Source organism: Galendromus occidentalis, unplaced genomic scaffold (assembly GCF_000255335.2).
Source record: "Galendromus occidentalis unplaced genomic scaffold, Mocc_1.1 scf7180000077522, whole genome shotgun sequence".
Taxonomy (NCBI): Eukaryota; Metazoa; Arthropoda; class Arachnida; order Mesostigmata; family Phytoseiidae; genus Galendromus; species Galendromus occidentalis.
Genome location: NW_003805510.1, coordinates 97,679 through 166,298, shown reverse-complemented (window position 1 = coordinate 166,298; position 68,620 = coordinate 97,679). Strand labels below are relative to the sequence as shown.

Here is a 68,620-nt window from a genome sequence, read left to right as displayed (position 1 = left end):
TACATCGATCCTCAGTGATGGAGCGTGTGGATTACATCTTTCACTTAGGCAGAATGGGATTTCTTATCCTGATAGAGGTCCCCTTTCCCCCGAGTCGAAAATCCCTAGGAGATCAGGGATGACGAGCAAACCGCCGCAACGATCTAATATGAGTCCGTTTGCAGGGCGTGATGAATGAGGAGTTCCATCAAAAGTCGGATTCTAATGGCCATAATGCTCAGCAGGATGTGAGTAAGACTGGACATTCTCAGGTCGGCAAGGAGAATTCGAAATTATTCAGAAAAGTTCCGATTGTGTTCAGAACGAAGTGTTCCTCCGTGGCAATCATCGGCGGATCTTTTTAGGTGTGGAGTGATTGGGGCAATCAGGGATGGGAAAACTGGGAAAACAACAATAGTCAGCCATCACTGCCTACCCAGAACTATTATGGTCAAGCGCAACACCAACAGGCTCCGAATCAACAGAGCCCTCAGTACCCCGCATACGATCATGATCAAGTGTATCATAACCAACAGCATGACTCAGGTCTCGCTCGTGAGAGTCACGAATCGTATGCTCCGCAAGTGGATGTGAACAATTTCTCGTACCCAGCGACGTGCTCGACTCCCCTGTATCAGTACAACGATGGGAATTCGGTCCCAGGTTTTGCAACGACTTCCGAGCTTGAGGGATATTCATCCGGAGGCCAGACCCAAGTCCAGCAGATGTACCCGTCCCAATCGACTTTGCCCGGAAACTCACAATCGATAGAACAAGCGGATAGAAGAGACAGCCTCCACCGGGAGCCTCACGGCAACCGAGACTGTGTTCCCGAACTACAGCAGAGGCAACAAGAGCATCCGCAGCAACAACAGCAAGAACATCAACAGCATCAGCAGTATCAACAGCATCAACAGCATCAACAGCATCAACAGCGTCAACAACAACAACAACATTTCGATAACCAGTATCACCACCAGGACCCTCAACATCAGTCGCTACAGAACTTCAATAACCACGACTTTGGCCATGTCCCGCAGCAGGCACCAGGACCGGATCGGTTCCCTGAATACACGGAGACTCATGGCAGCGTAGACTACGGTGCCGGTGTCAACGAGACTGATGAATTTCAATACAACAGCGTCACGGATTCACCTGCGAACACGGAGACTCATGGCAGCGTAGACTACGGTGCCGGTGTCAACGAGACTGATAAACTTCAATACAACAGCGTCACGGATTCACCTGCGAACACGGACGCTCAGCAGATGTCGCTCGGCGGATACAACGCGCAGGCAATGCCATTCGATACGAGTCTGGGACCTGGCGGAGACGACGGGCTAGCGGACAATTACGATAGGGCCACCCCAGGAGCAGCGGAACCTCGGGTTGAAGACGACCTCGAGGATGCGTCACTCGCCCTGCAGGAACACAACGACCAACCGATTTCAGACAGCTGGGATACCCTCGAAGACAACATGGAATGCTTGACTATTCAGGACTATCGCCCGCAAGAATCGAATGCAGCGAGTTGTGAAGCTCAACTTGGAGCTTCTACCCAAGTTCCGACACATCGAATGCAAGAGCAAATCGAACACGGGCAGCAGAATGCTCGAGGCGACCAGCGCGACCCTGAACCGCAGTTTCCCCAAGACGAAGATCGAAGGCCTCACGAAAAGCGGGAATCATTCCGAGAAGATATTCCTCTCGAAGAGGCTCCGCGGCAGTATCCCTCGGGAGCTGTGGACCAGCAACAGCGTCAAGATCCAGAGTCGACCGTGGCCCCGCCGTCGTTATCGGAGGTCTCTGAAACGAGGAACCTCGACACCGAGTCTACGATCGAAGTCGACGACTCCCGGGTCCACCAGGGAGCGAACGACGATGAGCGTTGCTCACCACGTGAGAACTTCATTGAATGCGGCTCCGCGGAGAGACCGATCAGTCGGGGCTCGACGTCGTCCGAACAGAGACGGAATTCGCAAGGTACCACCTTCGACGTCAGCTCTCAGGAACGAAGTTCGTATTTAGCCGACATGGTCAGACCTGCTTCAGAGGGAGCGCCAGCTGAGGGAGAGTCCCCGGCACCGATGGCGTTCCCTGTGCCTTCGCAGAGCTCGGCTCCGAGCTCGACGAACGCTGCTTTCGGCACGGACGACTCCCAAAGCGATTCCAACTCCAATACCATCGCAACCCGAGAGGTCATAGGGCAACGCGCTTCGGCCGAACGGAGCGGTGTTCCGAATGTGTATCAAAACGCATCGTCGATCAGGCAGAGTCCATTGGGAGGAGAAGGAGGGAACCCCGTTTCGGTCGCTCTCAACCCGAAGGCATCCCTGGAGCCTCCGTCTCAACCGCCGAACAGCGAATCGTACAGAAGTGTGAGCTGAAATGTGTGATTGGATACTTCTGCTGGTCATTTGAGATTCTGTTTGAGTTACCGTGACGACGCTTCCACTTTCAGTGCAGTCAGGATGAGAGGACAAGGAGCCGACGCTCCGCGATTTCATCGTCCTCTTCGGACGACAGCGAAGTTGCGGAACATAATCGAGAGACATTGCATCAGAAGGTGGGTAGAACTGGGTATCAGGCAACGTCCTGTAATGAATCGATGGGTTCCCTGCCGATCGAGTCGGACCCCTGGATAAAATGGTTCTCCCCTTGGGAATTGCAGATGAAGGAACGCGCACACGAGCTGCCGGCGGCTTCCAAACGTGAGCAAAGGTGGAGGGACTCACGGGAGAGGCTTCAAAAATATGACTATCATTCAGACAGAAGCGAAATCCGCAAGTATAGGAGGTAAGTTGTCAGGGGAAAATATTCAGTTCTATGGATTCATCATTGTAGACGCCAATGCTTGGACGGCGCGCTCTTCTTTGTGAGAGAAGTCTTCGGTAGGGCACTCCGAGTTCGAAATCTAAAGCTAGTACCCATATCGTTCTGTTTTCTGTTGCAGGAGAGGTCACCGTGACAGTGACGGCGAACGTTCTCGACGAAAAAACGCTAGTGATCGCGACTACGAAGACGAAGACTATTACGAGGAGAAACGGCACCGAAGACGTACCGACCGCAAGCGAAACTCGGACGAAACCGATTTTTCGGAGTATACGGGAGACAAACGACTCAACAAGTACAGAAGTGGAGACGACAGCGAGGCTACCTCTGGTCGACCGAGAAGACGTTCGGACGACGCTCGTCGAATGAGGAGTAGGGACTATCCCGACGAGAGTGATTACGACCTCAGACGGTGAGCCAACGTTTGACCAAGTCCCGGAGGGTTGTGGACCGGGTTCGAGTCCGCTCTTTCGAGACCTCGCACGAGAGCAAGGCTACATATGGCGGTCGATTTTCAGATCCTGCACGCGTCGAGGCGGCCATATCAATCGACGGGACAAACGACCCGACTTCTACCCCGATAGACCTCCGACTCGAGGCTCCTCAGTGAACGACAGCATGACGACTTCACAGATTTCGGATTCCGAGATTTCGCATTTCGGGAGCATGGATGACAGGCGCGGAAGATTCGACCGTCCTTACGCTGTGGGGATGCATCCGGTGCATGATCCCAGGGGTTTCCCATCGAGCTCTCACAAATTCCAGTCGTTAAGTTCGACACTGCATCCGCGGCAGCCACAAGTGCTTCGCGCGCCCCAACAGCCGCTTCATCGCCACCAACAACAGAGTCAAATAAGCGCGGGGATGATACCTCAAGAGCTCACAGGTGGATATCTCGGGAGCGATTGATTGCTCCATTGATTGATCTATTGATCCGAAATGGTCGGAGCAGAAGAGCCCGCGACCAGAACGGACAGAGCATTGAACATTCGACTCCCCTCCAGGTCAAGATCTACAGGTTGTCAGGCACGCCTACAAAACGGATCCTGATTACCGCGCAGTGCTCGATGACTATTTTGTGCAATGCGCTGCCAAAGGATTCGACATCAGACAAGTACGAAGCTACATCTGCGACGAGCCTGACCTACAGCAATCTGTGAGCATGGGGCTCGCTGATTTGAACGAAAGTTTGTCATCGTCTGTTGTGTTCGGTGAAAGTAGCTCACGCCAAGAAGGTGAGTTGATGCACGCACCATGAGCCGCGGACGAATTAGCAAGTGATCGAGCGAGAGCTCTCGGGAGATTTGACTGGATCAATTCGTTCCATCGTTTCAGAAGTCTCAACACCTGAAGAGTTGAAGAAGTACATCATGCCTCACGCTTTCGCCCATTTCACATCGCTCAATACTTTCGTCAAGCTCCATCCGTCGAACAGGACCTTGGATTCAAAACCACCGGCTATTGAGATCCACGATTTAAAGTTGCTCCTGGAAGAAGATCCGGAGAGCAAAGCTCTCGCAAAGTTCCCCGGACCTCTCGTGAGGGCTGACACACACAAGAATCAAGTAGGACGCTCCTCGGAACTCATTTTTGCTCCGGATAGAGATCTTAGCTCTGTGAATTCAGGGAGGATTCGTATCGGCAGTCCAAATTTAATTTCCTTGCTTTCGCAGGTCATCCATTTCTGCAATCAACGGGTCAATGCAATCCGGAAGAATAAGCCCGACGTAGATCATATCGTCGACCGTGAATCGTATGTTTTACTCTGGGAACTTTTGATACTGCTGTTGAGACAGAATGGACTCGTGACAGGGACCGATATCGCCGAGTTGCTCCTCAAGGACGCTCCCTTCGTCGACCCAGCCTCGGTGCAGAAACTTGCGGAGCAGGAGATGTCCCAAATCGAAGAAAGCGACAGGGTGAGAAGAACGCTCGACGGTGCAGCACTCAAGTGAGATATTCGACGGGGATCCCAGTTTGAATTTTTCTCCGTCGATTTCCAGGCGAGCTCCGAAGATAGCCAAACCACCGTCGACGGCACAAGGCTCAATCGTAAGGCATCGCGAGGTATTCGGCGCCAAGGTCTCAGTCCTGAGCAAGCCTTGTCGAAATTCCGGGAGCTCCTGCTGTTCGGTCATCGTAAGGAGGCGATCGAACACGCCATCCGTTGTGAACTATGGGGGCATGCCCTCTCTCTGTCATCGAGGATGGATACAAAAATGTATGCCTACGTAGATTCCAAGTTCCACCAGTCGTTCGCAGGAAACGATCCTCTGCAAACTGTTTATCAGCTATACTCTGGTCGACAGGTGAGCTTATTTTTCCCTCTTGTTCGGGCAATCTAATTGCTCCGAAACAATTCACTTCGTGAGCTCAACCGGAGAGAGTTTGTCATTTCACCTGAATCTCAGCTCCTCTCTGCCATCGGAATCGAAAGCTCCTCTCTCAGACCCATGAATCTAGGATCCGAACGCATCAAACTAATCAATCCCGTCGCTTCTTGTACTTAGCCGACTTCAGTGACTTGCGTGGGGGATGTAACCTGGGGAGACTGGAGACCTCATCTTGCTATGATTCTAGCAAACCCGTCCGCTAGGCCGGAAATCGACGCAGGGTATGCTCTCTTGCATTGCGTGATCAGAAGGATATCTCGGAAAATACATATATACAGAGTCGAAGAGAATTATCGTCCTTGCAGATCGATCGTAACGATGGGAGACATTCTTCTTTCGAGAGGATGTCTGTATGCCGCACACTTTTGTTACCTCATGGCTCAGGTAGATTTCGGCGAGTTCCAAGACAAGAGGTGCAAACTTGTCCTTCTTGCCACCAGTCACATGTGAGTTGTAATGAAGCTAACCGGATTCGGCACACAACCTACGATTTCATTTTGTCGGATCCCGACGAGGAGCTTTCGCCTGATAAGGGATTCCTTTCCAGGCAAAACTTCGCCGAATTCGCGACGAACGAGGCAATCATGTGCACCGAGATTTACGAGTACGCGAAGTCCCTTTCGAACCCGGGCTACACTCTCCCAAGTCTGGGCTTGTATAAATATCTCCATGCGAAGCGCTTAGTCGACCGGGGTTTCGTTCAGGAAGCACTTCACTATTGCGAACGACTGTCGATCGAGATTGTCAGGTACATTAGGGATGGTCTCGTACAGGATGACATTCATCCTAGTGTCTATCTATCTAGTGACCCATTTGAAATCGCCAAGCGTCCTATGAGGAGCGACTGACTGTTTGGTATCCGCAGGAATCACTTCGCCTACAAACCCGAACTCATTCACGAGGTCTACTGCTTAGCTTCGAGATTACGTTACCACGATGCCCACTACAGTCAAGATGCGGTTAATCAAGACTTGGGACATCCTCAATGGCTCATGGTTCTCGAGGAAGTCGATATCGCGCTGCAGGTCTGTCCTATTCGAATGAATTTCCTCAGGCATTTCGCACTTATATGATCAACGAGGGGCATCGATTCCTCTTCATCCATTGATCTGACAGTCTATCCTTGTTCCAGAGTGGTCAGCCGGTCGATCGGAATCTCGAGAGTAGAAGACCATCCGACTTCGAAGAATCCCAGGTGAAAATGGAAGCGCAGTATTGTGAAGCTCCGGTGCGGCCCCAAGAGCAGCAAGAGATCCACCAAATACATCAAGTTCCGCAAAGTGCACCATCGCAAACGTTCGACCAATCGCTGCAGCAGCAGCAACAGCAGCAACAAGAACAAGCATATGGCTACTACGCGCAGGTGAATCGCAGATTCTGAATGTTCATTTCCGTATACCAATTTTCTTCGGGAAATGAAAAAGTTTGTAAACCCTGTAAATTGGACGTTTACAGCAACAGCAGCACCATGAACACCAACACCAGCAGTCAAGTTTCTACGGACAGCTGAACGCCAGTCCCCCTTCTCAAGAAGCCCGTGATGAGCTTCCAACCAATCAAGCGAGAGACACGCCAGATTACTCGAACGAGGTTGGTTCCTCTTAGCTTCTGAGGGATCTTGCTCGATGTCATCGATTTTAGTCGGAACGGGAGGATATATCCATATGCTATACTTATTCCTCGATGCCCCTCCAAGTCCCCGGAATCCCGAGAGTATCGGCATATTCCGCGGGAGCCTCAGCCTAGGGAGAGGCAGTGCACCCTCAATCTTCAGAAATCCGACAATGCACATGAAGGGAATGACAGGGAATGACACTGTCAGTCGTACCTTTTCGCGGGTCGCTCAGTCGAGAAGATTCGAGCAGAAGTCCCCCGATGCTGCAAAGATTATAATCTGAGGAAATTCACCTAATACACTCTTTTCAGCAATACTCGCGGAGCAGCTCCGTGGACGGGATCCACCAGGTGCCGGCAGCTCACGCACCCCCGCTCGAGCATTCGAATTCTTTCGGGGCTCAGGCTCAATATGGACAGCGACGAAGCATCGCTTCCATCTCCAGTTCTATAACGTCGGCGACAACTAATGAATCAATGAAAATGGCCCCGCTACATCAGGTCCGTGAAATCACAATTAGGGAGCGAACGATCCTGCGAAAATTGAAGCATTCTGCATGAAAATTTGGTCGAGTGAAGTTCTTTTGACCAGGGATCTTCGACGCCTTTCCAGGATGAAATGATATCTTATCAGCAACAAACGCAGTCGCCGGTACAGACGAAATCGGAAAGGATGTCCCCGGGAGCCTCGTAAGAGTTTATCGCCTCCTCTCGTTGTGGCATTCGAGACAATCCGGAATTTCCATATCGTAATCAGAACTTGCTCTGAGGTAAATAATAATCTTTCCCTTCCCTTTCAGTCCCTCACCGGGGAAAAATTCCGCGCCATCGAACCGTGCTGGGTCGAGCTGGTTGCCTGGAATCCTTAAGAATTTCCTTCCCAAAGGACCGAATCAGATGATCCTCCCTGATGATAAAGAGCAATCGGTAAATGAGAGATCCGTAGCCATATTCGAAAGCTAATGATTCGCGTTCAGCTTCCTGGCCGCAATTGGCTTGGTGATGAAAGTGCGTCTAGGAGCTAGGAACTATTGTTACAAACGGGGGCTACCTTGCAGATCGTTTGGGATGCAAACAAAAAAATTTGGGTCGATCGGAACGCTGACCCTGCGACCCAGGGAGCTGCATCGGCGTTGCCGCCACCGCCATCGGATATCGGTCGAGGCGAAGCGCCCGTTCCGCCGATACCTACCATGGTGGGTTCTGCTACGATGCGACGCATTTCCTTTGTTCGACTCCGTATCGGTGCCAAGCGCAGCCTACAGCGCGGTTTTCCCGCGTCGTCCAAGTCCAGACGCTTCTCACTGATCCCCCGCGGCGACATGAATTCATAAGATGATATTGTCGATGATTTTTCTGTTGCTCGAGCATTTCCCACCAATCACAAGACTCATACAGTAAAAGCTCGTTATAACGACCCCCATTACAACGAAATTCTCGTTACAACGAACAAGGAATTTCTCCTCCTTCGGCCAGCTCGCCATAGGGATAGTGTTGAGCGGCATTCGTTACAGCGGAAACTCGGTACAACGAACCAGTTTCCTCGGTCCCTTCGTGCTCGTAGTAACGAGCTTTTACTGTATTTCAAAGTATTCACGTATATATTCTGTCCCGTCCACGGGAGATTCTCTCATAGATACAGCAGACTCCTACATAGATACAGTACTCCAGACTTTGTACTCTTGTACAAAGAAGGTTTGTACAACACCTTCTTTCTCCTCCGGAACTCATTTCAAATTGACTTTCTGCTCGCAAATTCTCTTCACTTCGTCGTCAAAGACTCGATCTGAATCGGTTTCTGTATTAACTGTAGACCCAACTGTAGAGCTCAGAGCTACGAGAGCCCGTGATGGCGTGCGTCGCGTAACCAGGCACCGCCGTTTGTCGGGAATAATACATAGTATGTGTGTAGTCCAGCCGTCGGCCTCGGAAGCACGGAAAGAGCCTAACGTGGAACGCAATATGGAATCGGGTCTCTAGATAGAGGCAGTCGTCGAGTATCGAGTCGTGACGCTTTTCTTTCGTCCTCAGTCATCCGCTCAATCTTTTCCCCAAGTCATTCCATCGGCCTCGGATGCGAGTCGTAAACAACCAGACCCAGTTCAGCAGGCAGCGCCCCCTAATGGGTCAAATCGATTCAGAAGGTCGAATAACAAACGTAAGTTCCCAACTTATTGTTATGACGTAATAGCTTGACGTCTCGACTCAACGGGTTGTTTTCAGGTCGCTTCGTTGACGTTGTTGAAAATACTATCCATACGGGATCCGCGATGCCCTCAATCCCTCCAATCGATGCCGGGGGAGCTGTTCCACAGATGATGATGCCCGCGCTGCAGCCTCAATACATGTTGCCGGCTCTACCTCGAGGGGAGGAAGGAGAGGCTTTTGATTTGCTCTCTCACGGAGCCAGATTCGACGACCAATCACAGAATCAAGAATCAGGTGATTTTGTCTCGCTCTTGACAATGATGGGTTGCTTCCAATGAACGAGAGCTGTATGCTCCGGTACTAACTCTTGCTTCGATTGTGTTTCAGAGGAGCAGTGAGGCCAGTGGCGGGCAGCAGGCACTAATATAGGCATAATTTTGACTCTTCGAGCCGCTATGAGGTTTCAACATCGTTACATTCACGAGGAGTGCGGCACGGAGTCCCCTATACACAAAGAAATATATTGTCTCTTCTGCGGATGCCGATTTCTACTCTCATTGAAATCAATGTTGAGATTTAGCTCTTGTTCAATTACACACCGAATAAAAATATTTTAAATACCTGGAAGGTGCAAGAAACTCGCGCTCGAGTAGATCCTGGCCATTGGATATCGTCGAGCCGGCCATCGGCTAGCGCTACTCGGAACGAACCGAAGGATTATCCGTGGGAAGTTCAGTTCAGGACTTCAGTCGCTGGAGCGCTCGAAACTCCGTCACGAGCGAACGAAAAAGAGACTCGTCGAATTGTTTCGTCGGCTCGATGCGGCAGCCCCTAAATTCATTCGACGTTTATTCGGGTCTTCGGGTCTCCGAGTAACTTCCGGTCCGGGAATCGAGACGAATCCCCGAGCGATCGGATCATCTGAGCAATTGTCATTCTTCCGGACACGAGCCGCCGAATAAAGATGGGCCGGGAATCACAGCCCCGGTCGCTCGATCGACGGGATCGGTTAGGTCAGCGGTTCCCCCTTTTCTTTTCAGCGCGAAACTCTCTCCGAATCTTCGTTTGTGCGGGACCCCTTGTGATTCCTTTCCGAAATCGCGTGTCGGTGCCTTGGCTAGACGACGAATATGTCCCTGTCTTTCTTTGAATTATAAATTCCTAGTACAAAGAGGAGTTCTGTCGCAGTGTGGCCAGTCGATATCCCTGCAAGCCATTCCAGACGTATTTTTCCGTAGGATCACAACTCGAGTCATTTTCACCGACTTTCGGGACCTCGGAGAAAGGGAGCTGGGACCCGCGAGGAGTCTTAGGATACCCTTCCGGAGTCCCTGCGCTGGAGGATTCTCAGGAAGAGCCGCCTGGTTTGAGCAGTTGTATCCTGCAGCGCTTGCGAGAGAGATCAGGCCATTGGAGGTTCCCGGAGATCGCGATATCGCCGTTGAATCAGGATCTGAGGGGGGGACGCCAAGTTGCTACCCCAAAACAAAAGGCGACTGTCAAAGGTACGGCGGGATCCTGAAGACATTTTCTCGCTTTACGGAGGAGGAGAGGAAGATTGTCCGCGGAATTCTGGCTTGACTGGCACGGAAAAGTTTCTCGCGACGCATGGCGTAATGAGGTTCAGCTCCAGTTAGGCTGGCTTCTGACTTGAGGATACGAAGAGGTGCTCCGAATCGCGCGAGCCTCAGGTTTCACCCTCGGAAATGGCCTATGGGAAACGCTACTGCATAGGAGATGCGGAAAATCTTCGAGTTCCGCCATCACTCCGATGTACATACTGAGGGACTCGTTGAAAAGGACAAATCGGACGCTGAGGAACATGGTTCGTGAATTCTAATTGGATTCGATTGGACTCCATTCCCGTACATATCTCGAATCTGATCAAGGCATCAACGATGAGGCAACAATGGTGGCGGCATTTTCTCGAAGGGTTCAAGATCGGGGAATATCCGTCATCGAAGGAGGTCCTCATTTTAATTCGCAGGCGGATCCCTTTCCGAAGGCACAAGCAGCATCCATGCTCATCAGTCCCTTATCGATGGACCATGAACTGATATTGCCGGATATCGGACTGAGTGAGATCCATGCGGAGTAGCGTTGCATATCCCCTAGCTATGTCTTACGATTAGTATTCTGGATCCGTCAGGGATACTTTCTTAGCGAGCAGCATCGGGAGAAATGAGCATCTGACTGACTGAGACGATCCCGCTCGAAGGCAAATGCCCCGAAGTACTCAATCAGTGCTCCGCATTCTTCTGTATAACCGGCGCGGCAGTCTCCTGTGAAAGCCCAATTTTGCAATCTGTCGGGAACGATCGATCGGCTGCCCTGTCCAGGAACTCGAACTCCTCGCGCACTGATTGTTGTGCCAGATTCAAGCTGATCAAGCAAAACCCGATGCAATCCTCACTCTCACCTTTAATGGCTCTTTCACAATTATTCGATACGCAATCACTCATTAGATACACAGGGCGGTGGAATGTCGCGGTAAATCTATTCATCGCGCTTCGATTCGATTCAGTGTATAATACATGCACCCGCGTGGGCGCCCGAACTTTGCTGGGCTGCTATTGTGATTGTGGATCGCCCATAATCTTCGTCTAAGACTTATCTATTCATCTATGTACATAAAGTAAGAAGCATCAACTTTCATATATGTAGAGAGGGAGTCAACGAGGAAAATCCACGGGAGCAGAGCTGTCATATGAGAATCCGCCACAAATCGAAGGGCAGCTACGGTCGGACGAGCTCACCGTGCGTGCGTGCGTGGGGTTGTGTTCGATTGAGAGACCGCGGAGTGCTGGTGACGCATACGATCCTGGATCATGAGTCTCTCTTCGAAGCGGGGAAGATGAATGATTGCTTAGACGTCCCGTCCTGATTATGCGCGAGCTTCCGCGACGCGTCACCCTGAAGGAATCAAAGAACAAAATCACGCAAATTCGTGCGAATCACGCTTCCCTGGGATACCGCAGGATTCAGCGAATTCGTTCATTGTTCGATACTCACCGTCGCGGTGGTGCTTCCTCGCTCAGGACGCGCGTAAGTGTTCTCTTCATTCAACGGTATCAGAATCGGCGGCGGCCGCTGCTCATTCGGCGGATGAGGTGCCGATGCGGCCAGATTTTCGTCTTGCCCAATCAAGGGAGGCTTACCGAAGAAGGAGCCGAAAGCGGAAGCGATACTGCCGAAAAGTGGATCGTCTTGCACGGTCGTGTGAAGATTCTGATCCGGGAGATCGCTGTTCACGATGGGAATTCTGGGGGGTCTCGGCTCTCCGGGAACAGGAGTTGTCATCGCTATGATATTTTCCTCGTCGTTCGCCGGCTTCGTGTTCGGCTCGACAGCGGTATCCGTTGAAAACTGAGGAAGTTTGTTCTTGATACTGTTCAATGTCTGTAGCGTTCCGATAAGACTGGGGGCTTTCTCTGCTCCCGTCGGCTTCAGATTGAAGAGAGGCTGAGTGAGATTAATCAGTGTCGCGAGGCTGAACGGTGATTGTGATGATGCAGCCACACTATTGCTGTAAGGAGAATCTTGGTGCGCATACGGCCTCGCCGTCGTTGATGGGAGCGGTGGATAGTCTGCACTAGCAATTACTTCACCGCCAGCGGTGCCGCACGTATTTTCGTAAGGATTCCATTGACACTTTCGCGGTGCTCCCAAATTGAACACACTAGCCAAGCTGAAATCGGGTGCTTTCGTCAGGAACTCGCCGACGCAATCTCCGCCGCGACGACCGACAAGATTAGCTCTTTGACGGTCGCTGAGGCTGGCGGCGGCGGATCCCCCGAGTTGTGCGTACTCCCTACAGTCGGAGAAGACTTGTGCGGTCTGAATGGCCTCGGCGGCTTGAGAACAATGGAACACGGCTTCGTAGTTGGCCTGGCAGTGGAAGAACTTCTCACAACCGGGGCATCGGACGCTCCTCCGGAAATTCGAGGCCATCTTCCTAGTTGCACATATCACGTTCGGGCTGAACTGTCGCTTGAGATGCTTCCGCAGACAGAGGGCGAACTCATCCCATCGAACTAGTATTGGACTCGCGAACACTGGTAACGCGAAAGAGAGCAGTACGAGTGGACACCACAGACGCATGCTGCCCGATAACCGCCAGTCAGCGCCAATTCAATACAGCGGACAAAAGCAAGACATGCAGTCGCCGGATTTCGTCTGTGTCCGCAGTGAATATACGCATCGAGGCTCGGGCCGCACGGATATGTCAAATGATCATCTTGTCTTACGGCAGCAGAAGGCGCAGAACGTTGTGGCGAGAGAAACTTCAGTCATCCACCGGAGGGGACAGCCCGAAGGAAATGATAAACAGGGAGCGGCCAAATACGACTAGGGAAATCCCGAAGAGCTTTCAAGGCGAGACTTTCGCTTCGCAGTGACACAACCGAAGAAAGTCTGACACAGTTACCCAAAGAAAGGAGTTGCAGTGGAAAGTTCCCTTAACACTTTGAGGGGGCTCCAGAGAAGCTCAAACGCGGGCCGGAGCGTCGAAAACTCCGAGTTTCCTGAGGATCCTCTTTTCTTTGTGCATGTTTGGACGATTCGACTATCTCCTCAAGATCGGGGGCAGTCACTCGAATTTTGTGGTGAAATCCGAGTTGGGGACGCTGCTCAGCCAGGTTCATTGCGGAGTTTTATTCTCCCCCGTCGCTTCCTGGGGCGAAGCCCCCGAGTCAATTCCTTAGGTAGGATCGGAAGTCATTCCAACGTGATCCCGCATTCGGGATCCGATCTCCCGGGAATGCTCTTGAAGCTTCCGAACATTTCCGGATTCACATTGTCTCCACGAGTCTTCAGCTCTGGGGGGGGGAACTGGGATGCATGATATAAAGGCTGCTGAAGTTCAGTATAGGCTTCGCGGCTTAGAAGTTCTCTTCATTTCACCACTCTGGCTCTAGAGGTGGAGTCCCCGACCCAATTATTCGGAATCCAAATTTATTCCACCACGATTCGACGCTTGAAGCTCGAAGCCTCAAGATAGAGATCCGCAGAATACGTCAATTCCTTCACAAGAATGGAGCATTTGCAGAATCATTGCTCAGATAAGCAACCATTCGCAGAATCTACAAGCCGCTGCTACATCCCATGTTGTCGGTTGTCGTTGAGCCAGAACCTCGCCGGAATTTCATTCGTTCCCTCGTGGGGGGTAGGGGTGCGCTTGAACTGCGCATCTTGCGGGTGGGATTCCAGGATTCGTGTCTTCGGGAAGCGCGTGATTCTCGATTCTGGTTAGATTCTATACGCTGCTGGGCTCTATTCACCGGAAGCCGGAACCATATAAGGAAGTTGCAGTCGGTCAAACCTTGAAGAGGGTCCGCGTATCGAAGACTCGTCTCTCATCGCCGTGAGAATGAGCATATCAGGGGAAGTCGTGTCTAAGCGACTTATCTCGAGTTCCCTGAAGAGTCCTCCGCAGGCGTATTCGACAGAATATGCACCGCCCTCTTCTCAGAATGGCATTTTCGACACTTTGAAATCGAGTGTAGTCGCGCTCCACGGAAAGAAGAGAGGAAGAAGTTCCAGGAGGAAACGTTCCGGGCTGCTTGCTCACTTGGAGTCCCACAGAAGACCCGTGTTCGGGATATACTTCCTCCGAACACGCCGAACATGCTGCAAATAGAACGGTGCGACGAGCTGAGCTCATCCTCCGAAGTGTCGGAGCGCCGAGATCTAGGGTCGATCATCATTTGAATCATTCCCTTTCGCAATCATGCGAAAGCGAACGGAGGATCCTTCCTGAAGAGGATGCACCACATCCGATCGTGGGAGGCCTCGGGAGAAACCGGTCTCCGTGAGCATTTCCGACAGGGTAAGGATAGGGGAGTGGATTCATCTGCTTCTGCATTGGAATCTTCCCATTTGGAAAGTCCCCTCGAGGTGTAAGAGGAAGATGAAGCTCGAGTATTCCCGTACGAGAGATTCGTGGACCAGGATTCGTAGAACGCAGTGTGAATACGAGGGGAGGCCTACTACTCCGGCCTCCGATCCGTCGCCAGATAGGTGGATTCGAGGATCCTTCGCAATCTCCAGGAATCGCGAAAAGACTCAGAGCTAAATGATAAACTCTGAGATGTCCTTCTCGATGCGTACGCTCTCTAGTCCAGTCTCGCTTCGAGTGGAGGTGTTGTGTCTCGTTAGAAGCACTTCCGAAGTTCCCGCCATGGTTCCGATGGAGCGGAGGAGCTGAAAGGTTTCGGTTGAAGACAGCGATCCGTGCTTGCTAGAGAGCGGCCGAAAGAATCGGCAATTGTGGAGGGTAAAATAAAAACGATTGTGACCGTGATCCCTGGAGACTGCTGCTCGATTCAGCAAGATAGAACAGGAAGCGAGAGCCGATTCGAGGGTCGCGGGCACTTTTGAAGGGAGCAGACAGACAACAGGATAGGCTGGTCCATGATCATGGGAACTCTTTTTAATCTCGAGCTAAACTCCCACTGGATTAACTTCCAACATGGATTGGTGTGGTCAAGGATTAACTGGCAATGATTCGGCCGGATTTCCCTATAAGCACTCAAATCAGGAGACATGCAGGAGAAAAAGCCTCGAGGTCGCGAAACTCTCGTTTATTAGAGAACCCAGATGAGAGAATCACATCCTCTTCTCCATCTGATTGTCATTCAGGCTCGGAGTCCTCAGCGACTTCATTCTAGCCTCGCGGGAATGTAGCCTACTTCGAAGATCGGATCAGGAACTTTCTCGTTCTCAGTAAGCGGGAACAATCTCCCCGACTCCTCGAGATGGCGCATCAGAGAGTCGAGCGTCTCCTGCGAAATCGTCTCGGAGGATACCGTGAGTTCCGACGACCAGACTTGCGCAATGGATGCTGATCGCTGCGTTCTGTGGAACAGCACCTGATGATGCTGAAATACGTTATGGCAGATGACTTCCAATAGATCGCATGCGAGGCAACGAGAGTAATAAACGTCAGAGGCAGTCGTAACATTTTCCTAAGCTGCCATGTGAGTGACTGCAGCGAATTCAGCGAACCTGGCTGAAGACGACAGGCTCCTCGACTTTTCCCGGAAGTGGTAAGCTATACTTCGCTGGAAACATATGAACATCGTTCTCCAGCACCCAAATCAGCAACGTGTCTCCCGATGATTCCTGAAAATCACGGAGCGCTCTTCGTTCGACTTCAAGGTGGTTCACAATGTCGGTGAGGACGAAGTACCGCGCGACACTCACCGAGTTCAGAATTAATCTGCAATGAATACCACCGTGCGCGACCTGCTCTTCGATCAGTTTCGCTGCGAGTTTCAGCGGGGTTTGCGAGTTCACGATGCGCGAAGTTTTTGCATCTTTGAGATCAACGTTCATACGATTGAAATAAACACACTGCTGCGAGACGCTTTGTCCGACGATAGTATCACAGAGGCGACAGATAACAGAGAGATTTCGGAGGTCCGCCTGAAATCGATTACGCGATTAAGTTCGGTTCATTCCCGATCGGGTGTCAGGCTCCAACCCGAAACGACCTGGAGAGTCCCAGAGATTGATGAAAACAAACCATAGAGTCACACGATATCGCATTGACGTGCAGCATCAGCTTCGTCTTCGAGTAAAACAAGTCCTCGAGTTTCGGTTGGAGTCTCTTCGGTAAAAATGCGTTCCGGCCAAGTTCGAGACCCTGAGAGAGGTGATGATAAATTTTTCAAATTGTCCTTATCCCTTCACATGCACATCGGTATAGATATTCGAGAGACAGAGATCGGCTCGCGTCGGCTTGTAGCGCTCTGAGGTGAGGATTATTATTTCAACCCACTTTGGAGGCCTCTCCATCCCCCGGCTGCTCCCGGAGAGCGTCTGTATGGGAATCATCGCTGAGGACAAGCAGAGATTCATTAGTCCGGATCCATCCGGCTCGCCTGCGTAGTGCAAATCCTCTGTGAATCAGACCGCAGAAACCTACACGGAACCGTGGTCATCTTTGTGACAAAACCACATATCTTGCGATGATTGCCAATTTTCCGACGGGAGGGGAAGAATCCTCTCGAAGTTCCATTCGTCCCTCGTCAAGAGGGAGTCGCATGCTTTACAGCGTATTTCGAATTGACCCGAATCGGGCAGGACTTCCACTGAAAGCAAAAATCTCATGTACGCTTTGGGTACTGAAATACAGCTTGGTGAGTAATACCGAGAATCTCAAACGGATGCTAAAGAACCCCCTGTATCCAATGCCCGGGCTTCGCCTCGAGTATCATGAATCAAACTGACCATTCCGTCTAGGAGGCTTTTCCGCCGGCTGTGACACCAATTTTAAGTGGATCGTCCCGTCACCCATTATTGGCGAGCTCACAGACCCCTGCGCGGGATCTTCTGATGTCCACCTTAGGGTGTTCCAATCCCCGAGGGACTCCAAATCGATCACGAATCCCTCTAGAATCGATCAGGTTGAGCCGATGCTCAAAAAATTGAGAAGATTCGACGAGATCTCTCATGGAGTCGCTACTGAGAAATTTTCTTGCCTCCGAGCTTCAGATCAATGGAGTTATTTCCATCTCTCGTGTCCGACAGCCTCATACAGGATTTGGCGATTGTTATCGTCCACGGTGTGTCTGAATGAGGAATAAAGCTCAGCGTGCACATCCGCAAGGTGGGTCGGTATTCAACTCTCAAGTTTATTCCCTCTACCATGTTGCCTGGAAGAGAAATCATTGGGAACGTCCTCCTTCAAGAGCTTCGGCATACTGATACCGGAAATCGGAGCCTTATTGGGACTCCGAATCTTTTCTCTGAATAGTGAATGAATCACATGGTAATCGAGGGCATCAGGTTGGTATCATCGTGAGGAAACAGGTTCTTGCCAGGAGATGCCGCGCCGTCTTGTCTTACAGTGATTAGTGAGATTCAGAGATGAATCAATTGCTTGCCATTCGGTGCTTGTCTGGCGGTAATGAGAAATTCGAGAGGAGGTTCGGCCTCTTCATATCAAGTCTAGCGAGTCCTAGCGAGCACGGCGGGATTCTCAAAAAGTTTCGCGAGAAGTTTCGTTCGAATTCGATGTAGCCACCTTTTCGTCTGCTCGGAATTCGAATAAACACGAGCCCCGGAACGGCGCGAAATTCGAAGGTCTTGAATATGATTAGATCGGAACCTTCAGGTTGGACGAAAAAATTCATAACAGCACGAAACCACACGAAGAGTAGTCGACTCTCGACTCATGAGCGGCATTTGACAGTCCGCGCATTAGAGTTCTTGGATATTCCGCTCCTGAGAAAACGAGATCTGATCCGTGGAAGGCATTTCTCGCATCCTGGACTTAGAGGAGGGAGCGCCGAATAATTGCCGATTGATGCGTTGCGTGAGAGGAGCCAGGACTTCTCCGATTCCATAGGAAACTAGGAACGATTCTATCCAACTCTGCGGTCTCTTCGGAGAAAAAGAGAGGAGGTTAAAAGGAGTTGACTGCGTGTCCGATGCGGAGGGTGAAAAAAAGATTTCGATCCATTCGCATACATCGACGTCATAAGTCATAAGATGTCCCTCCTCAGACTTCACGAGTATCCCCGCTGCCTCACCCTCTTTCCGACAGGCTGGCTGTCTCCTTTGCTCTCCAAAGTTGCCACGAAATTAGTGGTCTCGAAACGTCGAACTCGGCTCGTCCGTTTCTGAAATCCTACCCTGTACTTCTCTACCGCTGAAGCCTCCTGAAGTCGAGAGACACCAACGGGTCGCGAGCGACAGCTGCGGGTATCTTTCGATACGGTGGATTCCTCTCCAGTCAAGCGTTTGGACTGTTCCAGAATGCTATAGCCGTGTGATTCACCCTTGGGAATCTCCCCTGGGGAGCACGGTGTTCGTCTCATTCTGATTTTGTAAGGGGTGGATTCAATCGAGGAGGAGCCATTTTCCTGCTCGTAATGAGGGTGCACTAAAATTAGAATAATTTACAGTAAGCCCTCGACTATTCGCGGTCCAATTTCCGCGGTCTTGATAATTCGCGGCTCTCTGGTGATGGTGAGCCCACAATTATTCGCGATAGCATACCCGCGGTCTCAATAATTCGCGGCTCTCGTTCTATTACATATGTACATACACGTATCGATAACAATAATATCCTCCCGGTCCTTGCGATCAACGGCTCTTGGCGGATGATGTGAGAGTTTGATAGAAGTCTCGGGAGGAATCGGCGAGATTTCATCAAAAATTAGGCGTTCCTAGAAAAGGGACTTCGAGTTCGCGGAAATTCGATTTTCGCGGAAGGCCTCGGAACCAATTGACCGCGAAAAACGAGGGCTCACCGTACACACAGAATGTGAAATTCCTGCGGCTTGGTGCGCTAGCGCAGATTCTGCATTCGCGAATTCGGGCGACTGATTTCCACCATCAATAACATCCCCAATGCCAGAAATTAGCCTCGAGCGAAATGAGTCCTACCTCATGCGAGTCGGGACTAGGTTTCAGCGGATCGGGTCCGCAAGTTTGTCGCCGACGATCGATCATGCAGGCTACTCCCTTCAGATAGGTCTCCGTTTGTCGTCCTTTCATTGGCGGGTGCCAGGGCTATGCCAGGGCTTAGCCTGGCAAGTGGATCGATCCCCGGCGCTGTCCGGATGCCGCTAAGTTGACCTCCGGGGAATCATATATGTGTAGGAACATGTTGTTCACGGATTTCATGAGGCTCAAGAATCCCCCATCAATAAAGTCAGCTCGGCATGTTGCAGAGAGTACAGTGAGACAGTTCATGTATTCCGTTCACGGAAGACTCTGTCGTGACTGCGATATTCGAGCTTTCCCTAGGTGAGCTCCCCCTCGTCCCGATACGGAGAACATCGCACGGAACTATCCACGCAGTTTCGAGCTCCTGTTGAGGCGATCCTTGCCACAGGCTTTTCCATCATTGAGTCACTGAGCTATGTTCATCATCAAACTCTCCATTCGTTTCAGGAACAGAGGTCAATAATCTTCGGCATCAGGGAGCAAGGCAGGCTGGATCTCCGGTCAGAGCAGAGTTCATGAATTCCGATACAGCCCGGTTCAGATGCTCGACTCAACGAGTCATCTCAGGTCGTTCGGTCGATGCCGTTGAGAATACTTCCCTCACAGCATCAATGACTGTGCCCTTGATTCCCCCAATCGATGCTGGGCGAAGTGTTCCTTAGGAGTTTGTCCCCGCGAGCGGAAATTGCTAGATTGGTTCACTCAATATAGAGCTTGGATGATCCTTTCCCGGGAACGATTTGAAGCTGATGTATCCGGCCTGAACCGATTCGACCTCCGGCTCTCGCTGGAACGCGAAATCATAGGGTTTTCTAAGTAAGAATTAAAGACCTTAGGAGGTGAGCCAGCGACGAGCTCGGCTCCGTTTTGAGCGATTCTTATATGAAATGAGAGCGAGCCAGTTATGACTCATCAGCGATCTATTTCTATAAAGAGTATGTAGGACCCGATGTCGAATGCCTGAACGCACATCGAGAATAATCCTCCCTCACGACGGGCTGATTCCACACTGGGAAGTCAGAATCCATTCATCGAGCTCGACGCTTCGGAGCATCTCATAGTGGGAATCGATCGAGGACATAGGCAGTCCGAAAAGAATTAGTGTAAATCCAGCTCGGGGTGCAAGGAGAGACCAGGAAAAATGGTAGGTCCAGAAACGCCATTATCTCCTGTTTCCCTTCAGATGGCTAATCACGTGGAAGAATCTGAGACGGCTTCGAGTCACTCTAGAAGCGGGGAAGGATTCCTCGCTTGGAACAGACGCTTCCCCAGCGCCCCTCTCCCGAGCGGGAATGTCGCCGAGAGTCTTGATCTTTTAGCCTTCGACGGGGAGCCAATCATTGACCCCATGAATTGCAGTTTTCGGAAGAGCCCTCAGACGAATATGAAGGGATCGAGCCCCAAAGCAGCGACTTCATGATGGATCCATCAGCATGCCAGCCGCCGGAGGCCACGAGTCGAGAGGTTTCTTCCGAATCGCTCTACCGCGAGATCGGAGAGCTCCAGATAAAGAGAGGTTTTCTCCTAAGCAAGCTTGAGAATCTCCAATGCGAATTAGACCTCCTCCAACGCGTAAGCTCATCTCTGTGCAATCCTGTGATATTCTTCCCGTGCGGACGGCTGTCTTAAGCTTTTCGTAATTCCCTTGAAGACTGAGTGCACGGAGCCTACACTGGAAATGCTCTATGCTCAAAGGGCTGAGCTTCTCACGGAGTGCGACCGTCTGACCGATCATCTTGAGGGCTTGCAAGATAAAACCGACTGCCGATCCGAGAGAACCGTATTCGATGGAAGGACACCGGTCAGCCGAAAAGGGGTAAACTCGTCGCTTCAGCTCTCGTACCGCGGCCCGCTGGTGTCTGCCAGTCGGAGTCCGCTTTCCTTCCGATTCCTAGGTTTCCGCTCCGTATTGCTCCACACCCGCACCCTTTGTTTAAGGTTCGGAAGACCATCGGCGACCTCGACCGTCATAGACATCTTATGAGGAAGATCGATCGGGTTCGATCGATTGTGGAAATCGAGGCTAAGAGATGTCGGAGCTTTGTCAAGGGATCGACATACAATGACGAGCTCCAAAATGTGAGTTGATCTTCCCCGATGCTGTGCATCCGATGTACATATGTTTGCCGAATCGAAAAAAAATTGGGCCTCGTGCGAGGGTAGTTCACTCGAGTTACGATACGAAGGAAAAAGCGGATTTTGTCCGTTCGGTCAGCTTCTTGAACTGCCGGAAAATTTTCTCCCCTCCGGAATTTTGGAGGAGACAGCATCAACTTCGATCGAGAATGCAATTCTCGCTTTACTAGTTCGTTCGGTAGAAAAATGTCCTCTCATATCGCAACTCCGTACTTCACGATTCATTCCCGACCGGCAGGTTCTCCGCTCGACCCTGGATGAGTACAGCAAGCGTATAGAACACCTATATGATTGTGGTTTCGATCTGCAGCGCTTGGAAGGTGATAGGCTTGTTCAAAAAGATTTATTGCGTCATCATAAGCTTCACGCTCAACCCTCTTCAGAGGAATATGACACCCTGACCACTTCAGCAATGTCGGATACTGATTTGCGCTTCGTCATCCTCGACGACCTGGGGGAAGAATTCGTGTATCTCATGGAGGCAGCTCGAGCTGTGTTGGTCGAAACCGCGGAAGAAGAAGGAGACTCGCCTCCAACTGGGGACGTCGAGTGTTCTGGTAAGTGAGCGCAGGCGTCACTTCCACCTTCTCCTTCGCAGCCCGGAATGGAAACGGGAACACCAGCGGATACCAGCCATCATTAAGCAGACCGAAATTCCAGAAGGAGACCCGAGCCCCGGAAACATGGCCCAGGCGACCGAAGAAGTTCCAGAGTTCTCCGCTGGCATGGTGAGATCTTGATGGGGATGGTGTAAATGCTGCTGCAGATAATATGGTACAATTAGATGTCCGTCAGGCTGGGATTTCAAAGGAGCCCCAAATCTAGGAACATGTTATAGCTGCCCAAGTTCTAGCTGATCTCTAGCGGGCGACCCCATCCGAGACTCGGAGAAGAGTTCTTGGGACCGCCGTCCCATGGGGTTATTTCCGGGAATCGCGGGACAATTCATGAAGTCGATACCATTCTGCACGGCGAACGTACTGGAGTCATCTCTGCCCGATTCCGCTGCATCCCAAGACTCCCGCTCGCATTGGATATTTTTCTCTGCGATTCGTGCATACCCCGAGTGACGAAGTCCTCAGCGGCTCCTCTGACCACCATCCCGCTCAGTCACCGTGCCGAATCGATAGTCCTGCAGTCGACTTCTCGATCTCACTTGCTCTTCTCTAAGATCGCTGATCCCGATTTTCAATGCTAGTGAATGGGAGTTGGAGAAATCGAGGCGACTTTAAAGAGTACACGTGGCCGAAGCCCTTCTTAGGCTACTTTTCTTCCCGGAAAATACCAGGAGCGTCGCGTTGGGGCCTATTCGTCCCTCATCGGATTTATGACGGTCTGAATCTGTGGACCTCGGCACTCCAATACTCCCACAGATGAATCAAATAAAATACTTGATTTATTGGCGGGATTGAAGTGGAAGGTCGAGTCTCATCAAAATCTCTTGACCATTCCAGGAGCAACAGCATTTCCCAGACGATCAAGGTGGAAATTACCCAGCTGTCTCCGAAGAACAGGGCTCTCATGACTTCGATAGCTATGGACAGCTAGACCCAGGGACAGACGACTATCCTGAGCCTCTTGCGGAGGGAAATCCTCCATCAGAAGTCAACCCGCCGATGGACTGGCCCGAGGAAGATGATTTCGGGAGCCTTCTTCTCGACGAAACTGGCTCAAATGATTTCTTCTGAGATGCGTTCGCTTCGGCTCGGAGAAATGTTGGCGTTCTCCTCTTTGCGCAATGTGTTTACTTCCGATGCTCTCTACCAGACCTACGTCTCGGATAGAATCACGTAGGCTCACGGATTCACCTCCCTCGAATCGTTTCGACCCGTGATTCCGCCGCTAATAAACCCCTCGTCTTCGAAATAAAATATTCGACCTGCTCCATAATTTCCGGAGTCCGTTCATAGAGTTTCTCCTAGATACCCTTGGTGATTGCTTCTCATTCGGCTCCTCGATTAGATTTCGGAAAGTACCGAGCCTGGGAAGGGAGAAGCCCTGGCGGACTTGATTGGTCGATCGACTCCCCATCTGACAATAAGACGATGGTATGCTGTTCCTAAGCATTCAAGAGAAAATTCACCCACAGCGCTTTCTCCGATGAATCTCTTCTCGTTCGTTTACGCTTGTGATCCACGTACCCGATGAAGGGTGGTCCCCTGTCGGATCCCAATATGGAGTGAGGAGTGCTTCTTCTCGAGTAACGATTCTCTGTCCTTCCAGAACCCCACGACTTTCTAGTAGAAATCGGTAGGTCTATGAATGCACGGGCATACGGATGTCTAGGCTAGAGTGGCTTGTTGCTCCAGCAAGCTATCCGACCCGTACTCGTGATCCGGGTGCCGAGAATCGCTGAAGCTCCGAAAGGTGTTGCCTCTTCGGAGAGATAGATGGCAGACGGAAACGATCGCGAGGTTTCTATCCCGCGAGGGCTCACCCGAGGACCTCTCGAGCAGTCTCTCTTGAATTACGGTCGTCGAGATAATCTGTGATCGGGAAGTTCGCAAGACCCACATTACCCATCAGGCCAAAAGTTATATCCATTCCTCACCCGCTTCCGCGTCCCTACACTCTGAATGCCGAATCTTCGCCCTAACACTCACGCCCTCAGTGATCAGAAACCTTCGCACAAAGTAGGGCCGAATGCTGATCGAAGATACGAAACATCTTTGACGATACAAGACGCTTTCTCCAACCAGAGAAGGATTGGCTTCCATGTCACTTCAATCAATCGATAACCTTGCCCTTCGCGATAAGCGGCTTTTGCCGATTCATTTCCATTACGGCCGACGTCAGGCACAGAATCCCAACCCAGAAGATAGAAATAACCCTTTGAGAAGAAAAGCTGTTTTTCCTTGATGATTCCGAGGTAGGAACTCGGTTCCGCACTCATTGAGGACGGACCTCCTCCAATGGGACAGAAAGGAATGCATGTGATTCCCGTCAATCCACGGCACGATCGCGATAATCTGTTCGACACCATACATAGAATCGCTTCAGGGTCGTCCTGAAATGACCCTATAAAATCCATCTATCATTCCAGGTCGTTCCAGACCCGGAGTCCCGTAAAGCCCGGATCCTGCATTACCATCTCGTCGAAGAAATTCGTTCCGGTGAAGGAGAAAGGAACACCAGAATCTCGGAAGAGCGCTAGCGGCATACCTACCATAAGAGAGCTGTGTCATTTCGGAATCAGAAGCTCGTCCCACGACACGGGTCAGAAATAGCTCATCCCCATCAAATCTTCGACGGTATCAGAAGATGGCTTCTGAGGTTGAATCGATGTTATGAACGCTTTCTTTCGGAACACAAGCCAGAAAATTTGACCACGGACGTCAATCAAAAAAACAGCCTTCGGATTGCGCTTCGGAATATGGAGGCAGCACTTCTCTCCCGAAAGCTTTCTACTAATTCATATTTGATGTCATTAACTCAAACCTCATTTCGTAATCGTTTTCCTCACTTTGAATTACTACAATATATTCCCAGTCAGCTCTCAAGGGTCAAGAGCGCGGCTTTGGCAATCCCGAGTTCGGCCGTGGTCGGCCTACCGGATGCCCATCACGCAACCGAGATTCTTCGTCAGGGCCACCGGCGATGGGTTTCCGAGAACATTCACATTTGATACGAATCCATGACGACCATGCGCTCAGGTGCATTGGGGATTCGACTTCATCGCTATTTCTGCATGAGGGAATCTTGCAGGGATAGGATAGGATGAGCTTATGTTTGTGGAGTGATTGTGGCCACAAATCGTAGGAATTCAGTAAGAAATGACGTGTTTCCGGGTTGGTCACTACAAGGATGGATGATTTCCCCGCCTCGTGGTTCTAAGCAGGATGGGGATTCGGACGCTTGCGATGGCCCGCCACTTTCCCTTGCTCAGTCCTTCTGTCCTGAGAAAACAGGATCCACAGGACAAGCGAGGCCTTCGACCTGCCCATGCACAGAAATCATTCAGGTCTGCATCCTAAAATGGAACGCCTAGAAAAGCTCCGCTGTCTTCGATTTTCTGATACCTCCCTACATGATTCTGGGATTCCGCTGGTTGAAAGAATACGTGTTTTCGGCATTCGGTCTCTTCTAGGATCCGCGACTCTTTCTCACGGTTCTTGAGGCTGAGTGGTGCCCTGAGCGACTTGAAGAATCGCCACGGTATATGGGACTTGATCCCGGGTTTCTGAAAAAGGTCCTGCGTCAGAATTTTCTGTCAATCAAGGGGCGTAACGCGATTTGTCCGATTTCGAATCCGATTGACGGGGAAATTGCTATATGCATATTTCATTCAATGTTTTGTGTGACTGGGACAAATGAACGGAATGAAGTATGATTCAGGGCCCCTCATGTTTAACCTCCGACGGATCCTTCGATGCTATCGGTGAGGGAGATTGCAAGTGAGGAGTCGATCTCCCGCCCATGGAACATCGCTCTCTCTGAGCGCGAGGAGAAGTCTTTCAGCGATTCGGGCCGGAATTTCCCGCTCCGACGGCGACACCGCATTCTTCGGTGTTCTACCACATTCGGGAACAGTCTCTGGGATCGAGAAGATTCTTCGAGCTTGCGGCGATAGACATCAGACTTTCGCAGGATTGCGGATATCCACAGGTCACTCTCTGAGAGGGATTTCTCAGAAATAATCGTCAAGGTATTCCCCGTACCAGACGATTGTAGAAGATAGAGAGGAATCCCTGGGATTTCGATGGATTCCGGTTATGGGCCCAAGCCTGATAGAGATCCAGCGTTGAGGTATTCCGGCATAAAGCATGACTGTGGCGTCGAACGCCCAGCCGACCGATGGCCTTATTCGATGCCTAAGAACCTCGTGGGAGAAGTTTTAAGCACAGATTATTTCCGACCCTCTCACGCCACTCAGTTCCGAGGCTTCGGAATTGAGTAATTAACTTCCTTGGGACTGGAAAAATTTCAGGCCCGAGCTCGGATCACTCGCGTCACCTGCCTTGTGAGCCCATTCTCCTCTGACACGTGAAACAGCTCTAGATCGAATTCCGTAAGCTCGTTCAGTAACCCTCTAACTCTGCAGAGCTCGAGCCTTCAAACAGGATATCTCTTCTCCCGCCTCCGGGGGAATCGATCTCGCGCTTCATGCTGATCTCCTCGGAGTTTCTTGTCGGAGGAAAGGTCCTCCAGTGCTCGTTCTGGATCTACGGTCGCCGAGCTTGAAGCCCGGGGGGAAAATCCAGAATCAAACTCGTCTCTGGGAGATCGCTACTCTCCTCCGAGCTCGCACGACTTTTTGGATTTCTCCAACCATCATTAATGGGACTTACCGAAGTGTCACGAGACCCTCAGCCTTTTCAATGACGAGATCCTAGAGGGGGAGTCGTGTTTCTCGCTTTTCTTTTTCCCGCCTCCGGAATGCACCGCGGCCAGACCGAATCTGAGGGACTCGATGCTTGCATGATATCTCGTATTCTGCATATATTTTTACGTTCAAGCGCAGCTCTTCTTCATCAGTTTGACCCGAGTTATATAAATCTTCTCCCAGCCGTTCGAATGATAAGCGTGCGTTATCGCACGACCGACGGCTCTCCCTTGAACAGATTGCGTGTCAGAAGCGATCTGGTAATGATTCGCAAATCAGAAACTACCACAGAATTTTCTCGTAATCGTCTAGAATAGCTTCAGTGTTAACCGTGCTTGATATTGGACCTGTCGCTGCTATCAGTCTTCAGAATCGCAGGGTTGGAGCTGCGAAGATAGTACGATCTAGAAATAACGATGATCACCCTTCTCCTACATGTCATTGCATCCCTTTCGTTGGATTAATGCAGGACTCGAGAATACCGAGGCATACAAGGGTATCTATTCTTGAATCTCACACCAGTATAAAAACTCATCGAGATTAGAGCGGTGAAATCTTGTCTCGACTCCGGAACTTGGGCTGTTTTTCGGCCACTATCGGGCATGAGGAACTAGGTCAAGTATATGTATGTATTCCATTAATATTCTAGTAGAAGGGCAGTCTCTCGCATACGGGCTGTCTGCAATAAACGGGCAGGTTACGGAGGGTTGATGGAAGAGACGGGTGGTCTCTAGTTTTCTAATGGACGGGCGAGTTCTGGGGGGTCGGAAAATGGACAGGCATAGTTAGAATATTTATTCAACTTCAATTAGAATATTCACCGTTTCTATGCAATGACCTTAGCCCCCAATGCCGGAAACGCGCTCGCATCCATATATCCCCCAAGAGAAGGCTGAGAGCAGTCGTCCCCGCGTCCACTGCGCTAAGCTTGAAACTACGATTTCCGCAAGAAACTTGTGTTGATTGTTTTCTGGTTGACCTCGCCTTTGATTTGATTTCATTTGTTTAATTATTTCCGAGACATTTCCGGCAGTCGAGAAAATCCTGACCCAGGGCCGCACGGTATCATCACGATGCTACAGGGAAAGGGTGGGGAAATAGAGAATGACGCGACCAGGATGATTCGATCGAAATGACGTGTCCGAAATGATGAGAGAAAAAATTACGCGACTCCTCCACGGTTAAGCGACTGGTAGTCCCGTCACTGGGAGGCGAACTAGAACCTGCTGCCGGTGCCGTGGCGCCGCTCCGCGTCCCAACCAGAGTGGAGCCCATACAATACCGAACGCGAGACTCATATTCGACCGCTCATCGAGCTCGACCTTCTTCTTATAGGGCTCATCGAGTCGTGTACGCGCTGACTGTTGGAGAACCTGCGTCATTCTGGGCTCGCGTCTCTTCGGTAGCTTCATTTCGCCAGCGTATCTTAGATCACGTCATTCATCCGCGTAAACGGGGAAAGGTATGATCAAAATTCATCACAGGGAAGGTCGCGAGGACCTTCAGCGGGAAAATATGATTCCAACGCGGCTTCTGTGTCTCCCTCTTCGATCCTTATGGTCGAGTTTCGAAAGATTCCAGTTTTGCGCGGTTCGGGGCCTGGGGCGATGATTGCAGCTTATGGATTGAAATCGTCCGCTGCAAAAAGTTGCGTCGCTCGATGCAGAGAGCACCTCACGGCTCTTCGAATCGACCGAAAGTTCAGGAGCTCACACCTCATGATGATATTTAGGTAACTTACAATCAGTGCATATCGGTTTTCGTATACCGGCATACCCATGATGCAGGTGAGGTGATTTCTAGTTCCGCATTCGTCGTTGCCCTGCACCGTCTTTCAAGATCGCGGAGGATCTAACCTTCCTCCTCGGGCGCCTTCGTTCCTACACTCCGGAATTCGCCCACTTCTGTCTTCCGCTTGCGACCATGGAGTCTCATAGAGAGGATTATCGGTTCCGATAGGAGTCGACGAGAGTATCTATGCATTCGAGCCGCGAATATATAAAAAGAAGCACTAGAATCATTGCCTCCACTTCGGGATATTCTGGGGAACTAGCGGTGAGCCCTCAGCTCGTTCTGCCCCAAGGTCCGTTCCTTCTCACCGGGGTCGCTGACGATTCGAGCCTCACTGCGTTCAACGAACACTTGGACACCGCGCCGTGAGCGAGCGACTCGCGACTCATTTTGTGAGAGTTGAACCGCGTGTAGCAGTGCCGATTTATGATCGCCGCCAGCTTCCTGAACCGCTGAGGTCAGTACACTATAGGAAAAAATCAATCACCCATGTTATGGATCCGTCGTGTCGCATCGCAGGCTACTAGATTAGCGTCGGGACTCGGAAGGAGAGATTCGAGCTCATCCGCGTAGATTGTACATGCGTATCTTCTGGATGAATTATTGCCGGAGAGTGATAGCTCGACCACCTTCTCCACGAGGAGGATTGCCTCCCGGAAGTCTCTCGGCTACCCGATACTCTACATATATTGTCGCGCCGGCTTCATTCAAAAGGCAGGGGCTCTTGCTGCTCGCTAGTTTTAGAAGAGTTTTCTGATGCTTCCATCGACCGGGCATGCCCGCATCTTCCCCTCAGAAACGTAGTGATTCACTTTGCATCGTGTATCGGATCCGACCTCCTCAATTGCATAAGACTCGTGATGGAAACTCCCTCTGGCCGCGACGTGGATCTGGCCGTCAAAAATAGCTGGCAACCTTCTCTCTGATCGGAAGCGGTTCACAGCGACAGAAACAGTATTTCCAGCTTCTGACTCGTTGATGGAAAAGATGAGCTGGTCCGTGAGAAGAATCCGATTCTCAAGCGCGATCGAAGACAACTTTTCCAATGGAGTGCCCCGAACAGTCTTTTAAGTTCGATCTAAGCATAGTGAGACGGCTCTCGGTCTCGGGGCTCGAATCAGAATCGTTCAGGAGAGCGTGGCATTTCCGAAAAATGATTCTGCCGCGGGAACTTGTCAAATCTCACTTCATGAGTGCAGCGCTGGTGATGCTCCGGGGCTCAGTATCGTATCTCGTGCAAATAATGAAGTCTTGTGTTTCATGTCTCGAAATGTGTCGCTTTCGTGAAACGTCACCGCCGAAAGTAGCATAAAATAATGCAAATAGTGTTACATCTTGAGCGTGACTTTTGATCAGAGCCAGATGTCCTCACACTGACATTGTTTCATCATAGAATTGTGAAAATGTCTAGAGTCGCTCTTAGCTCGTAATGAACGTCGAACACCAATCCCTCCTCAGTTCTCCGCTGTTCCTCGGAGAGGCAGAATAACTGAAGGAGCGATTCCCGCGGGGATTTGCACATGGGGACTTGAGAGAAAAAAAGAAACCCCAACGTCAAAGAGATACCGGTTTGTTCAACCGGCTCTGATCCTGCACATAGGCAAAAAGAAGTCAGATTGTGAGGCAGATCATGGACGTTTTCCCCTACGACGCCGGCGTCCCTCGGGCGCATCGCTTCGATTGATTCTGTAAGTCGTCTGTACTAGTTCTAGGTACAATGAAGAATTTATCCTTCCGGTGTAATCCTTCACACCGGTCAGCTCGCAGAATTGGCATTGCGATTGTTCACAGAATCAGTCTACTTCGTCGAATCAAACTCGATCCCTGGTTTTCCCCGCTCGAGCGAATCGAACTGCTTTCTGAGCATCCAACTATCCAACAGGTGTTAATGTGGAAGTATGTCAAAGATTTGAATGTTCGAAGGTCAAGTGCTCCCACAACCAAGACAGATACATCCAGAAATAAGACTCAATTTTCTGGTGAGGCCGTATGTGGACCAGCTGAGGTCGAGGTTGAAAGACTTTTTCTTTAGATAGCATCCAATCCTGGGGAATACTCGATGGAAATAGGAACAGCTCGCGACTGACCTCCGTGATTTCGGAGGAGGGAAAAGGCCTCTCCGTCGAGTTCACGACTTTGAAATAAGAGACCGAGCGAGTTTCTTGTGAATCCGATGGAATGAAGCTTGTTAGCGCGAGCCTTGAAAATGAGTTCCATCGGACGCACCCTAGAAGATCAGGTCTCACCGGTCTTGCCTTCGCGGATAACTGTAGGAAGAATGATTCCGATTCAGGCTCGCTCTCGTCTCCGCATGATGTATCATCTTTAAACGAGGCCTGTTTCGCCTACCGAGTTCTCATGCTCAGTCAGAAGAGAGTTATCTGAATACGGGAACCCCTCGGCTGCATTCGTATGGAGAGTGACTCCGCCCCCCCCGGGGAATCTCTGCCGATGCATGGTGGACGCGGTCACACGGCCGAGTTAGCGTTCTTTCGTCCGTCTCAGACAGGATAATTGCTGATTTCATCCATCGGCCGCGAATGCATTCGATTTTCAGACTATGAGACCGGGGACGATTGTTTCCCGAGTCAACGAATGCTGCTCGAGCAAAAAGTTCTGGGATGATGTAACTCCCATCATTCTAGATTTGGCCGCTTGGGTTGCATCGAAGCGATGAGAATTTTCCCAAAAGGTCGAAATCACGTTAGATGCCTCTAAATAAAAAACGGATCAGAAGATCCTTGGATGGAGCGGGAATTCCTTCCGAAAGATTTTTACTCGACCTTCGTGTTCAGACCAACGGGCTAATCCTCGATAGGAATCTCCTCGTCGCCAATTCCAAAGGATCGGACAATCGGAGGCGAGGGAGAGGTCCCCGACTCCTCGAGCGAATCGTGATTGGCTCAGTAAGGCAGAGATATCAGGAACTCTCAGCTCAGAATGTCCGAGGAATGAATACCTACAATACGATCTCGCGAACCCATATCTCCTTGGCTCGAACCATCAATTGAACTTCGGAGAGGAATGCGGAATCTGTGGGTCGCGGTGGTGAAGGGGAAAGATATCATTTTGTTCGTCGCAATTCATGAGGGGAATTCCAAGAGCAACTGAAGTGGAAAGTTGAAAAGCGTGAATGCGTCTCACACGAAGCGAACCAGTCTTCAGCGGTCTGCGACACGCTACCAGAAATCGCAAAGTGAGCCTGCCGGTGGCTGGAACCTCTCCGCCTATTGGAACCTTTCCTCTTGCATATCATTGTTTCAAAGACGTTGGATCAAGTTCTTATTTTTGCGCAAGTTCCTCATGTCTTCAGAGACGAAAGGTCATTCGAGTTCCGGACCTGAGATGCGAGCATCAGGAGATTCAAGAGAGAAGTTCCCGCCGATTGGATCAAGAAACTCGGGAAAGTTCCCGGAAGCCCTTAAGCCTCCGCAAGCCAACCCAAGACTTTCCGAACAGTTGGGCATTCGGAGGCAGCGATCACCCCCAAAATATTTCTCGCCTCAAAGCATCTTCGTCTCCTTCCAGATGCGACGCTCATGGGTGATCATCGTTCATATCGCTCTCTGCTGTTCGCCGGATGTGTCTGGCAGAAATGAGTCCGAGTTCACTTTCACACTCGTCGGCGTTCCAGCAGCTCCCCACTTTGGGCCTGAAGTACCGACCCTCTTAGGTGAGCAGCCCTGTCTGTGTCGGTCGAGGCGAGGATTCCTCCTTATCTTCCTGGTTGTGGCTATCCCTCTTGGGGGAAGATGGAAGATTCAGAGACATGCCTGATCCGAAATCCTTAAAACTCATTTTCCCCGTAGGTGCCAACTTGACGTTGATAACGTCGCCGCGATACGATATATTCCGTTGGCTCCAGGGACCCAAACAAGTGAAGCTAATGAAATTCGTAAGTTTGTACCTCGTTTATCCCTGTTGCCTCTACGGCCTGTAGAACCTACTAATCCGGTTCCGTCTCGGTCCCGATGACGAACCGTAGCTCCGCGCTCGGAATCACCTGGCGGGTCTCGATCACAGGGCGAAAAGAAGTCCTCAGCTTCGGGACAGAGAGAAACTTGATTCAGACGAAGCTAACACTCTGAGCCGGGGGCATTCCGGCTGACAGTGAAGTTCGTCGGGGATCCAGGGCCACGATATCCGCTGAACATCTGGAGGAGCTTCGATATCGACATAGCGAGAATCGGGCAGAACTTCCCTTCCACACATAAATCGCTGTTCTTGCCAGTGAATGCCAGTCGTCCAAGACAAGGTTGAATAATACAATGCTAGGTCGACGGATTCCCGTCGTAGATGGCCCAAGATCAGATCCTCGAACTCGTCCTGAGCTTCGAATTCATCGACCCATGGAACCGCCGACGTTCCTGAGGCGTGAGCTGTCTGCGGGCCACAGTTAGAGCCGAGCTTGCCGGGAGGAGATTTTCAAGGATCGTGATGAACTGAGTTGATCGGAGTTCCAAGCAAGGTCCTCGCTCCCGATGAGCTCTGGGGCTCTTCAGCCGAGATAGGTAGCGCCTCGGTATCGGAAGGGCATGCGAACACGAGAGCAGAGGGAACATCGAGCTCCCTAGGGCCAGGGGGGCGCGTCGGCTCTCCGTTGAGGATCCGAAAATGAAAGAGTCGGGGAATTTTTCGCGACGGTAATGTTGCGGCTTGCGCTGACAGGATCGAGCGATCGCGGTCCGAGTCTGCGCGTTGGGGTAGGTGTAGTACTCTTGAAAAAACAAGGCGGAACGATCATCATGTCGATACAACTCGCTTGGACTCTGCGCGATGGATCACGACTCGCGGCTGCTCCCAGCTCAGGATCAGATTGCGAAAGGGGAAATTGACGGGAGCGCTGCGATGCGGGGAGAGTTCAGTGACCGAAAGGCTGTCTCTGGGTGAATTAATGATTTATATGAAAATTATCCTACGTGGCAGTGCACTTTTGCATGTACGATTACAGTCCGGAGGGCTGTCCCCATCTCATTCATTGGGAATTTTTTTGCATATTCTGTGGATCTGCAGGAAAGGCATCCGATCGTACGGACGAATTCGGGTACTGTTCGAGGTTTTCGCCAAGAGATTCTGGGAACTGAAATCGATACATTCCTCGGCATTCCCTTCGCAGAACCGCCCCTTGGTAGAAAAAGGTGATTGCTTGGAGAGAGCCGAGGATCTACAGATTTATCTTCCTTTCTATACCGAATAGCTATACCTCGTCGCATAGCAGATCGAATGTCGCTCTTCTCGGGCCTCTATGAATTGGGGCCTCTACTCCCGGAATCGTTACAGATTCCAACGTCCGTTCCGTTTGCGGCCATGGTCGGGAACGCTGGACGCGCTGGAGTATGGACACCCCTGCCAGCAGCTGAATTACACCGCCGGCTGGGAGTGGGTGTTCCCGAAGAAAGAGCAGAGTGAGGACTGCTTGACCCTGAACATCTGGACGCCGAGACCTAATTCGGTAGGATGTGCGCATCAGCGGACATCTTCGAGGTTTGTAATCATTATCGGATTGCAACGGTAGATAGGGAGAAACGAGTCGGAGCAAGACGACTCGGAGCTACTGAGTGAGACAGTAGCATATTTTATTACAAGAACTCGATAAGCGAAATCCGTCTACAGTTTTTGTGTTTGATGAGATCGAGATTAGCTTTGCCCCAGACGCGGAATGAATCTGGGGACTCTAGCTTTTGCATGTTGGTAAGCATACACGACAGCATGTATTCTCATGGATCTTCTCCGAGCGATTTCATGACAACTTGTTTGCTTGTCGTCTCAGCAAAACCGTTTGTCCGCTCAAAACTGTGCTCATCTTCATCTACGGTGGTGGGTTCAACATCGGTTCTTCCGACTGGGAGATTTACGATGGAAGAACACTCTCTGCCTACGGAGATATCGTCGTCGTGACGATGAATTATCGACTCGGTCCGCTTGGTTTCCTCAACGCAAACATCCGAGACGTCCCGGGAAACATGGGTCTGTACGATCAGCAAATGGCGATCAGGTTAGTCGAGCTGAGAGACAATGAAAAGAGCGGGGTGACTTCACGAATCGCCTCTCGACGGGAATAATTCTGAAGCCAAAAAAAGCACCACCGAGTCGCCAACGATTTCTTCACTCGGAGCAATCCATTAATGTACTATTATTAATGTAGATGGATATATGACAACATCAAAAACTTCGGAGGCGACCCGAAGAGCATAGTATTGATGGGAGAATCCGCGGGATCGGTGGCCGTCGGCCTCCATCTGATATCGCCGATGAGCAGGTAGGGACATCCTTCCCGGATACTTGTTACGATTTTTGTCACGGGTCTGGCCGGAATATGTTCCACGGCGATCGAAAATACCCCAAGGACGGGCCCCCAGTCACCCTGCTCGTGAACGCTTCGATTCCAGATACATGATACGCCGTGCGATCATGCACTCGGGCAGCCCTCTATGGGACACTCCCGACAACACCATCGATGGCCCGAAGAAAGCTAACGAATTCGCCGAAATTTTCGGCTGCACGAATCGATCCGTGACATTTGAAAGTGACAAAAACACCGTTCTGGATTGCTTATCAAGAATCGACGCGGCTGAATTGAACGCGAAATCGCTCGAGGTAAAATATCTTGCGTGACCTTAGCAATCGTCGATTGATGCGGTGGGGAAACTAAGGAAAAATCAAAAATAGTCGGTTCTGAATAACAGTAAACGTGTTCCCGTAATTGAGTGAGACTTGACCAACCTTCTCATTTGCGACAAGGAACTCCCGCGTATAGCAATTCGAAGGGAAAAGCTGCGAAAACAGGATGTCGCGACATTGTCTTTCAGCTTTTAGCTTCCCTCGCAACAGCATCTTTCGGAACATCTATCGAGAGCGTTGAGATTCGATGAGGAATAAAATCTGAGGACACTTGGGAGGATAATTCGTAAGGGTCCGGAACGCCTCCTGAAACCCGGTCAAGACTTGTGAACTCCCTGTCGATCTCTCGCCGGAATTCACCTCGAACTTTCGAGCGGAATGGACCAAGTCGTTCCGATTTCCTCCGCGTATCTTGTGACTCTGTCCATTTTGTCCGTTGAGCAGCTTCGCCTTCCGAGGTCTCATCTAAGCCGTGCCTGACTGAAATGAGCTCCCAGAATGATTGATGGAACGCTTCTTGAAATCTCCCCGGCGAATCCACGCCGAGCTTCTCAGCGAGTCGCTTTTGGAGGGGATAATCAAGGGACAGTTTGGCGATTTCACTGATAGAAGACACTGTCGCTCGCACGGCTTCTAGCAAGCGCTCTCTCTCCGTCGCGGATCTCGTCACTTTCCGTTTCGACCTGACAGTGCTCATTTCTGACCCTCTGTCGAACAATCGAAGCTTCCGTATGTTCGACCACATGAGACGTTTCGACGAGGCGCGCCCTGCCCACACACTCTGTGTGAAATCCACGTTTCTTCAGTACCAGCGACGCCCGCGCTTCTTCAGGAAGCGGCGAGCTCGATATTCGCCGATTCGCTCGATATCCAGCGCGCATTGAATGAAGTATAAAATTATTCAATCCCCAGATCCTGGGCAAACGAGTGCTGACCTATCACCCGAGATGGGGAGACCAGTTTCTGCCGTTGCGGCCGAAAGACGCCATGCGACAGGTAGGGCACCGTGAACCGATGATAATCAATCATCGAAGGGAAGGGTTGAACGAACATCGTAGTGAGAACTACGGAGATCCACGGAGACATCGATGCTCTTCGCATATAATGTGTATTACGTGTCGTATGATGTTATGATATGAACACGCCTCCATTGAGCATGAGAGAGGCAACGGAATGATCATAACTCTCTTTAGTTTTAGAGATAATCAGCTCATTATCCTCATTCGTCTTATTTCCGCAGGGTTTCTTCCGCGACGTCGAAGTCTTCATGGGAGTGAATCGGGATGAAGGATCCATATTCTTGGCCAATACCCTGCCAGAAATTTTCATGAAAGGACCGCTGCCGAACATAACCAGGGACGAGGCATCCCTGTACATGGTTTTTTTCTTCCAGTACATCTTGAGGTAGTTGCGAATCTCGCGCTTCGCTTCGCTGCTGAGGGGGTGAGCGGGGGAGCGCGCCGCTATCTTACCATGACTTGTCTTTTTCCAGATCGGGGACTCGAGACATCCGAGATCACTATTTCAGCAAGTTCGAGAACAACGACTTCGGAGGAGTGAGACAAGCTTTCATCGATGCCATCGGCGACTACCTCCAAATTTGTCCTACGGTTTACTTCGGAGAGTATATGGCCGAATACGCAAACAATGTCTTCTTTTACCTCTTCAACCATCGTCCCAGCAATTCCTACTGGGATGAATGGCTCGGTCAGTCTAGAGATGGAAGTAAACAAGCAAACAAATTATTCTCGCCTCCAGAAAACTGCGGCCCCATGAACCAAGGTCGCAGAGTCAGCCGACAGTAGAGCTTAATGAAGGAACGCTCATCTTGCAGGCGTGGCTCACTTCGACGAAATTCAGTTCGTCTTCGGAATGCCTCTGCGGTACCCGGACCAGTTCACGAAGGATGAAATTGAGCTCTCGAAAAAAATGATGAAAATCTGGATATCATTCATGAAAAACGGGTGAGTGGCGAGTTTCTGTCCATAGTCATCGCCGGATATACCGACGAGATATGGAATGGATTTGCAGACTCAATGGCATGCGAAGGTTGAATATTATCGAGCCCAGGACGAAAATCGCGGAGAGCTCTCGAAATCAAGCAAATCGTTCCGAGGAATCTTCTAGAAGGATTGCCGGACCTACGCGGGCCCTGTTTATCTAGTCTCCGATTAATTTTGCGTTCTGATGGCCGACCATTTCCGAATTCCCGACGCGAGCTCACTTCAACTGAGCCACATTTCAGCAATAGTTGACCGACTCGGAGGCGATTTCTGCTGCGAAAAGAAGTGAATTAGCGCATGAGTCCAGCACAATCAAATTCAGGCATCGACGGTCCAAATGCTAATGATTTTCTATTACAGAACTCCATCGCTGACCAACGGCCGCGAATGGCCTCGCTATCGACTGGATAAACCATTATATATTCGCCTCGATACCGGCCCAACGACAGAAGAGAGAGGGCCCCATCACGAGAATTGCGAATTCTTCAAGAAGTATATCCTCCGCTGAATTTTCGGAAGCCTTCGGAAATACCAACTGCGGTTTTTGCCAGATTTTGCGGGGAGCCGTGAGGTCTGGGAAGGTCCCCGGAGAATAAGCGGAAGATTTCCGGAAAAACGTACCCCCTCTGATTTAGGTCCAGCGTAGTAACGCAATCCTTCAGTGACCAACCGGAGAGACTTACAAATAGAGGTGAAACGGCTCGCCCTGGTGACAAGCTGTAGAGGCTTCAATGTGCTCCCAACCTGTGATACTCCATTGTCCACCTCATCCTCGGGCGTCCCGATCCCGGATGTCCCGGGAATCAGCTGGCTGGTATTTTTTCTAAAATGGGCGGCTCGCTCCTCGCGAGAAATGCTTTGAGAGACGTTGTCTTGTATAGGGTGATAATCGCGGGACGACACCCACTTAGGCTGATTCCCTCGGGGGAACATCAATGATGGAAAACTCCAAAGGGAGACAAATAGGTAAAGCAATAATTTAGGATGTTCTGCGATATTCTCAGAGCTCAATAAACTCGTAAGGTTGCGGGAGAATCGCCGAGTTCCTAGGCTCGTTTATCGCTCCAACGCGCTATCCGATGGGACAGCGCAGAATATTATAGTGATGCGTCCCACACCAATGGGTTGTGAGTTGAGGGTAACAATCTGCAATTCCGTGCAGCGGACAGGCTTGTGTTTTTGAGCGTGGGGTACCGATTCGACAGCTGCCTCGACTCTACCGGTCAGTTTCAGTCTCACGTGGCTTGTCCAGTCCGTCGCGGACCGCTTGGACGCGTATTCTATCTGCGGCAACAAGGAGAACTAGCTTCACTTGACATGATCATTCGATGAAAAGCCTCCAAGCGAGAAGGACGCCTCTTGACCGTCATAATTGTGCGAAACCCAGAGTTTACGCGTTTGCTCATTGTCCAACTCAGGACTTTCGTGTGAATTGACCGATACATCCTTGATTACGTTGACACTTGGGACCAGAAGTCATGTAAGACACCGACGGAGATCAAACGACGGAGATCTCTGCTGGCCGCGTTGATCCGGAGATGAGCTTTTCTCGATGCCCACATCCCGCTACGAAGGGACTCTTCACTGGAAATGAGCCTCATCGCGGCATAGCTCTTCTTTGCGAGTATGGACAAACTCCTGCGTCGGGCTCTCTGTCTTCCTGTAGGAGTGAGGGAGCCAGCATCGCGACTCGAGAAATCGGCTCAAAATGTGCAGCTGAACTCTGCGAAAATTGCTCCCCGGGTTCTCGCAGGGGTCGGGAATTCTCAGGGATAAATATTTTGCCGGTATGTGGCGGTTCCCCTACGCGCGGAGCATTTCGCCGAAAAGGAGGATCTCCTGGCTAATCGGCATCAGGTGGCATTCGCGACTGACTGTATCAAGCACCTGTCTCGGGATGGAGACGAAATCGAAGTGAACTTGAACCCCAGATGTCGCGCAGATCTGCCGTGAGGTCACGGAAGGCGTCTGATAAACTGCCGATAAACTGAGATTCGCCGCGTAAATATTGGTTCTGATTCTAGAATGAGGCGGAATAGCTCTCAACCGGTGTATGGTGCATCGAACTCTCTACAGCGAAGTTCCAGTACTGGCAATACTGCGGAGGAAGACGATCGAAATAGGAATTCTGAAGCTTAGGAAGGTGATGACCACGATTTATTCAATCAAGATTTACATCTAAGTAATATTCCATGTTTGACTTCGTGATCGCATCTTAAGATTATTGTTATCATGGTTTTTCTTCATTCATTCCGTGATTCGGCGAGTCGCCTCGCGTAGAAAGAATATGCACAACTCATTATCAGATACTTGGCTTCAGATTCATCGCTCCTGATTTCTTGATAGTTTCTCGAAGTAGCTTCCGAATTCTTTCCGATCTAATTTTCTTTCGCTCATGGATCCCTCGACTGGTATAGTAATTGCATATGACACCGGGTTACAAGAATCTAGTAATGATCCCCATCTATGAGGGATCACGAAAAATAAACTTCAGAAAGTCTCACGGCTTCCATGAGGAAGCAGAGGAGCAATCCGGGAGAAATGAAAGAAATGGCTCGACGATGACGTCGGACATACCTCGTCTCTCGAATCGCTCCAATCGAAACTAGTGGTACGGATTGGCGACACTTCAATTTTTGGCGTTTATTTGAAAATTATCGAATATAATAGACTTTATGCTGACTGATGATCTCAAAGTACTTATTGTTGAATATCTTGCTTTGCTGTGTTTGCTCTCGCTGTAATAGTTGCTGCTGTATACGCTGTCGCTGGGGACTCCTACTTCGCCTGCTTCTCTTCCTGGATCATCTCGGCGGTTGGAAGCACGTTCTTCTCCGCCGTTTCCGTGTGCTTAAGTTGCGACGCATCGAAGTTCTGGATCCCCGAGACCATCTGATTGTGTCCCTTCTCAGCTTCGATGTCTGGAAAGAAGATAAGGTCGTCAAGTCCAGGTTTTGACGGAGTACGTGCTATTCTCATGGAGATTCACAGCCGATATACGCTCGAAATACTGTCGGAAGTAGTACTGTGCACTACTGGATAATCGCTGCGGGCTCGCACTCAGGGAATTGCCCGATATCCTAGCGGTGTTTGAGGCATCGAGACCTACGCGCTCAACGCATGGACGTCGAACGAAAATTCTTGGGGTCGTTCCCTCAGGTATCTTGAGGGTACGTGAAGAAGCGTTCGCGACTTCTCATACAAGCTACTTTTCGAAAGAGTCCCCGGAGGAGGGTTCCAAAATCTGATTCAGCAAGTATTTTTGGATGTCATCGCCTGAGAGATCTTTTGTCCCGCTGAATTCTGATGGCGACAATGTCTGTTCCTCCCTCCGTACATGGACAAGCACATTTTGCCCCAAGAGAATATGTAGTGAAACTGTGAAATTTCCCCTAAAACCCCATTCCTGTTTCTCTGCACGCGTCATGGTCGAAAGCGTCAAGAGTATGGTAAGAGAGAATTGGATTAGGGAAGTCAAAATCTGCGTACGTTAAACGTTTTCTCCCAGTGGCTACTCGTAGTCCGCGGTGAAGGCGATCATCCTGCTCCAGCGAGCTAGCGCATTTTTCCCCTGATCGAACTAACCTTCTCTAGTCGGCACGTAAATTTTTTCTTTGGTCACCGTTGGCCGCAATTTTGCCTTTGTGAATCCTTGGATTCCTGTCACAAGTTCTTGCTGAACTTCCCAGGGTCGGCCTGCCATTCCGGTACTATGAGAGCAAGAACTTTCCCAGCAAGAGATAACAACACGTCGAGAGCAACACTCCACCAGCGATGGTTTTCCTAAACAGTCAGGCAGCAATACGCTTCTACTGAGGACGAGCGCAGAGCTGGTGGCCGGCGCGAGTTCAGGCTCTGACTCCGACGATGTTGTCGGCAACGACGATGGCGGCGGCTACTTCTACGACGACGACCTGGATGGCATCGCTGGCGAGCAGGGAAACGCTATGTAGTTTCCGGAGACCAAGCCGAGAGGCAGGCGGGCTGGCAGACTCAGCAGCGGCAGTAGCGGCGGCGGCATAGGTTGCTGAGCTGATTCAAGCGATGGCTGGGGCTTTTCGCGAAGGCCTCGCGCAACACCCGCGCTCATTCCGCTCTCACCAAAAACAGGCCAACCTACTGGAAGATGAGTTTTGACTGGCACGTATCTCGACCGTCTCGCGGTTCAGACTCTCCGTGTGTTCTGCTATGTTCCCGACTAACTGGAGAGCCTAAGCACTCTAACGTCGTCCTCTGACAGACACGTCATCGGCTTTTTCACGCCGGAGGCCTTCACGAGATCTAGTCACCCGAACGCGTCGCTCGATCACGATGACCGAGGCTCTCAGAGGCTCGGTTTTCAATTCAGATCATCGCCGTATTCAATGGTTCCCGTTCCTCATCATTTCGGCAAGGCGCGATCGGTCCTCCTAGGAGTTGCGGATCGAGCGAACTTGCGTTGAGGCATGAGCAGTACGCTTAGAGACTCGAATCCAGCTACAAAAATTGTCAAGGGGAATAATCAGACACATAATCAAGCTGGGATGATGATTCATACTCCTTATCGACGAAGAAGAATCTAGAAATCGGAAAAGTCGGTTTCTAGCTGCCGGCGAATCAGCCCTGCGAGACTCTGGGGGCTCGACAAACTTGCGGCGGATGTATCGGAAGAATTTCATCGAAGCTCAATAGGACGGGGGTAATTTGAGGAAACCTTCGGGAATTCCCGAGTCTTCTTCCCGCGTCCTCAGATACGATTTCTCGAGCCCGACCGGCGAATGAGCTCTCCGAAGTTCGAGTTTGGACATCGAGCTGATTAGGCTGATTTCCCAAGCATGGTGACGAAAAAGTCCAAGCCGATAAGTGTTTTTGGTATGCGGAAATCGTGATTGCAGCTATCCCAATTGTCGACGTCGCGACGCTATTGTTTGAAGCGCAGCCAGGGAAACTACCGCAACGCGTTCGTAAGTGACGACAGCGCCTCCATCAGATGGAGTCCAGGGTGAATAAGAGCGAAGCGGTTGCTCCCGTTCCGCTCGACGCCACCAGCTGAGTCGGATAATGGCACGATGATTTCGATTATACCACTGGTGAACAAACAACTCGTCATGGTTTCTCTCGCAGACTTCCACACTCGACCAGCTGAATGAATCATCCTCACTCAAAGGCGTGAAAGAGCTATTCACCGATGTTTCGATTACGGAGACATCGTTGAGCGCCTCGAATTTCAACAGAACGATGTTTTCACCCTATTGATCCGTAGACTATTTGGCATTGGCGCGATTGATACCGAATCCGCCTGGATAACTCACTCGAATGCTCAAGCCCGTGGGAGACGCTATGTTCCGTTTTTCAGTTCATGAACGCAATTTCTAAATTTAAGTCAGTAGAAAACAGAGCAGTGAGCAACTTATAAGGGCATTGTCCTCGGCTGTTCGCCGAGACACTGGCCGGCGGCTCTTTGCCGTGAGTCGGCCACTCAGTCGTCGGGTCAATCATCAGCTCCAGAACGGCGACGGCCGCCACACCAGAAACAACAAAGCTTGGGCCTTCTCCTCTGAAGTTATTCAAGTCGGAGGAGCATGACTCAGCGAGGAGCCCCGTCATGGCCGTCTGAATAGAGCGCTACTGGTTCGAACCCTTCACCGGAGTCATAACGTCTCCCGAGGAGCAGTCCCAGGTGTCACTGCTCGGGATAATTTTTGTTTCTGTTCCGCCGACGGCTCCGCTCCTCTCTGTGCTGCGGAGCTTGTTCTTGAACAATCGCAATCGAGCAAGAAACTGGATGTGACGAGCAGAATACTGGACGTCAGCCTCCCCGATGAGCATCCAGAACTCGGAACGGGAGAAACGACACGGCACACTAACTCACTTTCTTTCGTTGGCAGAACATTTTTCTCCTGAGTTTCGGCGTGTTTGAGTTGTGCTTGATCGAAACCCTCAACTCCTTTGATGAGTCCCTGGTGGGTTTTCTCGGTGGCCACGTCTACGATAAAGATTGGGCTTAGCATATCGGACGTGGGTGACGGATTGAGGGGAACTTCATGGGGGCCACGGAAAGAAGCTTCCAAGGAGGACGCGTCTCGTGAACGTCACCCTAACTCACCCTCCTTCGAAGGAAGGACTATCTTCTCCTTAGTTTCACAGGCCTTCAATTTGTCCTGCGAAAAGTTGGCGAGCTCATCCTTGATCTCGACGGGAACTTTCGGCAGATCTTGAGCAGACATATTGGACGGAGAACCTGGAAGAAGAAATATGCGGACTGATAACTTGAGCTCCGGTTCGGTGTTCCGAAGAAGGTCTCTGATCGAACTGGGGAACCCCCACAACGCCGACTTGCTCTCGGAATACGCGAGGAACAGGTGGAAGTGAATGCCGGATGAATGAGCCCACGCGTCATCGCTTCAAGAGGCGCTCCCGTCTGGACTTTCGGGACCCTATTTTCGCTGACTGCTCGGCGAATCCAGGGAACCGGGGCCCGAGGGGAAGAAAAACGACTAGCAGCCAAGCTCCGGCGCCTGTTTGTTTCGTCTGTCTGACTTTCGGTGCTTGAAGCGGCCGCCGCTTTTTCCGGTTCAATAAACTAAAACGGGCGAGGTGAATTCTGATCTTGAAAACGGAGTAATTTCTACTCTTCACGCCCGCCACGAGGAAGAGAGCTACAAGAATCCAAATTTTCCCTGCTGGCGAAACAAGTGGCGGGACAGCGTTCGCAAAAAAAGACCCGTGCGTGATCGTTAACAGCGTTCATCTCTGGAGCAGCGAGATCTACAAGAAAGCTTGGCTCAATTACCGTCCGTGCCGACGAATCCGATCTCGCGGCACAGTGTCGGAACTTGGCCACCTTGGGGAAGAGTGCCGTGCACAAGACGAGGAACGAATGCTGTTCTCGATTGAAACCTCGAGATCCAACTTTTGGACATGCGCTCGCTCAACAGAAGCATGGGCCTGCCTCGACACGCGGAGCCGGTGCTCGCGAGCCGGAGCCATTTGTCAGCTGCTTGTTTCCCCTATGGTAGATCTACCTGTACGACCTCGTGACGAAGCGCTCTCCCTACGGAAGCCCGCCGAACTCATACTATTTGCCGAGCGCTGGCCTTCTAACCCGAGTTTTGCGGCAATTTCTGAGCGGACCTCTCCCGATCGACGCTCTTAAGGATCGGTGTATACACTTGAGGTCGCTCAGTCTGTCGTCAGCCCTGCAGAGGAGGTGAGTCATAGTTCGTCGGGAGCAGCGTTATTCACTCCTTATATGGATGAAGCAGTTCCGCTCGTTTGACTGGCTGCTTGGATAGCTACCACTGGCTGGCAGACCAACCGACCGACCGACGCACAGACGGACAGACCGACTGGTTGGCAGCGGACCGATTGACTAGCCGGTCGTCCGTTCGGTCTCCGACCGCTTCCACATTTCATAGTGGTCCTGTTGTTGCCGCCATTGCCGCCCGCCGCCACCACCGCCACATCCGTCTCAACCGGTACCGGTAAATACTTGCTCGATATACGGCCGAGAAATCACTCCAATGACTCAAGTAGCGTTCTCGAACAAGTGGACTTCGGGCATTCCTCGGGCTGTGGGATCGAGAGAGCTTCTTTCTGGCGTGCGGGAACAATCACGCGACAGAAGTCATTCCACGCCCAATTGAATTCATGGCCCGGAACGCTTAAGGGGCGTTGTATCAGAGCCTGAAGTTCAAGACAAGATTGCGAAGTGCACATCGATGTGAACCTTTCCGCTCCGCCATGAAGAGCGAGGAGCCTGCCCTAATGGAATGCTCTGTGAGCCGAACCTTTCTTGCGACGAGACGTGGAGGTATCACTGTTCGGCTGTGCGACTTTAAAAATATTCCGCTGATCCGGCCGAGGTGCGAGCGAACAAACCGCCACCTACCACGGGAATCTGACCTCTATAGCTCCAGACTGTTTTTCGCAGCCTTTGAAGAAAGCTGGGTCACCGAAACTCAGAACGGATTCAGACTTCGGAGAAATGACGCTTTCCAACCGAAACGGATAAACCGCATTGGCTACTCTCGGTGAGACATTGAGCAGTGTCAGGAGCGACGGCAGAGCGGATATCGAAACGGTCCCCGATCGGTAACTTTTACCAAGAACCCAGGGCCTCGTTCGCTCGCTGCCCGAAGAGCCTCGCTGCTTGCTCTGAGCGACTCGCGTCTCGCGCGAAACTCTGGAATCTCCCGAATAAGATGAAAGAAGCTGCATCGAAATCATCATTCGATACGTCTCGGGTAGGGAGTGACAAGTACAGCTGAAGCTCTATCCGCCCCGACGAAACCTTCTCGGAAGGTACTTCGGAAGTCAGTGACTCAACGATGTGCGTGGAATTCGAGAGACGCGACACAGTGACGACGTAGTAGTTTCTTTCTTTCCAGCGGCTGTCGGCACACCCGTCGATTTTGGACGGATTCGTTTTTCAAACATTCCCTAAACTGACTTGGGCATTATCGCATCGGCTGTGATTGCCTCTACGCCAGCACAGTACCCAGAATTCACAAGAGTTGATCCCTGTAAACTCGATTCAGCCGGAATCAAGAAGTTTACGGCTCGAGAATCCCCTATTCCCGTCATCTGGGCGATGATTACGTGCTCTCGGCAGGGTCTGTCAGGAACATCGGGGAAAGCAGGCGTAGCAGCCTGTTAGACGGTCAACTCGGCTGTTTGCGACCGACTACTGAGCAGCTAGCGGCTGTCAGCTGAAAACGAACGCTTTCGCGGCGCGTTCGAAACGTAGCGTAACAAAATCGAAGAGAGTTATAAACTATTTCCAAAGTCCGAACTCAGAAGCTCCGGAGTCCGGAGAAAACTGCGCAGTCGTCTCTCTCTCGCGGAGGATGAGCCCAGCCGTCCCTCGTTCATGACGAGGCAAGCCACCCCACCCAATCGGATGACTAGGAGACTTACCTCAGGTGATGTTCCGCACAAAAGATGGAGAATCGCTCACGGTACTTGAGGGAAACTTTCAAAGTCGAGGAAACTACGTCCCGAATAACGTCTTGTTGCTCCGGTACAGCTTCGACTGGAGTTCACTCTGAAGCTTCCGGGCTCGTAGTGTGGAGTGGCAATGGATGCGATGGCAGCAGCAACAGAGCTAGCCAGCCGTTGGGATGGCCGATTCCTTGTTCAACTGACGCTTCGGTCCTCGCCCCTGTTTTAAGTAGGGTGGCTCGAATCCATTCCCATCGCAGCGACTTTCGTAGAAAACCAAGAGGGTGGCGCGGAATTACCGTTGACACTCCCTTGGTTTCCGAATAGATTCCTCTTCAGTGACGAGGCGGCGCGTGACAGCTGCGGAATACGTATGCGATTCCACAGATGTCACGGCCGTTTACCGGTCGGATCGCACTGACCGTTTTCTTCGGCAACGGATCATCAGAGTACTTGACGCTCTGACGTGTCGCGCTCGTGCGTCCGAGAAAAAAATATGGTACTTCAAGCCGTTTCTTGGCCAGTTTGGGTGCCTATATCTCTTCTTCCGCTCTCATTCTGGGAAAAGTTTCCATGCCGAATCGCTTCCCGGCGATGAGCTCTTCCTTTCGTCGTACCTCTCCCGAGTTGTGATATGGAGGTCTGTGCACGTCAAACATTTCTTCCGATAGGGCTTCCTCCGAACGCACGATCGTAGGATGTGTGACAATCAAGCCTCGAGGCTTCTCGCTCCCTTAGTTGGAAGAATCGAACATTGTTTATACCGATCTTCAGTGTTTTAGTCTCTCAAGTGTATGTCTCGACGACCGTCTAGGCCGAACTGACGGTTTGTGCTTCAAGCTCGATATCCGGCCGCTCATTTAGAAGCGGTACGTAATGAGCAGCTGCCTCGACTCGTCACTGGATTCTGATTCACAGTTAAGCTTGAACATAAACTGACGGAGCATCGCTGTTCAACTTGTTGATTCCACAGAGTTCGTTCGCTTCCCTCAAGTCAAGACCGAACGACGACATGTTGTGGATATATCGTGGCACCGAGCCCTGCTTGAAAATGACTCATATTGAGCGCCAGGCTTTCTGACACGTCATGACCATGACATCTGAGAATCTTCCAGTGGATTCTATTTCCCCGCACATTCAAACTTTTCTTTCATTCCGCTCCTCGGGATCAGCTTTTCGCGTTTCCTCCACATCGCAAATAGTTTTCCCCAACGGATTACTTGTCCTTCTTCCAATTATATGTACTCCCAGATATGCTCTGGAATAGCTTCCTTAGGTCGATTATGAGCGTTAGATTCGCAGGCGTAAAGAACACATTCTTCCCGCACCCGGATAGAAGGGCAAACTCGCTTCACGCCTGCTTCTTCGGTGCACGTTGGAGAACTGCCTTCGGCAAGTCGGCTGGGAGCGAAACGCATTGAACAGGCGCGGAAACTTCCTCGTGACTCGAGGCGCGATCTTCCTAGCAAGCTCTGTCTTTCGAGTTCGAGAATTCGGAAAAGCTCCCTCGAAACAGGAGCAAGAGAAGCCGTAAACTCGCTCTGAAAATACCTCGATCCCAAATGAAATTCTCGGCATCTTCGAGCGATCCTGCTGAGACTCTCATCTTCATGAATATGATCTCCGTAATAAAAAATATCTGTCCCCCTTCATTCGGCAGCACAGGTAGGTTCAAGATACCGGCTCGCGTTTTTAATCAGGTGTCGACGAGTACTCGCGGGGAATGTCCTGCGGATTTGACGAAATCTCCCGAATTATCCATTGCGGAAAAAAACCGCCGTCAAGCGCGGCCGAGCGTGGGATTTTGCTTTGGGGACTTGGATGATACTACAGTTCCGGTTTTCTCCGAAGCGGTCTCGTGTTTGGAGATTCATCGCGTCGACCGCAAAGACGTAGAAAATCGAATAATGCCTTATGCTCAAAGGAAGCCTCGGGCCACGTACGAGACTGAATCAAGTCGTGGTTGCACAATTTCTTCTTTTCGGCCGAGGGGTCGAATTTAATGATGAGGCTCTCCTCCTTCAAATCTAGAGATGCGAATGAACTTTGATTCCGTCTCATCGTTTTCAGGTCGTGTCATCAGACTTAGGACATCGCGCTTACTGTGATGTATCGCGAGCTCGGTGACCCAAGATCACAATGGTCGAGATACACTTCACTACCCGCGATTGTTCATGCAGTCGCTAGGGCGTTTGATGTCGTCTTCGAAGTTTAAGATGACGACGCGATTCATTACCGACTGTGCAGCTGAGAGATCCCTAACAGAATGAATTAAAATTCGATCCACGGGTCCATGACGAGGGTCTCGGACGATCCTCCGGCTTTTCCACCGATAATGCTGAGTCTCTCTCAGTTAGAGACTGTACATGGATGATCGAGTATCCGACGCGTACCCATCCGAAAGCGTCGCTTCGCAACGCTCAACACGTAAAGTCGACTGACATGGTATCGTCTGTGGGTCAGAGAAATCTCCGCTGAGCCTGCCCAATACGCGACGGGAGTCAAATGTGTTTATTCTCATATCTGACTCCTCCGAATGCGCCCAGACCCTCATGTCCATTACTTGTTGACTTTCTGTGGGATCCCGCAGAGCCGTGTCGGTGAGAGTGATTTCCACTCTCGACGTCAACTTCCAGGGACCGCAGACTGCCAGTCTTGCAAGGCTGAGCAGATAGGCTGCGCCGCGCCGTTGGCTTTGGCCGCAGAGTCGGAGATCGAAGTTCATGGAAGATGGAGCCACTCGGGGTTCTCGGATGGAGCGCATAATCCGTCCACAGTGACTCTGATGCTCAATCAGAGCTTCACGCACGGAATTAATGTTTTCCAGAAGATCATTTCTAGATCGATAAATTCGCGAATCGATACCACAGGGAGTTCAATGAGGGAAGCGATCCATTCCGAGCAGGAAAAGACCATCCTCGGAATCTCTGCTACTCACACGAGGCTGAATCAATCCGAGGCTCCTCGATTCGACGTCGGGCATGCGGGGAATTCTCGGGAGAAGATCTCTCCAGCAGATTCCGATATGACCAATGAAGCTACAGTCACGAATCGGAGGAGGTCAAAGATACTGCAGACATGCGGATCTTGTCTCCCGAAGACCATCACTCGATAAGTTCATACCACCGATTCCGCCGTTGTCAATGTGAACCTTCCGAGGGTCCACGGAGCGGCGGTGCTCGGATCCTCGTAGGAACTGATGCCTGGCGGCTAGGGAGGGGGGGTCAAGGGGGCTGCGTGTTTGGGGATGGACGGTGAAACACTTTCGCTGAGGTTCCGATCGCTGTATGAGATGGGACGGGATCGGAGAATCCCTCCGTCGGACTCGAAAGGCCGTCCCTGTCTTTCCTATCCCTCCTACTAATGAAGCGCGACTGTCCGTGCTCAAAAAATTCCTCAGAAGCTCTTGATCTGATAATAATCAGCGAGGAATTCACATTTGCCCTGGTATCATACAATACGACAGCGGGAGGGATGCTCGATCATAACGCATGGAACAGGACCCGGTTCTCTACCTGCGGGTCTTAAGACCCCGGAGAGAGAGGAGCGATTCAAGCAGCACTGCCCTTCCAGCGTCAGAGACCGCTCTTGAAGACATGGTTACCCCGATAATGTCACGATCGCCTCCCGAGCAGTTAGGGTTCACCCACTAATGGCAAGGTAAATGAGGAATCGGAGCAACGCTCTTCTTTTCTCTTACTCTAACCATAAAATACGTGCATGACCGATCCGTCTCACACCCTTCCGCTACCTACTTAGCACTTTAGAAAGACTCTTCACTGACCGAGCTTCCCTCCCGTTCCGCTTCTCCCTCTCGGGAAACCCATGAAAACTCCCACGACTGCATGGAAGAAACGTCAACCTCTGTTTTCCGATAGAATTTATTCGTGTCGCTATCAAAAACATCGACAACAACTGCCTGTGCAGGGAATCCGATCAGGGCTCACAATATTAATGATGATATTTTTGCCACGGTCTATGTACAATGCTCCCAACTAGGAGAGGTTCGGTCCGCGTCTAGCTGTCCTTCTGTTCCTTTGAGGATATGTCGTTGGTTATCTCCGATTTTTTCACTACGCTTCTACTTAATGCTTCCATCGAGCACGAAAGCGACCGATGGGTCGGTTTTCGATCCCTTAGCTCTCGCATTTCCGACTTGCGGAAGTTTGGCACTTGTGGCACAGAGCTTGAACTGATAACTCCACAAGGAAGATGGGAACCCTCAGGAAGATTCACCGAAAGACTGAAGAAGTTCGAAGGAGCAATAGTGGGATCTGACGAGGGGTGTGATAGGAAAGGGAATGGACGACTTCTCAGTATCACGACTAATATACTTGAACGATCGTCGAAGGTATATATGGGGCATGCGGATAATAAATATATGTTCAATCGAGACCCCGTCGAAGAATTAAGAAATCAGACCGGATTCGAAGAATTGCGAAAGCATCCGCGACTCGAGCGAGCTTCTGAAGACGAAATACGAGTGGCTTCTGAGCTTGAGAGCGGATGCGCTCCCGGAATATCCGGGAGCGAGGGGAATTCTTCGTAATGGAAACAAAAAACTCCGTTGATTCGACGCTCGAGCCAGAGCTGACTTTCGCTGCCAGAGGGACGAGCGCGCTTGTTGCGGAAAGGTATAGGCTGAAGAGCGAAGCGAATCAAGATTCCCTTAGGGAATGAGAAGGAGGAGAGAATGGGACGGCAGAATCCAGGTTGAACCGGTGTGCGGATGAGAAGTAGAGAGCAGAGTGAGGAGGATGAGATTATAGGGAGGGATAGAGAGGAGAATGAAAGAGAAGGAGGCTCGGGTGGAATTCAGACAGTCTCGAATTCAAGAGGAAGGTGTTCGGCATCTGAACGAAGTGAAGGCAGAAAAACGGCGGCCGCATTGGCCAGGTCCTAAAAATATTACTATTCATCTCTTCCATAAATATTAGATCATCATTATCAATATAAATAGAATTTCTCGCTTTCTGAGCTTTCGACGGTAAGAGTGACTATGGAAGATCTCCGCACCTACTTCTTCCAGACCACGAGTTGGGACCGAAAATTTTCGATGCGGATGCGCGCTGATATCTGCAGGTCGATGGGTTGACGGGCGTTTCAATTTGTTACTGTTGAGCTTCTTTCGGGGCGGGCTTCTTGGTGAAGACGGGCAGGTCGTGGGGATAGTTCTTGAATACAGGCGCTTGACTCTGTTTGTGGCGTATGTATAAGAAAGCGCACATGATACACGTCACCACAAGGACCACCAGAAGCAAAAGCAAAATCGAGGCGAATCCCAGTGTGGACATGCACACCATGGAGCTGAGCTCCTCTTGGGTGAATTCGAGTGATTGATCCTGAGTAGAGTTACCCAAGCTAAAGTCAACGTCGCCGGCGCTCAGAACTCGAATGATCTTCGACACACCGATATCTTTCTCGCCCTCTTCGAGAGCGATATCGCGACGGAATCGACCAAGATCACGCTCTTGTCGGGAAAGCGTAGTCGTGTAAGTTATCTGACGATCGCCCGCTGCTGCGTGCTGGTCCTCCGGTGCACATTGTTCCGGACATTGATATCTGTGGACAGAGGTTTCCGTTGAAGACACCGACAAGACATTCCTCGGTAGGCTAATCCGCTTACACCTACGATTCGAAACACTGGAAATCCTGCATCACGAACTACCCGCAATACGTACCTGCAGATCTGGATGGTGCATTGGAAGTGTACTTCCATTGTATCGGGGAACTTGAAGGCTTGGAAGTGAGCGTATGAGAGGACTGTGGCCGATGATCCGAAGTTCTTGATTTTCGTGAATCGTGACATGAGCTTCGGACGGGCAACGCATCCCTTGGAGTCGACCAGTTCGATGGGAGCCCGCTGTCCGTCGTGGGCGATGCAGTTGCGCACCAACATATCGAACTTGTTCTCGTCGTCCTTGATAGCGAGTACCTGTGGGAAATTCGAGCTCTTTACGAACGATCCCTGCTGCTGCGAAATGAGACCGGGGGCGCTGTCGATCGATTGAGAAGCGGTCTTTTATGCTCTGAAAGATCAGTGATACTTGCCATGGTCATTGTCTGTCCAATCTTGACGATACCGGCGACTTCGGAGGCCCATGGACCCTTGCCGGCTTGGATTTGCATCCAGCAGCCGACATTGTCTCCAGCGAAATCGGCTCGTACGACATCGAGCATATCGACGGGGAATGGACGGAAAGTCACAGCTTTCTCATAGTTGTTGTGCCACGTACAGCGCAATTTACGAGCCTGATCCCAGACCTCCTGTACTTGGTGATCGTACTGAATGATGATCGTGTTTTCGAAGAACGATCCCGTGGCCGTATTGCCCTCCTGTCCGTAGAGTCCATTCTGAGCGTTTCCGACGGTGCCACAAGAGTTTATGGAGATGTCGAAAAAGACGGATTTCTTGCCGCTACCAGCAGGAAGGTGCACGCACGATCCGTAGGAATAGTGTCCTGGAATGTTTTTTATGCATACTCAATGAATGCTCCGTGAACGAATCGCTAGGCAAGAGGGTGCCAATCAAGGCAACGACACAAGTGCTGAACGCAGAACGAAATTCGGACAAACATAGAAAGGGTTACCATGTATCGCTTCGGTCTTTTCGACCAGATCGGCGTTTTCTGAAGTTTCTCTCTTCTGACGCTCAGGGCCGTAGCTCACATTATTCTGGTTAGCTCTACGGCCCTGCTTTTGTCTTCGGAGTAAGGCTGGATTTAGTGTGCCTTGAGGACAATACGGGACGATAACGTACGTACATGACATGACAGACAAATAAGACACATTCAAACATGACAGACAAATAAGTTCGAACGGACGGAGGGACGAATACACATTGCGAGAGGTAAGGCTTTTGCCTCTGGAATATGGGCGGCAAAAATGCACGAACCTTTAGAGAAAATGAGTCCGTTGAAGGGCCGGTCGAACTCCACAACTACCTTCATGAGATTCTTCTCACACTTGACGTCGAGGTGAACGATTTTGGGCATGTCAGGTTGAGACAGCGGCCAGGCTTCTTCGGGGTCAATGTGAGCAGGTTGGTGATTGACGGGAATCGGCGCAACAGCGTTGTCGTGGATCTCTTCGTGATGCTCCTCATGATGATGGATATTCGAAGGTTCCTCTTGGATTTGCTGCGCTTCAGGTTGGTGGTGGACAGGCAGAGCTTGCGGCTCGATGTTGTGATGGTGAACGGGTTCTTCGGGATGGAATACCGGCGCGTGAGCTTGTTGAGCCATTGGGACCGGATGGGGGTGGAAGACGGGAGCCGGCAACCCGTTTTGAGGATGATGATGCATTCCCGGGGGTGGAAGATGTTGCTGTTCCTGAGGCCAGGGTTGGGGCGCGTGGTGTTGGACATTGACGAATTGCTGCGAATGTCCCACACCTCGAGGCTGCGGAGCGTGTTGCGGGATCAAATTCGACGGAGCGTGGATCAGGCCGTGGGCGTTGAACGGAAAACCGAGATGGAATTGAGGCGGTGCCTGAACTCTGTTTTCAATTATGTGACCCGCTTCCTTCTGCTCGTGTTCAGACGAGACGTGTTTGTCGCTATGCAGAGCGGCGTTCACTGCATCAGCGAAAGCGTCCTCGTTCGATGAGGCGGCCATTTCGAGATCCTCGCCGGAATCAGAGGCCGAGGCATCGTTCTGCTTCGACTGATCCTGTTGCTGCTGCTGCTGCTGTTGCAGAGACTGTTGGTCTTCTGCCTCCACCTGCAACAACGGATCGACGGAACTCTTAGTCAGCTGAAGAGAGTGAGAACTGTCTGGAGTGAAAATTACTGAATTCTGTAAATCGGGAAGGAATCGAAAGAGTTTGACTGCGGATGGTTTCACGTGGTTCCGGGTTGGCTCTCTCCCATCATTCACATGAAGTCACGAGAGAGGATACACCATACGAGCTTCGCCTCTGGAATACGGAACAACCGCTATCTCGGAGCTCGACGGGATTTCAAATTGAAGGTTTTAGAGGCGCGTTTCGCATTTGAATCCATCAGCAGGGTTCTTCGTACGTCCTCATCTCCCTCCCAGGTGTATCTATCTTGTCCGACGTCGTCGTGAGTGCGTGCGATCCTGTCCGCCCGCCTGTCTTGATGAGTGTCGGACGGACGAACTGGATGAATGACTGACTGACTGACTGACTGGCTGACTGACTGACTGACCATGTTACACGGCTAGAATCGCTTCAGATTGGTATGGTCGTCGGATGACGGGTCTTCCATTTCTTTGTATGAGAGAACAGATCAATAAATGCTTGCCGAGCAAGCGAACTATTGATCCCGCATTTAGCCGAAGTTGCTTTCTGCCATTACTGCCGCCGCTGCGTTAATTAGACCGTTCCGTTGCTCGATCGCTGCATGGCTAGAGGCCGACTGGATGCTCTGCCAGCGAGCTGTCTGACGTACCCGCAGTGACCCGTTTTTATTCCACTGTATTCCATGAGCACGCTGGTCTGATTGTCGACTGTCGCTTGCCCTTCTTTCGGACGCGAACGAGCGAGTTACGGACGGTCAGTCAACTACAAGTTTCCCGGCGAGCCTGACTCGAGCACGGACCTCCTCGGAGGAGTTTTCTAGTCCCCCCCGTCCCTAATATTCGGCCCAGAATCCCGCGTAGCTCACTGCCGATCAAATCCGAAGCGGCCGTATCGATAAATTCCCGGGAACGACGTAATCCGGGTAAATTTCCGGTTGCCGAAAGTAGATCTTGACGACGGAGTATCACGGCGCGATCCTCTCGACGAAATGCCGAAAGAAAGGCGCGAATCAGTCGGCGGTCGATCTATTAGCTCTACAACATTAGAATCAAAGAAAAAGGAACACCGCGAATGGCGGGCATCGACAGCGTCGCGTCACCGCCAATAATAATCGGTCCGGAACTCGGTTCTAAAAATGATCTATATATTGGATACCGGAGCGTACGTCTTCGGGAAAAAGGTCACTGAGAACTGAATGCGGACAGAGTGAAGTGAGAGCGATGTGGAAGCGAAAAACGAAGAGCGCAATCTTAATTGGGTCACTCTTGTCGATACATCAATGAATGAAAGAAAAAGCCAGTTTCTCTGCCGGTCTCCCTTTCGCCTCTTCTTCCGCCATTTCATCGATCCACTGACTGGCTGCTCGAAGTTTTCCTTAGCGCAGACGTAACATTCCTCTTGTTTTCCATCAGCGGTTCTACTTGGTGGCACCAGCAGCGGTTTAAGGAATGACTTGCTTGGGCGGATCCGGGGGGGAACGTCCTTGTGGCACTCGCGCCAGTGCTCGGGTACCTCGCTCAACGAATACCGCTCTAACTGAGTCGTAGGCTCCTCGAGCGCGCACAGAGAACCGCAAGGAAAATGACGCAGCAGAAGTTTCCGCCGTCGCGACGGGTCAAGCGGCCAGCTGACCAGAAGGCTAAGAACCACAGGAAGCTACGGTGAGGCAACATCTGCTCTTGTAAGCAAGCAGTTAGTCTGAGCGAGCGGTATTTTGGAAGCATCAGTTCTCTCAACAGAAAACTGAGGATCCTACAAAAAGAAACCTGCGAGTAGACAGAGCGAAGGGTATAACGAGCGACAAGAAAAAGAAGCGGGAGATTAAGGCAGGAAGAAGCCGAAGCTAATAGTATATTTATCTTCCGTAAGCTCACGTATCTGACCTGGAATGCGGCAAGCACAGGCGACCAGCAGGCAGAGGAGCCAGGCAGTCACTTTGTCTGTCGGTCTTCTAGCGAGGAGCCGCTCGCGGCGGAGAAAAGCAGTCGAAGCCGACGGATGATAAAGACGCGCAGACATACCGAAATGTACAAAGAAGGCTACGGTCTGACAGCCTTCGGCACGGTTATGCCGGCATGACTTACTCATCTCCGAACTCGACTGGCCGTGGAAAAAAATGATCAGACCGATAACGATTGGGATCTGCACCGATCCATTCTCAGTATTTTCGGCCCACTCGTACTATCCTCTTCCCTCCGTATCATCCGGATATCCTGAGCAGGATAGAGAAGTATTGTAGCATCTGAGCGTCGAGTTCGAATAAGAAGAGAACATTGGTCTATCCCCACCTACCGACATCCACCATGTCGATCTCCTACGTCTCGCCCCCAGGCAGGAGAGGTTGGAATTCTGAAAGAGATTTCCAGCGGCTCCTTTTCAGGGAGCGCGCCAGGGCGAGACTCCGAACAGCGACACTCTCCGATCAATCGTACCGCGCAGCGTAGAATCGCACTGTCCTAGCTCTCAATTAATGGGACACTGTGTTTACGAGCCGCTCCGCGGACTAGCTACGCTCTCGAGCGGTCGCGTGCTATTTCTTATTCATGAAGAAAAATTATCTCCTGTAGGTATAGGAATTCCATAGGACCATTGTAGCGGGGATTAACGGTTAAGGGAGGGGAAGTGCGAGATGATCCGACGGAACTTCGTCCGTGTCTAGGCTATTCGGAGAAATCCGCGAGCGTTTGTTGTCTTTTGCAGGATGAGAGAATCGGCTGGTGACCAGAAAAGCGACACAAAGGAAAAAGAGTGAGAGTTCTTAAAGATTCTCGCGCAGTGAAAGCAGCCAAGGAAATGAAGGTGCTGAGGCGGGCAATAATTTCAAGTGACTGCTGACCCAGTGCGCTGTAGCCGCGGGCCATGCTGCTTGCTTTTTTAGCTGGCTCGCTGCGAGTTTATTTATCAATCTATCCATCTTTCTGCCCATCTATCCGTGTGTCTTTCTGCGGACCGAAACCGTCGCCCGGTTGGCAGGAGCAATCCAGATGTCGGTATCGAGGCATAAATCGTTTCTCGCGTTGTTTTGATTGCAGACAAGTGAACACCGATTGGGAGCATAACGATCGAATAACGGCTTTTCCGGCAGCGATTGGCATTTTAATTTGTCCTGGTTCCTGTCCGTCTCTCGCCGTACGCGCCTTCAGCGACTCGCTTCCGAACTTTTCCCGCAGAAGAACTTCTCGTATCCGATCGCGTGCAAGTTCCGACGACGAGGGAAATTGTGCGCGATCGCGACGAGGACCCGGCGCGACTTATCACAGAAGTGAATGAGGAATCCGAATGCTGCCACCACCATGTTCGGGTCCATGCCACCGAGAACCAATTTGGCATCGCCCGGCTCGCCTCTGGCTGTCCGATAAAAGGAACGATGACCAGGAAGCGAGCACTGCGCTGATCAAGACGAAATCGGATCAGAAAAAAGAATTTCCACAGATGCCTCGACGACCATTTTCAATTCGGAGAATAATCTCCTTTTCCCTGCCGCATTTTGCGCGTGTTTGCTGTCAGCAGCAGACCTGAATCCTATTGTCCTGGCCGGACCAGCCCCCCACGAAACTTCTTTGAGTCGCTCGACTCAGAGCGAGCGAGGAGATATCTGGGCTCCTTCGCGTCAGTTTCAGCATTGTAGACCGGGAGACTGCGGACGATTAGGTACATGGTGCCGCGAGCCGAAGAGGCGAGAGCTTTCAAACCGGCCGTCGCGGGCGGAATGCCCCCGACGAATTGGTCAAGCTCTTCCAAACTGAGGGAATCCTTCCATTCAGCTCGGCCCACCGCCGGTTTTCGCATGATCGCCCGATGGACCGCTATCGCTCGATCGAGGCCTCCCAGGGCGCGTTGAGCAGCTGCCCCGATTGGCTCCGTGATGCTTACGTCGCTGAGCATCAGTGTTATTAAAGGTGTCACTTCAGAATGTCCGGGAATAGTTAGAGGCCCCTTTCGCAGAGAGGATCCGAACGGAAGTGAACATTTTCGATCTTGAAGACCTCAGGGCGTCCTTAGAGATCGGAATTCGAGAATGTGCCCGCGATTGTTCCACAGATCCGCACTATGGGGGATAAAATGGTTTCGGAAGAGCCCATGCTCATTCCAGGTACGTCATGCAGATCTACGGTCGATCATGGGCTGATAGGTTCAACCCTCAAACTCGTTTACTGGATGTCCCAGATCCTCGTGAGGGCTCCTTCGCCTCGAACAAGTCGGATTCTCGTGACGGATAACGGAAACGAATGACAGCGGAGGAGGATGAGAGGAACTCCGACCCGACGGCCACGACGAGCAAATTCAATTGCTAATTATTGCTCTCATTCTCAGCGAGAGTCGTTTGTAGAACACTTTTTCGCGACTAATTCTCTGAAGTTCACGGCGACAGCTCAGCGATCCAGACGGGTTTAACGAGTGAGAACCTCGCTCGCGATAATTACGTACAGAACGTTCTCGACGCTTCCGCAAAGGAGTGGAATTATTTCGTCTGCTTCGCGGGACCATCATTCTTGTAATGGCCACGGCGGCTCCCCTTTCGCGGAAGACATTCCACAGTCGCAATCCACACTCGCAGAACTCCTAAACTGCGTAAACTGAGTTGGACGGGGTCTCCTACTGGCAAACGAGCTGAGAAACATGCTCCGGGGCCGTTTTTCCCTTTCCGGCTGCGAGCAATAAGTGGCGTGTATGAGTTCTCACTGTGGAATCATTATACATAGTACCGCGTTCCCTGAGAACAAGAGCATCCACAAGAGACGATCGGTTGACCACTCAGCCTTTGAGGGACTATGCGCGTTTTCCATCAACAGAAGCTCATTTGAAAAACGAAGCGAAGCGTACCGATAACAAGAGCGACCGACCAAGCAACCAATCGACCGAGCAAATGGCCTACCAACGGAACCAGCGCTCGGCGACACTTCACCGTCGTCGGCAGCAGCCACTAAAAGCTCCGAAAAAGTGTTGATTCAGAAAACCAGTGATTTCATCTATCGTCGTTGTCTGGGTCCATGGAAAGAACAAATGCCTGCGTGGGAAGCACGAGGCGGGGAGAATAGATCGAAGTCTTCTCAAACATGGGGATCGGCGACTGATGGTGCATTTAACCTAATTAGCAAAAGCTGAGATGGACGAGCCGATTCAGAACTCACCTGGCTGCTCGCCGAAATTGCTATGAAGGAGAGCAAGAGGAGCAGGCTTTCAGAGGGGAGCCGCATTGCGTCTTGTATGGAGGGACCTGTAAGTTGGAAAAAGATTCATTTAGTTCGGAAAGTCAATGTATTCAACGCAGTCCTCCGACCATCAATCGATGGCAGAAAAATAAATAAACACAATGCGAAGCATCATCAATACAGCTACCGTCAGCACATCCCCCGTGCGCAACTCAATGATTCCGCGCCACCTCGGCCCAAATTTTCGGTTGACTTCAAGAAGCACACCGACATTCGAAAAAGCTTATTGAGGATCTTCGCAGAATCGTGCACATCTATCCATGACCGGAGTGTTCGACCGACACGCTGGGGTCGTATAGGAGGGCGAAGATTTTGGGACATGATTCCGAAATATGATCTCATGCCGTTCTCACGCTTCTGTGGGGACTGCGGAGCCGCCGCTGCCCATCGGAAGAAACATCTGATCTGATTGGGGCGACGCAATTGTGGGAATGCACCCTAAGATACTTTGAGCTGCCCCCGTGGCTTCCTCCCGGAAGGACCGTGAAGAACAATGTGTCATCTTCAATCGTTGTTGAACAGCCCGAGCGAGGCTCTCAGCGTTAGGATACCAACACGCGCTTTCACTTCCCTAGTGTCACTTCTGTGATGAAGATATCGCAGCAGTCGTCAACTCCCGATTTAGGGCTCGTTGGGGATTCCCCAGTACGCAAGCGAGCCATTATGTGAGACGGACCGGCGGCGGGTGACGGAAGGCATCGATTCCTGAGCTCGGAAACTACCTACATCGACTTGACGTCAGAGCCGGCCAGGATCTCGTGCAGTCGCGGGTTTCATAATTCGCCCGTCTTATTGTTAGTTCCTTGATGTACTTCTCGCGTGTGACGCTTCGACCCGGACCGCTTTCAGAGGTGTTCCGGTAATCGTCACAGGAGAATGTCGGAGCCAGCTTCCGGCCTGATAAGTCGAGATGGAAAAATAAGTGGATACACTTTCACTCTTGCACGAAGCTTGGAACTACTCGAAATAGGGATGACTTCACTCCTCATCGAGTTAGTGTCATGGATCGTGATAGTATCGAGAGCTGACGAGAAAGTTTGTTACACGCAAAATGAGAGAAGACACTTGTTCATGAAAATAATCGACGAGGAGCGATGTATCTAAGATGAACCAGCCCCGAGTGAAGGCAAGGGGCCCAGATTATCCGGTGTAACATGCGAGAGGCGTCGGTTTAGTTCACGGAACCCCTCGATGATCCTGTTACAAAGCAACATCCGAGCCTCAGAAGATACCGACAGACTGACTGACTGACCGACCGACCAAGCAATGAGCCGAGCATCGACCAATCAGTCGACCGCTCAATTTCGATCTGATGCAAAGCATGACTGACAGCGACGGCATCCACCGGGAACTATATGCGGGATAGAACACAATATCTTGTGTCGAGCTCGACGCCAGCTTAGCCGGATCGATCTATGAATTCAGTGATTGATTCCACCGGCCGCTTCAATCGGCGTTCTCTCATCGCTTGACCGAGTAGTCAATTTGTGATAAGGAACCGAGTTGTTTCGTGATGCCGGTTCCGAACAACTACGAAAACCGATTCTGAACAACTACGAAAACCGATTCCCGAACGCGTCAGGTGTTCGCGAGCCCCCGAATCGGAGAAATACAGTGTTTCGATGGTAAATGGGAAGAATGCTGTAATTGAGAGGTACCTTAACCAGATTTGAAGGTTCACAAATTACGCTTACGGTGCGTCGAATACTTTCGCTTTGTGACACCGGCTCTGAGCGTCTCCGCGGGAGATTTATCGTTGCTTCTCTCTGGACCTTCCGTCATTAATCATAATCCAAGTACCAAATATCGATTCGATATTTCGCTTTTTGAAAACGCGAGGATTTATCGCTCCGATCCCGAAAAGGATCTCTGCGGGATAGAGAAGCATGTCTTGCAGATGGAAGCCCGGCGGTGTACGAAGCCACACTTGGAAGGATTGATCCCATTTCCGCCACAGAAGGAGTTGGAATTTCATATATATGTATTTGGAAGGCGGCTCTCATCCATTCGTCGTCCTGCTCTTCAGAAGTTGTTCGTCTCGATGAGCCGTCAGCCGCGGTCCAAGCGGAGCGACCGCTCGATCATGCAGATAGGCATGAGCCAACACAGGAGAGGAGCAGCAAGAATGAAGGCATAGTGAAACACAAGAGAATTCTCATCGTCATCGTTCGATTTGCGATGCCGGTGCTCAAGCTTCCTCGATGAATCCTCCGCCACGCTTCCCTCGCTGCTCCTGGACCTACCGGAACGCTCATTATCGGCGTTCGATATTTCAACTGAAGGAATCTGAGTTCGAAGCGTTTCCTTCAAATGCCGACTGCAAGCCTCGATTCAAGCTCAAACGACTCAAATCTGTGGCGAGCGGCTAGTTGATCCGTACAGCCGAATTTTTGGATGATCGCTCCGCTCTGACCCAAATGTACGACGCTAATTGGAGTTTAATTTTCGGGACCAGTTTACAAAGTGTCTAAATCGTCGCCAGAAGCGACTCGGCAGCGGCGAGAGAGCGACAATATGGTTGACCCAAATTAGTGATGAACGACGTCAACAGGGAAGGCGACGCCGTCGGCGAACCGCACTCATGTCAGTGAGGGAAATTTTGTCCGGTGGAAGTGAAAGTTGCTCGCTCTGAGGAATGACCTTTCGCTTCTTCTCCGTCGCTTCACTCGGTGGCTGTGTTCGAGCCTCGCTTACGGCGAAAATTCCGTATGATTCTTTCCACCGAGCCGGATGGATGTACCGACGAGCGGACGAAAACTGGGACTTTCATACACCTCGACAGCGAAAGACAAGCGAATTCATTGGAAGACGCCTCCCGCCGACAAGTCTGCACAGGAATCGTAGACTGATGTTGGGGGCGACGTGACGACAAGACGGAAAAAAATGAGTTCTCCTGAGGACGACGAACCAACAAACAATCACGCTCGAGCTCAATCAGCGGAAGTCAGTCTGCCGGTGATGGCTCCTCTCTTTTTGGAAATCAAATCGCGGTCTGAGAATTCACTGGAATATACCCGATGGAAAAGGACAATGGGCGACCGAAGAGCTCTCCCATCGTGGAGTCGAGAAGAGCGGGAGAACTTCAAGGTGTGTGTGAACGAGAGGAAACGACCTCGACTTCTCAGTGAAAAGAATATCATCACTCATTCGGGAGTCGACTGGCCGGTCGTTGTGCGCGCGGATGAGCATGTGACGGAACGGGAATTCGTCTCTGTTCCTCCCGACGTCGCCGAGGAGCATTGTGTCTGGTAATCCTCACGCCTCATATTTTCGCAGACAATCTGGCGCTTAGCAGCGCGCAATTTCTCAAACGGAAATACGAGATCCGTCTGAAATTCGAACGACTGAGAAGAGTCGCATCCACTTCGTCTCTATGCCGAGCCTGCAGCAAGTCAGTCGCCTTTTTGGGCGCATCTTGTACGCACACTGTCCAGTGATCGCACGCGGTCTGATTGGCAACCACTCGTCTAATTGGCGATTTAATAATTCTAATCGAGCAGAAGGAGATATTTAAACCCTTAAGCATAATGATCTTGGGAGTGATATTAATGTAGGCGGAGCATCGACCGTGCGCGGTAGAGCCTCATGTGAGCAGCTGAGCGATCCCCGCCCGCTTGCCCGCCTACGCATCCGTCCGTCACGGTCGATCCCCCATGCGACTCGAAGGTGCCCGAGTTAGTAAGTATCCACCGTAACATCCCGGCGATCTCCCCGAGCGATGTCGATCAGATGCCGAATCGGTACACAATTCGAAAAGCTACAAGGACAGTGGAGGAATAGGCTACACAGGGCTCGAATTCAAACTTGACCGGCGTTCCAGGGAGAATACTGACAACCCATGAGCTAAGGGACGAACGGGCAGAGGGACATTCACAAAGTTTGTCGTGGACGTATTTTTTCCGGCGCTCTTGTGAGCAGGAGCCCGTACTGTGAGAGCAAGTTTTTTGTAAACTTTCGGTGACGGGGAGTTCATCTTTTAACCGGTCAACACGAGCGTTGGTCGGATCTGGCCCTCGCTTTGCTCCGCATGACATTTTTCGAGCAAAGGAACGGAGCTAAGGCTTCATTTGGTTCTGAGCATTTCTGAGCTTCCAAGCGAGAACGGTGGTTCCGAGCGAACTAGAACCAGCTTCGATGGTGGAACGCTTCCTCGAAAGCCGCACCGTATAGTCACTCGCAACACAATCGCTGGAGAAGTCGCTCCGGGGGAGCCGAGCGCTGACGACAGAGATACCATCGTTTACCACCTCTATCTGGGGGTATGAACGGAATCCTAACGACGTCGCTTGTGATCGTTCGGGGAATATCCGGTCCCGAGGGGAGGGCACAAAGTCCGCGAAGGGTCGAGATTATCCTCTCTCGGCGGGCCTATACTACTCTACACTTCACACTAGTCTACACTTCAAGAGGAGGATTCCTGTACCTTTGAACGAAGGCGATGTCCTCCTGACTGAATTATTCCAAATACTGAAGTCGGAGATCAAAGATGCCGCCCGTTCACTTTCACTTGTGCGACTGCTCCCAGCGGAGGATCCCGACAGCACCGTTCCTTCAGATGTTCTGAACTTTTGCCGGGCCTGCAACCACTTTTCTGTATGAACTGTTGTGTACCGTTAACGCGAGCCTTACCCAAATTCTAGCGATGCCCGGAGAGAGTGACAGAGAAGGTTCGCGCGCCACGACCGATGAAGGCGAGAGCGAAGACAGCCGCAGCTTCAGCGGCTCCGGCGGCTCAAGCAACATCTTCTAGCAAGACAGATAGTGAAACTACTTCTGGTTTTCACCGTGGTCAGCTGTCGCTGCTCGTTCCATTGGCGACTTCGCCGCTTGTTCGGAACGATGTGGCTCCGGAGAAAGTTAGCCGATTCGACGGAGCATCAAGCGCTCATCGAAGTACAATCACGCAACCACTATCGGGCTCTATGGATGGATGTATGATGTGGACAGCGATTCGACGAAATCAGACGCAGGATTCTCAAGACATCCGCCGCGTTCATGTATCGAAGGTGTTGAATGTTCTACACGGCTTAGCTGAAACCGAAAATTAATTAACGAGACATCGGTACGGATGAAGCTTAAAAATATTTGCACATATGTATGTACGTCAGAACGAGACGTCTCGAGGGGGTGCCTAATGAGGTACTCGAACAGACGGGTCCCCTGATAGCCAGAGACGATCGAAGGCTGTTCAGTCTTGTTCATGGATCACCGTCAATCAATTTATGGATGTTCGACAGAATCTACTTTAAGATGGATAGGACCCGAAGACAGCTAAACAGAGTCATCTGATCGGATCCCCATCAGCCCCCGGGGATAAATGAAGGCTCGGAGATAATTATTACTTGAGTTTCTTGAGTTTTTCATGAATCACTCGGTTTTTGCGTCGAGCCTAGTGACCAAACATTGCGCTGGAGCTCATCTTGAAGGACGCACCGCCTGAACCACCTAATTTAATCTCCGAAAATACGGCCTTCTCGAGAAACTAGTAATTTCCGGAAAAAAAACCGGCCAGTGCTGTCCGCCGTATCCAGGACGCGGCACGCGGCGCCATAGACTCAATGCTTAAGCGCTTCGGCGCGCCATGGCGCTTAGGCATTGAGTCTATGGTCCATGGGACTTGCAATGCTCGGTGCGGCGCGGCGCAAAGCTCTGGTACCGGCTCGTGGGAAATTCGGAGGGGAGTTCTCAGTCCGAGCTCCATATTCCGCTGCGACGGCTGCGGGCGGCATCAGCTATCATGAGGAGGCGAGAGCCCTCGAAGAACGGGATCTGTGATCGAGCAGCGAGCGTTCTCGGACGCGGCTTACGGAAGAGTCCCAGATAGATCGCACAAAATATCGCTTCGGACGTCTGGTTCCACAGGGCGATCTGAAGAATGACACGTAATGCCATCAGCATCGCACGTACGCGATCGGAAACGTACAAGAAGAAACACGAGCAAAAAAATCGAAGAGGAAGAATGGTATGAGATGTCGCTTCGACGACGCTGTTGAGGCTCAGTGAGTATAATTGCTTTCCGTGGTTGATCGACCGGCCTGTTCGGTCGGTGTCTCGCTCGTTTGGTCGCCGCGCCGGCCGGCTGACCGGCCCGTCGGGCCGGGCTACTTGTGATAAGGCGATTTTTTCGGTAGATTAGAAAGAGGTTTCCAGCTATCGTTTGGGCAAAACACGAGCGTATTTGGCCGGAAGTAGATGACCAGGACGAAAAGTGGCATCAATGGAATACGATGAGAATCATTCCTGCGGGACAAGGGGAAGCAAAACGCCCCATCTTGAGCAGATCTACGATCGCTAACGCCGCGCCGGTGACGAGTGACGACTGACGTTCCGTGATCAGCTGCCACATCTTACTGTTCGACTCGATACACATAATAACAGCCGACGACAAGGCAAATCTAAGGGTTGTTGATGTCGATGTTTCATTCTCGGGTAAGAAAAAAGTACCGATGGAAGTACTGGATTCGGGTTCACGGAAGCCCGATGGAGTCTTCACCCGGACTCCTCCCCCCAGGACCTTCCGCTGCTGGAGATCGGATATTCAAGATCGACTTTCAATATCAGCTCGGAGTAAATCTTTTGGAATGAGCAGGACCGATTCGAAGATTGGAAGAGATCAAGCTCGAGAAGGATTGCGATTACGGGGAAACTCCTTGGGGAAAAGAGGTGATCATAGCCGTGGAATTTCTTCTAGGATCCATCTGGGTAGTCCCGAAACGGTACCCGATGCTTCCATTCTAGTCGTCAGTGAAGCTCGACGAGAAAACGCTTTCGTACATTCAGATTGGGACGGCAGTTCATGACAGCGCCTCTCCGTACCCATTGTTCCAAAGCGCTTTCAGCTCCATGTTTCCGGCTCTCTTTTTTTTATGGTCAACATCACTTATTCGCTTACTAGCTCTCATTACCGCAGGAGGGATAAAGACTCACCTCTTCCTTTCGCTCGGGGAGGAACATTCTGAGAAACCATCTCACATGTCAAAAGGACCGAACGGGCTCAGCGGCTGTCGTCTTTTTTTCCTGCAGCGATTGGTCCGCAGAAATGAGCGCCTGTCGTCAGCCTGGTGCATATTCGTCCGCGCTGTTTCTCATAGTCGTCGTTGTCGTTCGACCGACATATGCGTGGAATTTGGATCACATCGAAGACCAGAATTCCGAATGTTTCCAATTAGCCTAGCGGCCAGAAGAAGTCTTAATGACCCGTCTCATATATATGTACCAATGTGTGTGTGCATCTGGGCGAGTTGCTGGCTCCCTGATATTCAGCACCGTGTTCGAGACTTTTGATGTGCGAATGACTAGTCCTCATCGATTAGTCTTCCGAAGGACGGTGGTAGAGCGGGGAAGCAGGATGACGGGGGAGGAGAACGACTACTTGGATACCCATTAGGAAAAATTGGTATCAGAGGAATGGATTATCGAACAGATATGACAGTAAGAAGCTGCATCTGTGCAGACAAACTGAATGGAAAACACCCGGTCAGTGTGCTCTTGAACGTACAACATATCCAGCGAGCAACGGAGAAGGTTCAGCACAGATCGTCAGCGCTCTGGAAACGTCTCGTTCTTGGTTTGCATTGTTGGGCTCGCCGCTCTTAGTGAGCTGTTGTCTCGCGAACGCGATCCGTGATCACGACCCCAAGACTGTGGTCATTAAACCAACCCCTACAAGAAGATCGACTTCCCGAGAATTTCCCCGCGGCCGTACCTCAATCTGGACCATCGGCATGAGCACCCGGGTGCGAAATGACCTCAGGAGAATGCCGTTACTTCGTGCTCAGCCTCTCCTGGAAAAATTCCGGTCGGGATTCGTAAGCTATCCTGGTTATTCTCTACTGCCACCACGCTGGGTTCTCTGCTCCAAACAAGCGAACTCTTCGAGGGCAGAAGCAGTTCTTGGAGTGCGAGCTCTACATGCCGTCATGTGAAAACTGAGAGCGCGAGTTTCGAGCTGCTTGATTGGTTGTATACGAATGGGATATCTTCGGTCTAATTATCGATCTAGATTCGAGAGCATGCACGAGCAAAATCACCGCATTGGGCCTCGTATCAACGTAACTTGCTGACAGGCCAGAAAGTAATGGGAGGACCGAGCGGCGACGTTTTCCACACCATAGTACGAATTTGGGACGGACGCTGCGCTCATCTACAGTATGCGGCGTATTCGCAAAAGTTCTGATCTTGACGACTGCAGCCTAGCTAGCCGGCTGGCTATCTATCCATCCGTAATCGAGGGGACTTCCTCTCGTTATCTCTTTAAAAGCAACGCTGAAAAACGCATCCGCGCAGCCCTACAGGTCATCTATTTTCGGGAATCGGGGAAGCAAGCGGTTCAGCTCGGCGGACAAGAATCTCCGGGCTCGTTGCAGCCTCCTTGGCACTCGCGTCCGGTACACAGACACATCACCTGGGCATGCAGGGATAGTGACTTCTTCCTTCTCTGAAACGCCTCAATCATCAAACCGACGCGACGACCAGATGGGGTCGGAACTGCTTTCTACATCTCTACTCGACGATATTCGACGAGGGGTCCGTCGATAACGTCGATCCACGGTATGCTCCAATGTATCCGAGAATCATTCGCCCCAAAGTTCTGAACTCCTTGCATTTCGGCAAATACAGAGCGCACTGCAGTGCTCAGAGATGGAGCCGGCGACAACGATTGGGAGGCGGACTTGGAAATGTATTCACACGGTTCGTCCCTTATGAGATGAGAATGAGCATGCGGTCGACTTGGGTAGCAGCGGGCCTGCACCGAGAGCCGACGGCGTTGCTTATAGTCGCTCCAACGTCTAGACTCTCTAGTATGCACGACAGTCCCGTTTGGCTAGAAGAAATAAAGTTCCGAACAGATATCGGATTCTCGAATATACCGAAAATCATTGATAGATCGTGTATCCATCGCCAGATTCGATCTCATTCCTTTTCCAGAACCATGGGCTCGAACTCTCGACCCGAGTTTCTGGCAGTCGGGTGCTGGCTGAATATTCTACGGTTTGACAAGAGCCACCGTTCGTCCTTATTGTATCGGAAATGAAAGCATGGCATTCCGCGATGGGCCGAGAAGACATCGGCGATCGGAACGATAGGATCAGCAGTCTCTGTGGGGAAAAAGGGATGATGTTTCAGTCGAGGCACCCGAGACCGCGTAGAGAGAATCGCGAATCCAGAGATCGGTATGGCCCCATGCGGGAGCGCAAAATTAAGAAAAAGGCTCGAGCAATCAATTCGCGCCCGTAAGAGGCAGCTACTATGTACCAGGCCTTCAGTGAGTAGTCTGTCGCTTCTGCAGTTGTAGTTGTTCCCAAGATGGAGCTCATCGTCCTTCTCAATCTGGGTTACTCGGCTGCCGCTTATGCTGCCGTTGCTGTAAACCGAACGATTAAATCGAAGTGGAAGATGCTCCTTGGCTCCTCGTATACCATC

General features: G+C 51.1%; 5 protein-coding genes and 1 long non-coding RNA gene across 7 annotated transcripts in view; 2 read left to right on the top strand and 4 right to left on the bottom strand.

The window, feature by feature from the left end:
• The window catches only part of Sec16 (endoplasmic reticulum export factor secretory 16), an 11,441-nt gene extending 2,077 nt beyond the window's left edge, over positions 1–9,364 (top strand). The window contains exons 3-26 of the mRNA XM_029112617.1: positions 165–227; positions 345–635; positions 915–2,357; positions 2,441–2,545; positions 2,651–2,775; positions 2,933–3,223; positions 3,330–3,697; positions 3,816–4,012; positions 4,104–4,376; positions 4,485–4,730; positions 4,815–5,120; positions 5,322–5,425; positions 5,510–5,650; positions 5,752–5,952; positions 6,070–6,229; positions 6,337–6,567; positions 6,660–6,794; positions 7,131–7,319; positions 7,432–7,508; positions 7,619–7,745; positions 7,877–8,014; positions 8,850–8,976; positions 9,042–9,260; positions 9,354–9,364. Coding sequence (XP_028968450.1) covers positions 165–227; positions 345–635; positions 915–2,357; positions 2,441–2,545; positions 2,651–2,775; positions 2,933–3,223; positions 3,330–3,697; positions 3,816–4,012; positions 4,104–4,376; positions 4,485–4,730; positions 4,815–5,120; positions 5,322–5,425; positions 5,510–5,650; positions 5,752–5,952; positions 6,070–6,229; positions 6,337–6,567; positions 6,660–6,794; positions 7,131–7,319; positions 7,432–7,508; positions 7,619–7,745; positions 7,877–8,014; positions 8,850–8,976; positions 9,042–9,260; positions 9,354–9,364 — 5,568 coding nt within the window. The remainder of the gene's footprint in view (positions 1–164; positions 228–344; positions 636–914; positions 2,358–2,440; positions 2,546–2,650; positions 2,776–2,932; positions 3,224–3,329; positions 3,698–3,815; positions 4,013–4,103; positions 4,377–4,484; positions 4,731–4,814; positions 5,121–5,321; positions 5,426–5,509; positions 5,651–5,751; positions 5,953–6,069; positions 6,230–6,336; positions 6,568–6,659; positions 6,795–7,130; positions 7,320–7,431; positions 7,509–7,618; positions 7,746–7,876; positions 8,015–8,849; positions 8,977–9,041; positions 9,261–9,353) is intronic.
• Positions 9,365–11,792: 2,428 nt separating this feature from the next.
• LOC108864814 (uncharacterized) lies at positions 11,793–13,067 on the bottom strand. The gene is made up of 2 exons (XM_018641049.1): positions 11,979–13,067; positions 11,793–11,879 (listed from the first exon to the last, which is right to left on the bottom strand). Exons 1-2 carry the CDS (start codon positions 13,065–13,067, stop codon positions 11,793–11,795), a joined length of 1,176 nt encoding a protein of 391 aa, XP_018496565.1.
• Positions 13,068–15,532: 2,465 nt separating this feature from the next.
• LOC100904870 (E3 ubiquitin-protein ligase E3D) lies at positions 15,533–17,644 on the bottom strand. The gene is made up of 8 exons (XM_003747434.2): positions 17,450–17,644; positions 17,199–17,360; positions 16,894–17,059; positions 16,747–16,804; positions 16,492–16,611; positions 16,170–16,391; positions 15,972–16,088; positions 15,533–15,844 (listed from the first exon to the last, which is right to left on the bottom strand). The coding sequence occupies exons 1-8, from the start codon at positions 17,637–17,639 to the stop codon at positions 15,626–15,628; spliced, it is 1,254 nt and encodes a 417-aa protein (XP_003747482.2). The 5' UTR covers positions 17,640–17,644; the 3' UTR covers positions 15,533–15,625.
• An 11,020-nt stretch (positions 17,645–28,664) lies between these two features.
• On the top strand, positions 28,665–38,143 carry LOC100909034 (acetylcholinesterase-1). Its single transcript, XM_018641047.2, has 13 exons — positions 28,665–28,670; positions 32,203–32,347; positions 32,484–32,569; positions 33,688–33,812; positions 33,955–34,162; positions 34,371–34,669; positions 34,820–34,933; positions 35,064–35,271; positions 36,208–36,291; positions 36,536–36,699; positions 36,788–37,002; positions 37,130–37,259; positions 37,659–38,143. Exons 1-13 carry the CDS (start codon positions 28,665–28,667, stop codon positions 37,804–37,806), a joined length of 1,932 nt encoding a protein of 643 aa, XP_018496563.2. The 3' UTR covers positions 37,807–38,143.
• A 1,290-nt stretch (positions 38,144–39,433) lies between these two features.
• On the bottom strand, positions 39,434–46,419 carry LOC100908890 (thymosin beta cib). Of its 2 annotated transcripts, none has more exons than XR_001951228.1 (4): positions 46,197–46,419; positions 43,384–43,518; positions 43,150–43,263; positions 39,434–40,219 (listed from the first exon to the last, which is right to left on the bottom strand). It is a non-coding gene; the product is annotated as a thymosin beta cib (long non-coding RNA). The 2 variants fall into 2 exon arrangements; XR_001951229.1 differs by lacking the exon at positions 46,197–46,419 and adding an exon at positions 44,303–44,346.
• A 4,912-nt stretch (positions 46,420–51,331) lies between these two features.
• LOC100908748 (uncharacterized) lies at positions 51,332–66,164 on the bottom strand. Its single transcript, XM_003747459.3, has 6 exons — positions 66,125–66,164; positions 59,117–59,202; positions 53,116–53,941; positions 52,272–52,681; positions 51,902–52,155; positions 51,332–51,782 (listed from the first exon to the last, which is right to left on the bottom strand). Exons 1-6 carry the CDS (start codon positions 66,162–66,164, stop codon positions 51,332–51,334), a joined length of 2,067 nt encoding a protein of 688 aa, XP_003747507.1.
• Positions 66,165–68,620: the final 2,456 nt, after the last annotated feature.

Bases quoted from the DNA above. Each gene is read 5' to 3' on its own strand.
- LOC108864814 (XM_018641049.1), bottom strand. From the start codon at position 13,067: ATGCGTCTGTGGTGTCCACTCGTACTGCTCTCTTTCGCGTTACCAGTG. The intron at 11,880-11,978 runs GTGAGTATCGAA...TGATTCCTTCAG, and splicing joins GAGGAAGCACCACCGCGACG to GGTGACGCGTCGCGGAAGCT.
- LOC100904870 (XM_003747434.2), bottom strand. From the start codon at position 17,639: ATGATTTCTCTTCCAGGCAACATGGTAGAGGGAATAAACTTGAGAGTT. The intron at 16,392-16,491 runs GTTTGTTTTCAT...AATCGATTTCAG, and splicing joins CGATATCGTGTGACTCTATG to GCGGACCTCCGAAATCTCTC. The intron at 15,845-15,971 runs GTTCGCTGAATT...AACGTATTTCAG, and splicing joins AGCCTGTCGTCTTCAGCCAG to CATCATCAGGTGCTGTTCCA.
- LOC100909034 (XM_018641047.2), top strand. The intron at 33,813-33,954 runs GTGATTGCTTGG...GAATCGTTACAG, and splicing joins CCGCCCCTTGGTAGAAAAAG to ATTCCAACGTCCGTTCCGTT. The intron at 34,934-35,063 runs GTAGGGACATCC...CTTCGATTCCAG, and splicing joins CTGATATCGCCGATGAGCAG to ATACATGATACGCCGTGCGA.
- LOC100908748 (XM_003747459.3), bottom strand. From the start codon at position 66,164: ATGGTTTCTCAGAATGTTCCTCCCCGAGCGAAAGGAAGAG. The intron at 59,203-66,124 runs GTGAGTCTTTAT...TCCAACTTACAG, and splicing joins TCCCCGAGCGAAAGGAAGAG to GTCCCTCCATACAAGACGCA. The intron at 51,783-51,901 runs GTACGTATTGCG...CTCTGTCCACAG, and splicing joins TGCACCATCCAGATCTGCAG to ATATCAATGTCCGGAACAAT.